The 72,089-nt window shown below is 36.7% G+C and overlaps 3 protein-coding genes across 6 annotated transcripts in view; 1 reads left to right on the top strand and 2 right to left on the bottom strand.

The window, feature by feature from the left end:
- CPA2 (carboxypeptidase A2) overlaps positions 1-1,734 on the bottom strand; it is a gene marked incomplete at both ends in the record, with an annotated part of 19,370 nt that extends 17,636 nt beyond the window's left edge. Inside the window, one exon of the mRNA XM_081285122.1 lies at positions 1,670-1,734. Within this exon, the coding sequence (XP_081141248.1) occupies positions 1,670-1,734 (65 nt within the window). The remainder of the gene's footprint in view (positions 1-1,669) is intronic.
- A 20,829-nt stretch (positions 1,735-22,563) lies between these two features.
- SSMEM1 (serine rich single-pass membrane protein 1) lies at positions 22,564-28,909 on the bottom strand (the record flags this gene model as incomplete). Its single annotated transcript, XM_081287302.1, has 3 exons — positions 22,564-23,054; positions 24,826-24,880; positions 28,727-28,909. 3 exons carry the CDS (start codon positions 28,907-28,909, stop codon positions 22,564-22,566), a joined length of 729 nt encoding a protein of 242 aa, XP_081143428.1.
- A 3,409-nt stretch (positions 28,910-32,318) lies between these two features.
- TMEM209 (transmembrane protein 209) lies at positions 32,319-65,734 on the top strand. 4 transcript variants are annotated; one of them, XM_081284508.1, is made up of 15 exons: positions 32,319-32,395; positions 33,364-33,500; positions 33,628-33,686; positions 34,530-34,661; positions 35,198-35,439; positions 41,071-41,272; positions 47,420-47,595; positions 48,215-48,286; positions 49,272-49,368; positions 52,680-52,805; positions 55,604-55,701; positions 57,378-57,492; positions 57,582-57,679; positions 59,282-59,355; positions 63,824-65,734. In XM_081284508.1, exons 1-15 carry the CDS (start codon positions 32,393-32,395, stop codon positions 63,876-63,878), a joined length of 1,686 nt encoding a protein of 561 aa, XP_081140634.1. In that variant the 5' UTR covers positions 32,319-32,392; the 3' UTR covers positions 63,879-65,734. The 4 variants fall into 4 exon arrangements, with proteins under 4 accessions (XP_081140634.1, XP_081140635.1, XP_081140633.1 ...); XM_081284509.1 differs by lacking the exon at positions 32,319-32,395 and adding an exon at positions 32,403-32,550; XM_081284507.1 differs by lacking the exon at positions 32,319-32,395 and adding an exon at positions 32,967-32,985.
- Positions 65,735-72,089: the final 6,355 nt, after the last annotated feature.

Genomic DNA, 72,089 nt, shown 5'->3' with positions numbered 1-72,089 from the left:
TCAGACAGGTACAATGAGCCACAGAAAGGGGCCAGAATCCAGTTCTGAAACCAAACCCCACACAATTTCCAATGAACGCCAGTGGAATACATGAGCAACAGAATGCTTGCTCTTTAAGGCTTTTCTGCCTCCAAGTATCCATCTGCCACAAATGGTCTGAAAATTCTCCCATTTGAGTCTCATTACTTTGGGTTAAAGCATGGACTCCCAGGAGTCTTCCATTCATATGAGAAGGAGCTTGGAAAAGTAATACATTTGGCTAACATTTCCTGGTGTGTGTTCTAAGGAACAGTAGTCCTTTGAGTTGCTCAGGGAAAAAAAAAAAAAAGGGTGGGGAGGAGATTAATGATTTTTTTAAACATTGGGGTCCCTGTTGCAACCTTGATTCCCTCTTAAAGATTTATAATACACACTAATTTAGTCACAGTTCCTAGGAATTTTATACTTTGTTTAACCCTCTGATTCCCAAATGTATTTGACCATCTACTTTCTTGGATCAAATTTATTTGACTGCTTCATTAGTTCCCTGAAACACTCTCCAAAAATTCTGCCCACGGGCTGGGGATGTGGCTCAAGTGGTAGCTGCGCTCGCCTAGCAGGCATGAGGCACTGGGTTCGATTCTCAGCACCACATAAAAACAAAATAAAGATATTTAAAAAAAAAAAAGAAATTCTGCCCAAATTCCTTCATTGAATTGTGGAACCAAAGCACTTCAGAGCAAGGGTGAGTCCTACAGCTAAGAGAGAAGTCTGTCTGAAATCAACAGGCCTTGCCTTCCCACTTCCTGAGGTTCCACCCCCCAGACTCTAAATCTGAAGATCAGGGAAGACCAGAGCTGACATAGAGAATGAAGCTCAGAGAGATGGAAGGAAGGAGGAGAGTAGTCTTGACACATATTGTGACCCCGAGACAAATGGGCCACATGGTCTGATCTCTCCTGCTGTCCATCATCTCCACCTTCTGATCATTGGCAGGGAAAAGGAGTAAGGACAGAGAGAAATAGGGTTATTTGTGTTCTGTTTTGTGAAATATTATTATGCAAAATGGCATCATCCCTGTCACATAAAATGACCTCATAAAACAGAGTTGGGGGCACTGGAAAGAAAGGGAAACAGGCCTCAGACATGTGCTCCAAATGTCTCTCACAGAACCAATCCAATGAAACGGCCTGTCCTACTTTTACTTAGCCAGTTATGAAAGAACTGCCAACTATGACCAGAAGACTAACCTTACATATTAACTCCCCCAACTTGCCAATCAGAACTTGCCTGCTCACACAAGCACCAAGAGTACCAATGAACTTTCATTCAAAATCACTTGCATAGGTTTCTCCATCGTGATAAATCCCTAGACCTTTCCTTTGTTCTCCAGACATACCTACCACCCTGGGCTGTGCAATGCTATTCTTTATTCCCAAATGAAATTTCGTTTATTGGAGATCCATCTCTAATTTTTGTTTGACTTTGATAGTTTTCACTTTTTTTTCTTTTCATGTCTTTCATCTATTTTTGATCACCCTCTCCTATATTTCCCACTTATCCTTCCACCCTGATCTAAGAGAACTCTGGAAACACTGCATATACACACCCATTATTCTGTAATCATCCAATGAGAGACTCCATGAATCAGGTAATATAATTCAAATAAGCACCAGAAAACAAAACTTACCCCACAAATGTTTCTCGACAGTAGATGTGCCCAAAAAGGGCACCAAATAACAGGATCAACCTCATGGTCAAGCCTTTTCCCAGAGTCCAGAATTCAGAGTCCTTCCTGAACTTTATTTATAGGGAGCACAGCTGAGGCTGATCTGTTGGCCCTCTGAGAACCCAAGTGAATTCCCACATGGTAAAATTCCCACCTGCATGTGAAATCTCCAAGGTTGTAGACACCTACCAGTGTGATATCACCAATCTGTACATTTTTCCATTCCTGGCATGAGATAACAAACTTCGATGGAAAGAAAACAAAATTGGCCAGAGCATATCAAGGGCAAATCATACATTTATGATTTAGAACATAAAGTGCCATTTGCTCTGCCCAGTGATAGAAGCCAGATTAATAGACCTAGAGGTTAAAGTCCTTTCTGGGTCTCTGACAAAAGAAAAAAAAAAGGGCAGAGCATTTATAGTAATTACTCAGGCATCCTGTCTATCACATTCCATTAGTTTGCTCATTTGTTTATTTTTACAACGTTTACCCTGAAACACTGCAATCACTCCGTCCACATCTGCTGTAGGTCCCTGTAGATGTGGCCCATTCCAGTCCTCACTCTATATTAAAGCAAAACAGAATGCCTTTTAATATTCAATTTTGCCCTATCTCTAAAGTGATCCATCTACATTTGCACCAAATTGATATCCCTATTTCTGTGCTTTTTCCCAAAATGAAAATGTCTTTCTGATTATGACAATGAGATTGCCTGTTATAGAAAGTTTTGATTAAAAGGAAACATTTTGTTTAATCACCCATAATTCTTCCACCCAAAGAAAACCATTTGGTGTCTATCTTTCCAAATTTATTTAGATGTTTTAGAGGGTTTTTTTTCCCTTAAAGATTAGACTGTATCACGTACACTGTTTTTTAAATAAAAATTTATTTTAAACAAAAGTGATCTTTCCTTTCTTGTCCATAAATATAGATCTCCAATAATCCAACTTTGTTTCTCACTGCATAAGAAGAAAATACATCTATTTTCTTTTAGAAACAACCATTTCTTGCATTTGAGTTGTTGACACGCATTCTATTCAGTTTTGCAAAAACAAACAGCTGCAAAGAAATTTTCGTCTGTCCTGTGTGTGTCAAGTTCTTCATCTGCACAAACTTTTTCTCTGTGTTTGAATTCTCAAAGTACCTACTAAAAGAGAAAGGACTGTATATCATGTTTCTGATTGAAGAAATCACTGAATTAACTTGGGTTTTCTTTCTCTTAAGAATCAAATAGATGGAGCTGGGGTGGTGACTCAGTGATAGAGCGCTTGTCTACCATGTGTGAAGCACTGTGTTCAATCTCAGCACCGCATTTAAATAAATAAAATAAAGGTCCATTGACAACTAAAACATATTTTAAAAAAAAAGAATCAAAGAGAAGACAAAAGCCAAGAGGCAAAGGCCATATTCATTCTCATGTCCCCAGCAACTATCAAATAAATAGTAACTCAATAAATTGACATGAAAATACTTGTAAAACGAGCCAAATCTTAAGAGATGGAGAACAAGCTGGGTCTTAGGGCAGATAGGATTTTCCAAGGTAAGTGTGAGAAGGGCTGGGTGTCTGGTGATAAGGAAAAGCAAATTAGAAGGAGAACTGGGAAAACACAAGCACTTCACTGGGTTAAAGAAGAAACTTGATGGACTGGATGGACCTAGGGATGTTGGAGAGGGTAAAACACAAGAGGGTGGAGCCAAGTGGTGGAGGGTCTCACAATCCAAGCAGGGCAGCTTGCACCTGATGAAATGAAGAAATGGAGAGCCTTGGAAGGGCTCTGAGAGGTAAGTGATTGATGGGAGTAGCACTGAGAATGTTGACTCTTGCAGTCCAAGTGGCAGTACAGAGATTCTCTAAGCAGGGAGCCAAGAAGGAGTCTCCTAGAGAAATCCAGATTTAAGATGATGTGTCTGGAATGAGTGGTAGCAATGGGGCTGGATAAGATGGGCTCAGAAAGGATTTTTAATAAACAATTTTGAGCCCGTGGTGAGTAACTGGTACCTGGCTAAGTATAGGAGAAATCAGGAAAAGGATACTTTCCAGAGAGTGCTAAAGGAGGGGCTGATAGCCCCTTCTTCAGTTGTCCCCCCCCCGCCGCCCCCACCAATATCTTCCTATTACACAGTGTGAGTTTCCACTATAAGAATTTGTTATGATTATTTTTCCTACTGGTGTTGCTGACACGTACAACCCAATGAACTCAACCTGCTACATGAATTCAAAAGTATCAGAGACATGATAGCTCTCTTTTCTTTCTGGAAGAGATAGTGGGGACAGGCCTAGTCCTGTAAGCCTTACTCCTCCCACTTCACTCCTGAGTCCAAAGGGGAGAGAGCACTGGGGGTAATGCATGAGTGAGGAAAATGAATATTCCCTAGAATAGATGAAAACAGTAATTTAAAAAATAAATAGAAGAAGTTGGCAGCGGAACAAGCATAGCCTAGGAGGAGGTTATAGGGAACTCTCCAGAAAGCACTGTTGTTTCTGACAACATAAACGTATCCGTATCACAATAGGGTATTGTCCTCTTTACCTCCTCATCATTCTAGACATGGGGTAAAATCTGTTTTTCAAACAACTGTATTGAACCATACGTGGTATATAACAAACTGCATGTATTTTAAATATGCAATTTGATAGGTTTTGACATAGGTAATACACCCATGATGAAGCCATCACCCCAATCAATATCACATATCACATATCCATCATTTCCAATAAAATATGTTTTTGAAAATCATTGAGACAATCTCCAGCCGGAAAGTGATCACTGAAGGCCCCTTGCTTTGCAGACGAGGAAATGAGGCCCCAAGAGGGCAAGAGGCTTTCACAAAGCCCCAGGGCTGGTCTGAGGTAGAGCAGGCACCAGGAGCTCCATTCTCAGGCCCCAGTTCCTGGCTCTGATGGTTGACGGCTGACACTCTACAGTGCCCAATTAGTCCAGGTAATTCTACTCGGCTCTAGGAAAAGACCATTTTAGACCAAATGCTTCTTTATCAACCCATCTCTAGGGAAGCTGTAATTTAGAAAGAGAAAGATGATAGCTCTCTTTGGAAAAGTGCTCTAATGGCATGTTACTCCCTATGAGGATGATGTTAGGCACACTTCTTCGTTTTTGCCCTTTAACCCCAGAAGGTAAGAGCCTAACTGCAGGGCCAGAAGGATACAGTATGGGACTGAGGGGAACACAACTACAAAACTTAAATCCTTCAGCACAGTTTCCAGACACCAAAGCTCTTCAAAACCAAAACTATGGATGTCTTTGCCTACATACACATGGTTATTCATAGTAGAATGAATTATACAGCACAATTAATAAAGTATTAATGAGACCTTTTTAGAACGTTATGAATTAAATAGACTTTGGTGCTTTGACTGGGAAATACACAAAATCGTGGTTTCTGAGATGAAGTGTGCTCCAAATTTTAATCAACTAAACCCAAAGCAAAATTTTCCATCACAGGAAGATGAAGATTAGATCAGAGTTGCTTGACTTTATGTAGTGCCTTTAAAACAAGGAACCTTTAAACCCTTATGGGATTTCTTAATTTTGACAAATGTAACATGGTTACATAAGCCGTTAATGTCAGGAGAATCTAGGTGAGGTGCATGGGTATACAGTAGGACTCCACTATCGTGGCAACTTTACTGTAAATCTAAAATTATTCCAAGTATGATCCCCAAATAGAAAGTTTATTTAAGAAGATGAAACTTTCTGGGAAACCACCTGCAAAAATCATTGAAAAGGCAAACAATGTACAGAGGAAGTAATTGCAGCATGGATAAAGAGTTAATATCCCCATGTAAAGAGCACTCACTAACTCTATAGGAAAATACCTTGCAGAAAATGGATAATGGCAGAAATAGGCAGGACCCACCCACATACCCACACAGATATGAAACAAACTTTAAAAAAAAAAAAAAGTGGGCTGGGGATGTGGCTCAAGCGGTAGCGCGCTCGCCTGGCATGCGTGCGGCCCAGGTTCGATCCTCAGCACCACATACCAACAAAGATGTTGTGTCCGCTGAGAACTAAAAAATAAATATTAAAAATTCTCTCTCTCTCTCCCTCCCTCCCTCCCTCCCTCCCCTCTCTCACTCTCTCTTAAAAAAAAAAAAAAAAAAAAAAAAAGTAAATTCAAGACTATGGAGTCTCCCATTGGTAGAATGCTTGCCTGGAGTGCATAAGGCCCTGGGTTCCATCCCAACACCACATACAAAAAAGAAAGAAAAACAGTCAACATCCACAATAATCAAACAAATCCTATTTTTGAAAATGAGATGCTTTTTTTTTTTTAACCAATCAGATCAACAAAGTTATTGGGGTTTGTTGGTTTTGTTTCTTTCTTTTTTTTTAATTTTTTGCTGTGGTAAGTTGGTTTCTTAAAAAAATATGGGATGTAATTTGGTGGTAGAGTGTTTACCTAGCATGTGCAAAAACCCTGAGTTCAATACCCCATACCAAAAAAAAAAAAAAAATTTAAAGTAAGGATAAAAAAATCTCCCAGGGAAAGTTAAGAAAGTTAAGAAAATGAGCTCTGAGGGAACATCATACATTGTTACAGCCCTTCCAAGAATGAGATTTGGCTATTCAAATCCAAAAACTTACAGATACCATTCTACTTTTTAGAATTTATTCTAAGGAAATCATCATGGATACACATAAAGATTTATCTAGAATTTTTTTTATTTAAATGATGAAAAATTAGAATACCCCCAGTGTCTTCTAATTGGCACAAATCAAATAGAGCAAACCCATACCAACCGAAAATGAAATGACCATTAAAAATGATGTCACAGGGCCTAGGTTGTGACTCAGCATTAGAGTACTCGCCCAACACATGCAAGGCCCTGGGTTTGATCCTCAGCACCACATAAAAATAAATAAATAAATTATATATATATATATATATATATATATATATATTTTTTTTTTTTTGTTTGTTTGTTTGTTTGTTTTTTAAGAAAAAGATGTTGCAGGGTTGGTGGTATAGCTCAAGAATAGAACACATGCTTAGCATGTACGAGGCCTTGGATTCAATCCCCAGCACCAAAAGAAAGAAAGATGTATATAAAAATATAAAGACACACAAAAAAGTTCACAGAATATTAAGATTTTTTAAAAGAATCTTACATTACAAAATAGGTATTCAAAATGATGATTATATTAGAAAGAAATACACTAAAAAGTTAACAGTTATTCAGCTATACAAATTACCAAAACTTTTATGTAGTGAAAATAATTTTAATTTTCTTCATTTTTCTTATAATTTAAGTAGAAAGAAAAAGAAAAAAAAAGACCAAATTCCCTACTGATTTGATATGGGGGAACCACAGACTGTAGCATCTTTTCCTAGACCTTGATCTTATTGCTGATTAGGCTTCTCTCTTAACATTGTGTTTTCTAAGCTGGCTTTCCTTTTGACCCCCAAGTTCCTAATTTGAGTTCCCCCAAAGAATTTTTTCCTACCCACCCATTCGTTGGGGTTCCCAGAGTTTACCACCCTGGCAGCTCTCTGCTGCCCCCTTCTGCCACCAGCAGACAACCACTGTCAATCCATCAGGTCCCCGTTTACACTGGGCTCCTGCCTTCTTCTAAAGACAACCTTTATCATTGCTTAAGCTGAAAAGTCCACTACAAGAAGGAAATTGACAAATGAGTTGAAGATGGAACCTCAGGTTTAAGCGTGGTCATGTTTCCCCAGTATTACTTCAATGAGCAAGAAAATCAGGTAGATACACTGAAGAAATTTGACTCTCTGGGGCCACAGACCAGCTCAGGCCATCCTGCTCTGTTGTTCCCAGACAACAAGTACTCACCGAATCACCATCAAGAAACATTTCAAGATTCTCTCAGGGTCCCTTAAATTTCATGTCTCTTCTGTCTCCTGCTCCGTTTCGTAGAATCCGGAACCAAACGCGTCAATCTGTGAGCCATGAAGCCTTCTTACCATCCATGCCCTTTGGAATCCAGTCTTCTCATTTTCTTTGATTATGCTTGTATGAGGCTATCATGGTGGCATCCTCTTTAAAGGGAACACTTTTTCATATTCTGAATTATTGCCACATTATTAAAGATAAAATGGGGAAAGAAGTCCATTTCACAAATTCTTTTTTATAATAAGTCAGTTGGGAAGAACAAATGGATTCCCTCCACAGATCATTTTATATACAAATAGCCATTTGTTCTACGCTAGGAGGAGTAAACAAGGCCACCCGCTACCCCGATGTGAAGATCTGTCTTTTCACCCTTCTCTTCATCAGTTTATCATTCTTGATGACTCCTTTCCAGGATCCATGAATGGATTCCTCGTTTGTGGAATTCTTACTGTATGGCAGAAAGAGTCCCAGAGCTCCAAAGAGGACAAACACAGATTTGTTTTCTGCCTACAGCTTAACATCCAGAACAGCACTGTTCAATGCACGTGTTCTACATTTGCACTGTGAGTGCTGTAGACACCAACTACAGCATGTGTGGCTATTGAGCTCCTGAACTGTGACTAGTCTGATTAGGCAACTAATTTATTTTTTATTTTTTATTTTTAGTTGTAGTTGTACACAATACTTTCATTTTATTTATTTATTTATTTTCATGTGGTGCTGAGGATCCAACCCAGCACCTCACACGTGCTAAGTGAGAGCTCTACCTCTGAGCCACAACCCCAGTCCCTTAGGCAACTAATTTTTAAAAATCTGATCGCAGCTAATTTTGACTTAAGTTTCAAAATTTAAACAGTGTAAAATATCTTTCCTTTAGACACACTTTATTGTTTTGGGAGGGCAACAAATATTTTAACTGTTAAAAATTTATCATTCAAATTGAAGTATGCTGTACATGTAAAATACACACCAGATTTTAAGTACTTAGTATGAAAATTAGGATGTGAAATAACTCAATAATTTTTGTGTCCACTTCGTGGACAAATGACAATTTGGGGGACATAATGGGTTAACAAAATATATTATTAATAACACCTTTTACCTTAATTATTACTTTTACCTTCTCTAATATAGTTACTAGAAATTTTTAAATTACATGTGTGTCTTGCAATAAATTTCTGTTGGGCAGCCCTAGTTCAGAGGTGGAAAAATGATGTCTAAATAAACAGTCTTTTAACATCATACATAATAAGTTCCTGGTAATGCGTAGAAAAGTCTAATGCGTAAAAATTGACCAGTATAGATACCTGCTATAATAGGGTGAGATAGCTTCTCAAGAGCTACAAAAAGAAAACATTAAAAAAAAGTTCAACCTTTATCCAAATTTCAAAAGTAATTCACGCTGCTTATTAATGATTAAAATACTACAAAAGTAATTCAGGGGGCTGGGGACATAGCTCAGCTGATAGAGTGCTTTTCTTTAGCGCTTTTTTTCTTAATATATGTAAGCCAGTTCACCTTTTGCTTTTCTTTTTCTTTTTTTTTTTTTTCTTGTTTTATAAAATGTTGGGCAGACATACATACTATCCAACTTACTTTCTGACTTTAAAATATTATTTGGACATCTTTCTGTGTCAATATTGTGTACTTAGCTTACCAATGAATATTGTTTATAAGAAACTAGTTAATAAGTTATGATATAGCTATATAGGTTGAGCATCCCTTATCCAAAAATCAAAAATCGGAAATATTCTAAATTCCAAAACTTTTTGAGCACCAACATGATGCCTCAAGTGGAAAATTCCACCCCATGACACTGTTTCATTGCACAAAATTATTTAAAATATGGTATAAAATTATCTTCAGTTCATGTACATAAATTGAATACGAAAGAAATAAATTTCCTGTTAGTTTCAGATATCCTATTATGTATATGCAAATATTCCAGAATCTGAAAAAGAAAATCCAAAATCTGAAATACTTTGGATCCAAAATGTAAGGATAAGGACACTCAAATTGTTTGATGCAATACTATGCAATCATTAATAAGAAATGAGGGACCAGGGATGTGATAACTCAGTAGTAGAACATTTGTCTAGCATGTACGAGGCCCTGGATCAATCACTGTCACTGAAAAAAAAAAAATAGAAAGAAATAGATCTGTGTGAACTAATAGGGAATTATATCTAAAATATCTCTATAAACAAAAAGAAAATAGCATGTTACAATTGAACTTTTGTAAGAAACATATTTGTAAAATTATCTATTTATTTCCAAGTTGAGAAAGCAAGAGTTAAAGTTTGGGTAGTGAATTCAGGTAGCAAAGGTATTTGGTTTTCCCCCCATGCTCAGTGCCTAGCAAATAACAAGGGTTTGGATGAGGAAAAATATATCTGAAAATATTTATCTGAATGTATTTGGTTCCTAGGTTTGGAAAGCAAGAGTTCTGATTATTACATGTGTTTATGCACAAAAATGGTCTGGAAATAATGCACATGGAATTGTTAGTAGTAATTATCTTGGGTGGTAGAATTTTCTTTCTACTTTAACATAACAATGTTATTTGGATATCTTAGAATATGCTTGGGTGCTTCTAATCAGAAAACAGCACAATAAAAATATCATTTTGAAAAGCAAATTCTGGAAAACTGGAAACCTAAGCACAGAAAATACTGTAGCGAATATCCTTAAGTGTGTATCTATATTTTTGTACATCTGACAGGATATTTTTGTTGGACAAATTCTTTTTAATGAAATTTCTGGTCACAGAGTGTGAACATTTTTAATCTTTCCAGATTGCCTTCCAAAAAAATAATAGCAATTTTCTTTCCCATCAACATTGCTTTTCAAAGAGCCTGCTTCCCACATCTTCCTAATGCTGCTGTCATATAAAATTGGATCTACAACTATTTAAAATATGAAAAATGTTTCATTGTTTTTTCTGGACTTCTTTTTTGGTGAATTTGAGCTCTTTATATTGTATTTATTGGTCATTTGGAATTTATCTTCTAAACTTTCTATTTATATATTCTACCATTTTTCTTTTTTTTTTTTAAGAGAGAGTGAGAGAGGGGGGAGAGAGAGAGAGAGAGAGAATTTTTTTAAAGAGAGAGTGAGAGAGGAGAGAGAGAGAGAGAGAGAGAGAGAGAGAGAGAGAGAGAGAGAGAGAGAGAGAGAATTTTTTTAATATTTATTTTTTAGTTCTCGGCGGACACAACATCTTTGTTTGTATGTGGTGCTGAGGATCGAATCCGGGCCGCACGCATGCCAGGCGAGCGCGCTACCGCTTGACTCACATCCCCAGCCCCATATATTCTACCATTTTTCTACTGTTATTTTGTTTTATCTTATTTTTAAAACTATTAATATGTTAGAGACAGGCTGGGGTTGGGACTCAGCGGTAGAGCGCTTGCCTGGCACATGCGAGACCCTGGGTTTAATCCTCAGCACCAATGTAAAATAAATAAGTGAAATAAAGGTACTGTGTCCAACTACAACTTAAAAAAATAGATATTTAAAAAATATATATGTTAGAGAAATTAGGGCTTGCCCTAATTTTGTGTTCCAAAAATTTTCCCAGTTTGTCTTTATCCTGTATTTACTAAATGTTTCTCTCTCTCTCTCTCTTTCCTGAAGTTTAAATATTTTTATGCAGTCTAAATATCAGTCTTTTCCTCTAAGGCATCTGGATTTTATTTGTATTGTGTTTGGAAAACTCTTCCTTAATTTTGAGTTAGGATAAGAAACATTTTAATAGTGGGCTTTTTTTTTCTCCTAGTATATTTATGTTTTTCCTATTTTATCTCTCACTTTTATTCCACCTGGAATTAATTTTCTTATAAGAAATTAGTGCACATCATCTTTCAGATATAGTTTTCAGAATATGTTCTTGAATTTTGTCCTTTTTCCTCCCACAAATGAATAGTGTCAACAGGCTTAAGTCCAAATATGTGACTGCTGCTAAAATGCACCCTTCCAGCATGTCTAATGATTTCCAGCTTTGTCTCAACTGAACCAAGTTTATAAGTCTATTCTTCTTATCACTAACATCAACACATTTATTTTTCCATGTATAAATGTCAAGTACTAAGTACTCAAATAGATGTACAAATCCCAATGCACATAGATATTCGTGCAGTTGAAACTAAAGAATGCAGTCATTTGAAATAGTTGTTCATGAGCTCAAGTTCAGAAATTCAAATTCTCAAAGTTCCACAGTGTCAGTGTATAATATCCAAAAACTCCCATCATTTGAACATCAAACATGTGAGAGGAGGAATTGCCGTCCGATGCGTTGAAATGTGATCTGTACTAGAGCAGGGGTCTGAATTGTGGGAAGCCAGCTTTCTTGGGAGAGCCACAGAAAAAGTTATGAAGATAGGAAAGATGGTGGGATGAAATGGACATCATTACCCTAGTTCCATGTGTGATTGCACTAATGGTGCATTCTACACCATGCACAACCAGAGAATTAAAATGTTGCTCTCCATTTGTATACAATGAATTGAAATGTGTTCTGCTGTCATGTAGAACTAAGTAGAACAAATAAAAAAAGTTTTAAAAAGGTAACCTGATATTAACCAATTGCTTATTTTTCTATTGTTCTGTATCCCTTTTCAGATAAAGTAATTTTGGAACGACCTGAGAAGAAAAAGTTACAGGTTGACTTTTAGGTTGATCTTAAATTTGAAGGGGGCATCGACCTTTGAGAAGTTCATCTGAAGATACGGTGACTGGCTTTCCACCAGAGAAGTGGATGCGTGACAGTGGGACCCCTACCAGGAGGGGCTCTGACACCATCTTTCCCCATTCCCTCCAACCTCCTCTCATCAAAACCAGGAAGGATCTGCTGCCAGCCACTTGACTCTTGCTTACTGATTATCTGTCTTCGTTCACAACAAAAATATTACTCCTGGGCTGGGGATGTGGCTCAAGTGGTAGCGCGCTCGCCTGGCATGCATGCGGCCCGGGTTCGATTCTCAGCACCACATACAAACAAAGATGTTGTTGTGCCCGCCGAAAACTAAAAAATAAAGATTAAAAAAAATATTACTCCACCTCTGTTTTGTGTTTTATACCTTCTTATCTCTAATTGTACAATCAAGGGCTTCTTTCTCCTGAAAGAAACAAAGCAAGCCAGGTTAGGCAATTTTACATGAGATGGCTGAATGACCTTTATTTAGTTCTTTTGGTGTGGCCACCTGGGATACCAGATACCCCAGAACACCCCTCCTTACCTGGAAGGTGACCCTCTTTTTGTCCTGGCCTGGAGCCTGATTCACTGTGGTCACCTTCTGCCCCTCCCCAGTGGCATTCTCAGCTTCTTTCCCTTCCTCAACCCAAACCTCTAACCTCCTCCAATTCCCAATACACACAAAAGCATTATTATACCAAAAAAGCATTTTTTCAATATGATTTAAAAGCTTAATCCTACATCCTCTACTCCCCAAGCCCTAAGATACTGCACATTTGAAACTAATTAAAAGATTTGTATGTCCCGGAACTTCCCACATAACCGAGAAGTGTGTTTTGGGTTGTATTCTTCAGGCTGTGGTGTGCTGCAGCCAGCTCAGATCAGCTCACCAGGGCCAGTGGCTCATCGCTTTCCAACTCCACATTCAGAGATGCCACTTTGGTAGCTTGAGATCAGCAATAGTGGAAGTATTTATATCACGCAAATCAGCAAGTGCTACAAAATCAGAGCTGTTAACAATCAGAGCCGATTGTTAAACAGTTACCAGCACACCACTGCTTTAAGAATTCTTTGGGTTTCCAGTAATAGAGAACCATTGAGCTAGCATAAGTAAAAAGGGGAATTTATTATTAGAACATGCTAGTGAAGTGTCATGGCATCTATGAGTGGGTAACAGATAGGCTTTGGGAGGAGCTGGAACCGTAATTTGGAAACCACCAAAACTCTGCCCTTTTCTGTTTCATGGTTTCCTTTTACTTACAACCAGCTTTCTCTGATTCCTAATCTACGAGGAGGGTAATGTGCCCCTCTGCCAGACCTACTGTAGGTCAGGTCAGTCAAAGAGAAACAAATCTCTTTCCTAGTCCAGTGTTCAAATTCTCAGGAGGGGCCTGAGATTGGGAGAAAGTTCTATTGCCGTCAATGCCTGGTCAAGGTAAAGTGGGGTGGAAATAGGCAGGATCCCAAGTCATGAAGATGAGGGGATAAAGAGGCTCTGAACAAAAAAAGGGATGAAACAGTCGACACAAAAATGTCAAAACATTTATAAAGACCTTTCTCAGCTGTGAATAACTCACCATCATCACCACCACAGTCAAAGCTCCAGGCCTCCATCAAAGGAGTACAGTCAGCCAATTGTTGGTGGGTGCCATATCTGCAGATTCAACCAACCCAGAAAGTACTGGAGGACGGCGGGGGGGGGGGGGGGGGGACTGTATCTGTAGTGAACATGTTCAGACTTTTTTTCTTGTCATTATTCCTTAAGTAACACAGCATAACAACTATTTAGTAGCTTTTACATTATACTAATTATTACAAATAATCTAAAGATGATTTAAAGTATAAGGGTGGAGTGTGTAGACTATGCCATTTTATACAAGGGCCTTGAGCATCCATCTATGGGTTTTGGTATCCAAAGGCATCCTGGGACTAATCCTCTGTGGAAACAGAAAGATAACTGTATGTCCACTTTATGTCTTGACAACTTTGGTGCTATAGAGCCCTGCTCTAGAAATCATGGTGAACAAGAACACAAGACCCTGCGCCGGCTGCAGGTAACAAGGAAACCAACAGATAATGTTTCAACAACAGAAGAATGACTTGACCTTGCCTAGAAGTTCAAAAATATAATTATTCCGGAAGTTGTTATTCAGCAGCTCAGGACCTAGTCTTTTTCATAGCACCACTCTGTCACACTCCGACCAATGCCCTCAAGGATACAAGCTAGCTGTCACAGTTGCAGCCATTGTGTGCAGAACTGGAGTAACTTAGTTAGCAAAAAGAGACAGAATGTTTCTTCTCTGTGCATGTTTTATATATATAGTTGTTGATGGACCTTTATTTTATTTGCTTATTTATATGTGGTTCTGGGAATCCAACCCAGTGCCTCACACGTATGAGGCAATCGCTATACCACTGAGTTACAACTCCAGCCCCTCTGCATGTCTTTTTTAAGACTAAAGAAACCTTTCAAAGAATTTCCCCACCAGCAAACTTTCTTTCCTGGAATGAAATTACATGCTTCTCATGGACAAGGGAAATTGGTACTACCGTGACTGGCTTAGGGCAATAAGAAACTAACTCTAAGACATGTAAGAGAGGGGCGGAAATGGCACAAAATGAGGGCCTCCTAGAATGAAAGAAAGGAAAGCAGTGGGGGGGGGGGTATGCAGACTCTATCTGAATATGAAGGGGTGCAATCAGAGAAAAGAGACAAGTACTCCAGCCCTAAGTAGCTTTTCTTGAAGGCCGTTTGTCTCTTGCTCAAATCTCGGACCTGCCAGTCAGTCTTACTAACCCTGGCTGTAGACCCTTCCACTGGAGACTGGTTTTCATCTCCCTGCTTTCCCCTTTTGATTTATGCTAATTAGTAGCAGAGTTGGCTCCCAGCCTGGTGTTCTCACTGCTAGATCAAGAGTTTGAACACATGAAACTTTATGGTGACAGAGGACCCTAATAAACAAAGATGATTATAGACAGCAGGCCCCCATAATAAGGAGTGTAAGGAACCGCCTGTGAAAGAGGCCAACCTTAGAAGATAAGCGATAAGAATTGGAAAATGGCATTGGCCAGGTTCACAAAATTTTTGCTTAAACAAAGGATTTCATGCATTTCTTTTTATGAATAAATTGTTCAGAGATGAAGCCGTAGCTCAGTGGAAGAACATGTACTTAGCATGCACATGGCCCTGGGATAGATCCCCAGCACAGAAAGAAAGAGCAAGAGAGAGAAGAAAGAAGGAAGGGAGGAAGGGAGGAGGCAAGGAGGGAAGGAAAGAAATGGAATAAGTTGTTCAAAAAAGGACAAGCATGGTTTTATATGCAATTCAGCTTTCTCTTGTCAACTTCCCTGGGCTTCTCTAATAACTTCCAGTCTACTATTTAAAAAGCTCAGGTTTCTATTTTCATTTGTAGCTTTGTTAATTTTAGATATTAAATGCAGCTCTTCTTTACACCAAAAAAGACTGTAATTTAATATTCAGTTGATATGTAATAGATACTTTTAAAAAAGGTATTTTCCCCCTTTTGTCTTCCTTCACCTCCCTGAATGTGGGTGCCTGATTCCAGTTTCCCCCTTACCCTCCCATCCACTTCTGAGACCACATGTTCCTGACAGATAGAGAATATCCAGGTGGCCCGGTACTTGGAAACCTGTCAGATGCTATTCAATGCAATAAAGAACACATCATACCAGTCTTTGGCGCATTGTTACAGGGAAACCCTGTTTAGAATTCACTAATTGGGAATTTGTGATAATTTGAGGAAGGGCTGGCTGAAGTTAACCTTTGTACTATCTATGGAAAAAAAAGAGTTCACTGAAGTTCTGAATAGTATAAACAAGATTGGAAGGGGAATAATTATCTACTTAAAAGAACCAGTTGTTTTGAAAAGCTTTAGAAGTATCCTTTTACATACAAACAGGGTAATTATGATTTAAACAAAGGCTGGCCTGTTTCTTAGGCTTCTTTGAAATGTCAATTACAAATTACTCTTGTCTATTCACCAAGGCAAAACCGACCCCTGTGTACCAGGCCACAGTTGGTTAGCTTGCTTCCACTTACAATATTTGAAAATAATAAACCCGAAGTTCTTTTAAAGTAATATAATTTAATTCAAGCTTTTCACTATCCTAGAAAGCTGGTCCATCCTGGAGAATGGGTAAGGATTTACTGAATGCTAGTGTATGACAATCAGGAATTCGTGGAAACAATTACTTTCACTAATTTAATGGTGTAGCTGGATAAGAGGTGAAAATCTCCAAAGAAAACGACTCTACCCCAGTGACTTTTATGTTTTAGCTTCTCAGTGTAAGAAACACAGTTTGTACTGCAACTCAGAGCACACACACTGAAGCAAAAACAATTCCCTTGCTGGGTGTGCTGGCACATACTTGTAATCCCAATGGCTTGGGAGACTGAGGCAGGGGTATGGAAAGTTCAAGGCTAGCTTCAGCAAATTACCGAGGCCCTGAGCAACTTAATGAGACCCCGTCTCAAAATAAACAAAAAGAAAAAAAAGGACTGGGATGTGACTCAGTGGTAAAGCACCCCTCGTGTAAGTCCCTATTCCAAAACAAAACAATTCCCTTATTTGTACAATGCTATTATTTTCTAAATAGAAATTTTTTTATAAGTGCTAGTCATAACATACTAAATTGATTTTGTGATCTATTTATAGTAGACCCCTTTATCCACAGGAGATATATATGTTCTAAGACCCCCCAAGAATACCTGAAATCACAGATAGTACCAAGCACATATTATGAATTTTCCTATACCTATAGTAAAATTTAATTCAAAAATTAGGCACTGTAAGAAATTAACAACAATAAAATATAAGAATTATAACAATATACTATAATGAAAGTTATGTGGGTGTGGTCTCTTTCAAAATATCATACTATATATACAGGGTTTGGTATCTGAGGTTGACCAGGAGTAACTCAGACCAATAACCAGAGAACCAGGGATAAGGGGGACCACTGTAATGGGTTGCCATTTTGAAAATACCTCTCCAGAATGTGTTGGACAATAGATTCTTCATGACAGAAGGTGTAGAGGAGGGAGGGCCATAACTGCTATCTACTTTTCTTTATTGTATGCAGGTTGGTGCAGAGCCTGCAGTAAACACCTGCCTGGGGTGCCACAGGGAAGCCGGCTCACTGCCCTTTCTGAACCCAGATCCTGTCCTCATTCTCCTTCTCTCAAGGAAGGCTTTGACCTCACTACTCTAGCCTCTGCTGCCTCTAGTTTCTCAATGTTCCATACAAAGTTCATTTCTCCATATGCCAACCCTTCCAGCTTAGTCTCCATTTCCCCCTTCTCTGTCAGGCTTCACCACTGCAGGTGAGGCAAGTGGATGCTACAAGGCCTGTCTAGCAAATGGGGTGAACATTCCCTAGTTCACTTTCAAACTGCTCCCATCTCTGCTCAGTTTCTCTTGGCTGTATTTTCCACTGACAGTTCTTTTCTGGTCTATCTGAATTGGGTTTGATATTTGATGTCTAAAGTTTTTAACTTAATTGCTTTTCATTAAGAACATAAATAATATAGTATAATGGGGGAAAACATGTCTGTGGTCCACCCAGTTCCCCACACATTTACCAGCTGTATAACCCTGACTATGGTATTAATTTTCCCATACCTCAGTTTCATCACCCATCCCTTTGGGATAATATCAATCTTGCAGGCTTGTGAAGGGTAAATAATCTTATTAAAAAGCTTGCCTGTGTCTGGCATAAGGCTAGCATTCTCTAAGTGCTACCTAATATCAATGTTGTTATTGTTGCTATTATTAAGGTTTAACCTACTGTAAACTCATCTCTCCTCCTGCCAAAACTATCCCACCCAAACTTGTTCAGAGTTTGAAAGAGTCTACCATGGAGCCTGTGTCCCCAGCCTCCCCATTCCCTCCTCTCTACAAATACCTCCTATGGGTATACTCTCTTTCTTTACTGCATCCATCTTAGTTGAACCCTTCCCCGCATTCCCACAGTTCCCTGCATCCCAGTTCCTGATACTTGACGTAGATGGGCATCGTCATAGAGCTCAATTCTGATACTTACCTGAGTGGATAGGCCAAAGATGAAGGCAGGCCCAGGAATCTCATGCCTCCCAAGACAGCCATCCAATCAGGTGACTGGTTTCAGCCTTTAAAACCAGAGAAGACTTAATTTATCCCATCAGGCAAGGAGAGACTTACAAGGACACTGTCATACAGCCCAGAGGCCCCATGCTGAGAGGCCATACAAGGCAGCATCCAGCTATGGCCAGTGCCTGCAGCCTGGGTTTCATGAGTCAGCTCCTACTCTCCAGTTGTGTATCTCATTCATTAATCCCGTCCCAACCCACTTGGCCATGCTTTTGCTCCTCATCCTACCATATCTCATCCTTTTTTTTTTTTTTAGTTGTTGTTGTTATTGTTCTTTTTAGGTATATCAAAGTTGAGTGTATTTTGACATATTATACATACATGGAGTATAAGTTCTCATTCCTATAGTTATACATGATATGGAGTTACACTGGTTATATATTCATATATGAACATAGCAAAGTTATGTTCAATTCTTTCTACTGTCTCCTATTCCCATTCCCCTTCCTTTCCTTCATTCCCCTTTGTCAAATCCAGTGAACTTCTATTCTTCCCTCCGCCTCATTTATTTAATGTAGCATCCACATATCAGAGAGAACATTTGACCTTTGATTTGTGGGATTGGCTTATTTCATTAGCATGATAGTCTCCAATTCTATCCATTTACCAGCAAATACCATAATTTCATTCTTCTTTAAAGCTGAGTAGTACTACATTGTGTATCTATATTACAGTTTCTTTATCTATTCATCCGTTGAAGGGTACCTAGGTTGTTTCCATAGCTTAGCTATTGTGAATTGTCTCTCTTTGATTTAGTACCACTCTCTCTGGTTTTGATGTCCTCCCACCCAAGTTAGCTTCTATTTTTGGTCTAATGTTATTACAGATTATCTTGGATAATTTTCTCATATTTATAGAATTTATAATCCTGCCATACTGAACCAACCTCTATTCCTTCTTCCTGTAGGCAGCCATCTCTTATCCCTCAACAATGGCCTGTCCTGGGTCTTATCTATGAAACCAGGGAAAATATCAGCTTTTGGCATAAATGACTTGGTAATAGTGTCATTGGTTTATGTTCTAGGTCTATAGTAGAATATCCAGGGAATGAGTCCTTATTTTATTATTTTGAAAATAACTATGGTCCTCCTTTTTGGACAGGCCCTGGTGAGGCTGTATATGTTTGGGCATTATTTATGACTGTAGAAAGTGCTGATTAACTTACCTGGAAATCAGTACTATGCCATCTTCAGAGAAGAATGATTAATATCATAGTAATTAAGAGTCTGGATTCTGAAGCCAGATGACTTGGGTCCAAATTCTGCCTCTGCAACTTACGATATTTTAAACTTGGTTATTTTGTTAATTTGAGGTTTACTGGGGTCCTACTTTCATAGCAACTTAAGCATCTTGATCACATTAAGCTGGAACTACTGGAATTATTCACTCAATTGTGGATACTTGCCCCTGCTCTGATTCTGTTGCTTCTGTTTCCCCAGGTCTTGCCTTTTGTATTCGTGAATTCCTTTGTGCACTGACTGAACTGCATTATTTATGTGCCGTGTTTTCTGGCACTGTGCTAGGCTACAGAGATGCAAAGGTGACAAATCCCAAATTCTATTCTTAAGGGTGGATAAATATTCACACATACACAGGGCACAGATATGTTCTAACATACATATTCATCAAAATGTTAAGGGTGCTGAGTTAAGAGAACTTTCCAAGGCACACTGGCACACAGGGGAGAACACAGTGAGTTCTGCCTAGGCAACAGAGCTAAATAGGTAACAAAGGTCTTTATGAAAAAGGCCAGGGCTTACACTCTTGGTTTTCTTTTTCTTTTTTTTTTTTTTTTTTGGTGGTACTTGAGATTGAACCCAAGGATATTCTACCATTGAGCTATATTCCCAGCCCCCACTTTATATATATATATATATATATATATATATATATATATATATTTTAATTGTAGTTGGACACAATACCTTTTATTTATTTTTATGTGGTGCTGAGGATCGAACCCTAGCACATGCTAAGCAAGCGCTCTACCACTGATCCACAACCCCAGCCCTCGACTTTTTTGTAAACTAACTTCTACAGAAGGTCTCACTAAGTTGCCGAGACTGGCTTCAAACTTGCAATTCTCCTGCCTCAGCCTCTGGGGTGACTGCAATTACAAGTGTGTATCACCACACCCAGCTAAGTCAAATCCTGAGGCTTCCTGCTTCCCACCTGTGCCTTCAAACCCACTCCAAAACGTCTGACTTAGACAAAGGCTCTACAAACTTGCCTTAGAAATGTCATCCTTTGTCCTGATTTCTAGTACCCTAGTCCCAGTGGTTGTAGTGGGTTAAGGAATCTGCTCTTTGGTTTCTGACCTGTCTCTTCCCTGTCTCCACCCCCATTAAAGGCTCAGCCCTTAGTTATGAGGGCTGCAGTCTCAACCACATATAATACCCAAGTCTTTCCCCAAGACTTAAGTCCTTCTTTGAACTCTAGCCCCATCACCAGTCCCTACTGGCTTATCTTGTCTTCATCAGCCTTCTCCTCTCAGATATGGACCTTATTTTATTTTATTTTTTTATTGGTTGTTCACAACATTACAAAGCTCTTGACATATCATATTTCATACATTAGATTGAAGTGGGTTATGAACCCCCAATTTTACCCCAAATGCAGATTGCAGAATCACGTCGGTTACACATCCACAATTTTACATAATGCCCTATTAGTAATTGTTGTATTCTGCTACCTTTCCTATCCCCTACTATCCCCCCTCCCCTCCCCTCCCATCTTCTCTCTCTACCCCATCTACTGTAATTCATTTCTCTCCTTGTTTATTTTCCCATTCCCCTCACAACCTCTTATATGTAATTTTGTATAGCAATGAGGGTCTCCCTTCATTTCCATGCAATTTCCCTTTTCTCTATTGGCCTTATTTTATATCCCAGCTGCAGTCCTACCACCCAATCAAAGAATGAGCACCAGAACTGCCACCCATCTCCAAGGCCTGGCAACCCCACTTCACTGGAACCATGGCTGAATTTCAGCTAATTTGTGACAAAGGCTAAACTTTGGTCAGGCTCCTCTGAGTCTTATTCTTAACTAGGCCTCAATTTTGGTCCTGGTCTCTTTGGCCTGTCCAGCCCAGGTTTGTTTTTTGTTTTCTTTTGCAGTACTGGGGATTGAACTCAGGACCTCACACATGGTCCAGCCCAGTTTAGCAAGAATCTTGCTAAGTCAGTTTAGTGAGAATCCCCCAATATCAAATCATACTTCCTATCTATCAGTTCTTCAGCTTCTACCTTTGGTGTATAAGTCCTTTGTCTGCCTTTGCCAAGAACCTTGTTTAGGTCAATTTAGCAGGAATCCTTGAGGTATCCTTTTTATATCAACTGACCCCCTCCATCTGCCCTTGGGCTATAAATCTCTGTTTGTCCTTGTTATATTAGGAATTGAACTTCATTTATCTCCCTATTGACCTCTATTGCCATAGCCTTGTATAAAATCTTCCTTACAGTTTTAATAAGTATCAGAAAAATGTTTTCTTTAGCACCTATCATGCCCTTGGTACAACAGCTGTGGACAGCCCATAGTCCATCTACCCTTCTGAGTCATGCTGCCTCCCCTCCCTGGTCTACTCCAGGAATCAGTTATTTTTTTCAGGCCCCTGAGCTCCTCTTCGTCAACAGCCCCTAGTAGATACATGTAGAAGCACAGCTGTGGTAGAGTTGTTTGAAAATAGAAACCTAGAAAGGATGGGCCAATTCTATTCCAATCAACTTCCTCTAGTTCATTCTATCAGTCAGATAACCAAAATATGTGAATAAATGTAAATGGTTTCTCAACATAAATTTATTTCCAAAGAGCTTCCTTATTTGCATTTTAGATATAAGCAAAATACACACACTCAAGGCATGAAGTATCTGTCCTGTGCTCTTTTGAATAAAAGAAAAAATCACAGTGAATGCAGATCTTCAGTGTTCCAATGGTGCCAGAAACAAATTCACTGGCTTTTTTTTTTTTTTTTTTGAGAAAAAAAAATTGTCTGAAATTTTACCTCTTGGGTTCCAAGTATGTTTTTGTTGATAGTAGAGAAACTTTGTTATAAAAGTCTCCTCACCTAGGGCTCTGGTGAGTTCTCATTTTTATTAATCTCTTTCACTTGGCTTCAAGTAAGGTAAGATGAAATTCAAAATTTGTTGAATTTTGGATTAATGTCAGGCATAGCATTTTCCTCTGGAGTATCTCCCTTCATGGGGACTGAAGTGTTCTGTAGGAAATGGCGGGTCAACCACTCATTGGTTCTCATGGCTTTGCAGTGGAGGCAGGGCCTTTCCCTGATTTGGTAATTTCCCAGATTTCTTTGCCTTTGAGCTATTTTTCTCTTCTTAACAATGGTTGGGGATAGATGCTGCTCACTTTCACTCTCCTTCCAGGAGGAGGCTCCTGAGTTAGATTCTTCACTGTCACACTCAGTAGTGTCACTGTCATGTTGGGTCTGATTCACCTGATGGAGTTGAGACTGGCGCCTGGCTCGTCTTTGTTCTAGATAGGCATTGACCAAGGCCACTTCTGAGTCCGTTACTGGGGAAAGTTGACCCTGTTTTGTTTTTTTCATTGTTTGAGAAAAGGCCCAGGAACCGTCTTTGTTTTGTCGCTTATAAGAATTTTCTTTGCTTGCTAACCAAGAAAACAAATGGACAAGTTAGAAACACTGTTGTTTACTTTAACTTCACATCATCCAAGGAAGCCTACTGCATGTGTGGGCTCACTCGTAAGGGTCAAATGTCAGGTCACTGCTTTCACCCAATCAACTGCTCTGCTGGCAGCTGGCTGCACTTAACAGTGCCATACCCTATGTTCCCAAGACCAGACGGTAATAGACAGATGCTTGATATGTCACTTTTGAAGTTTTGCAGACCCCAGAATATTAAGAACAAAGGGGAGAAAGTCTCCAAACTTTGTCAGAGAAGGACTTTTTCTCCCTTTGTCTCAAAGTCTCAAACATTCCAGAATGTGTATGTGTATGAGGGTGATTTGGGTAGCAAGAACTAAGGCTCTTTTCTTTGTGCATTGGTATGCTGGCATTAGCTTAGACCAACTCACTAGAGCTGATAAATTTTCAGGAATTTCATGAGATGGTTACACATAGTCATCACTAAAAATCGTACAAACTTACAATTAAATCAATCCACTAAAAATAGTAATAATTACTTAATAACCATCATTTCCAAATTATCGTACTGCAGTTTATTATGCTGTGTGTTCTTGAAACTATTGATTTATGTCTGTTGTGTCTGGGTGTTGGAAATACCAAGCTGGTAGCTTGAAACCAGCTTTGAGGGGTTACCCTGAAAATCAGCAAACACAAAAGACCAGGATTTGATGTATGGTTTTGTTGAATGTCCAAGACTAAGAAAGTGACAGAGAACATGTTACTAATGCAGACTGCAGTGCCATGCTGGCAGCCACTACATTGTGACTAACTCCCTAAAATGAAACATTCTTCCAGTATTGTAAAGCTATTAGCCATTTCAGCAAAGAAACCCACTCACATCATAGACAACCAAGTTCCAACATAATATCTTTTTCACTTTCATTTGAGGAAAACAACATTCATGCTGGAACTATACCTGTTCATCAACTGCAGCCATGCTCAGGATGCAAGGGTCTGGCAAAAGTCAAGAAGAGGGCTGGGGGTAGTAGCACACCTTGTAATCTCAGAGGCTGGGGAAGCTGAGCCAAGAGGATCATGAGTTCAAAGCCAGCCTCAGCAACAGCAAGGCATTAAGCAACGCAGTGAGACCCTGTCTCTAAATAAAACACAAAATAGGCTGGGGATGTAGCTCAATGGTTCAGTGCCCCTGAGTTCAATTCCTGGTATGCAAAAAAAAAAAAAAAATTGTGGGGGGGTATAGCTCAGAGGTAGACCTCCACTGAGTTCAATCCCTAGTACCACCAAAAAAAAAAAAAAAAAAAACAAGGAGAGCATTTTTGTGAATCAGTGGTCTATACAGAATTTACCATAAAGGGCATTATATATTTTATTATTTATAAATTGTGTAAATTAAATTATAAAAACATGCACATTTTGGGAGAACCAGTTGTTAATTGTTACCAGCACACCACTGTTTATAGGTTATTGAAAAAAGATGTCACTTCAGCTCACAACGGTGTACAAAAGGCAAGTTAATGTGAAGGGAGAGTGCTAAGGAAAGAAAAGAGAGTTTGTGTTCTACCTACCAGTAACTCATTGCTTCTGATGGCTTGGCTCAAGCAGCGGAGCTGTCCTGAACTAGGGAGTAGAAAAGCAAGGAGCTCACCCAGTGGGCCTTTGTTGGGTGGAGAAGCCCTGCAATGGTTTTGGCCGTTCACCTCTGTTGCTTGCTTTCCATACTCAGCACATACCTCTCTCATCACAGTCCAATACCAAGCACACACCAGCTCTCACCTTTACTTACTGAAGCACTTGTTCCACCGTCTTCATCCTTTTTAGTCTCAGACATCTGTTTCAGAAATATATATTAGTAAGAGTGATCTCGGTTGTTTGTCATCTCGGTTGTTTCTTTACTTGTTAAGAAATGCTATTGCCCAAGGCAATAGTGTTGATGTCTAATTTTTTTAAAGTTTTTAGTAACCTTTTTTTAATATTTATTTTTTAGTTATAGCTGGACACAATATCTTTATTTTATTTTTATGTGGTGCTGAGGATCGAACCCAGGGCCTCACCCACGCTAGGCAAGTGCTCTACCTCTGAGCAACAACCCCAGCCCTCATGTCTAATTTTAAATATTCAGCAGTTACATAAGTACTTAAGTTCCTGTTACTATGTTTCTACTTCTGCTGCCCATTCAGCAGCAGAATCTACCAAAATGTTTTAAACTAAGCAAAATGAAATAGAGAAAGGAGAGAAAATAATGCTGAGGAGGAGCTGCTGGTTATAAAGTTTTCCTTATACCCATTTACATTACACAGAAATTTCATTTAAAAACACATTGGGTAATACTACAATTCATTCAAAATTATTTTTTAAAGAATTGATCAGGTTAAGTTATTTTTTTAAATAAAATATCTGATATGAGGCATTTATATACACAAATATCTTTACCTGAATTCACAGACTTAAAACCTCCTTAATCTTTCAGATAGTTTCCTCCAAGATGCAACCATAATTTATTATCTTTTAATATGACATTCAGAAGAAATGGATTTCTTTGAATAGTCCAATTCCAAATATTCTGTCCCAAGACTATAAATATTTGTCCCATATTTCAGAGTAGCGTCCCACTTTCTGATGCTGAAGATGATTTTGCCAAAAGACGCAAATATAAAACAACTTTCAGAATGTATCAAAAACTTTAGAAATATTCATTAATGTCTTGACATATAATTTTTTTTCTCAAGGATTCTGTCATCAGGAAATAAGCCTCCCAAAAGAGAGAGCTTTTTCCACAGAAATATTCATCATTGTATAATTAGGATAATATAAAATTCAAAATTCAAAAGTAAATAATTGCTAATTAAATTATGGTATGATCATATAAGATATAGTTGTAAAACTTATAATAAAAGTATGTCATAACAAGAGGAAATAAATATTTCAATGTTGAGCTAAAATTCAAGATGCAAAACTGTATATAATAGTATGAGCACAAGTTTGCTAAAAATATGAAAAGAGACTTTAAAGAATATGTGTATAAGGGGTAGCAATGGTTGGCTTTTAAGTGGTTAAGACAGTGACTTTTCGTTTCTTTTTTTTTTCTTCAATTTTTCTACAATTAGGGGAAAAACAAATTTATGCAGAAAGTCAAACTTCCTTTGGGTTGAAAAAATGCAATACTTGGATATTTATAACTGCAATCTAAGATCCTGACCCATTGCTTTCTCAATATCTAACAAGGTACTTCCTTGCTTTTGGGGTTACAATAACCATTCTCTGAAAATCTTGACAGTGGAATCCTTTTTGAAGACACCTTTAAAAAAATGTTTTAGAGCTCCATAAATATTTTAAATGTAATATGTATAGAGAAAAGTATTTAAAAATTGGAAATCTATAACCCTCAAAGTTAATAGTTGTTGGATATTTCTACATAATCTGAAGTGATTTTTATTTTAGTTTGTCTATTTTCCTATAATCTCCACATTGTCTATAACATGTACTTGTGTAACAGAGGGAGGAAGGTGTTTGAAAACACTTATTGGTTTTCTATCATTTCTAAAGAAAGTTTCCACATTTGATGTCAAATAAAAATAAAACCACAAAATCAAAAGAAAGATTTTGTGTTAAGCTAAGTGGAATCATACGGACTGTGATTACAAAAAGCATTTTATTAACTGTCTTTGTGTGTGACTTAGTGAGTGAAAACAGCAGCAGTGCCTGCCCTGAGGGCAGAGTAGAAAATGTGGGCTGTGATCTTTCTTTCTGCCACTAACCAACTCTGTGATCTTACCAAGCCACTTAACACCTCCTAAGCTCAGTTTCACATAGGCAGAATGAGGATTTCAGAGTAATATTTCCAGAAAAATACCAGCACTAGCAATCTGAATAAATCCTAAACAACTAAATAAGCTAAATAGAGTATTTATAGTCTCTGAAAGTAAAAGGGTAAGTGCATCCTAAAAAGTGGGAAATCCAGAGGAAATCAGCATGCTTCACGTTGGAGGATAATTACCACCACATTTCCATTGCGCTATTACCATTACTTCAAGGTTTGTAAATAAAGTCTCATAGTTTCACAGAGAAAATGAAGAAGTTCAAAGTGAAGGAAAAATTCCATCCTCCTTGACTAGCTCTCATATGGTTCTCAGATTTCTAATCTGGGACCCTTCAGGAGAAGCAGTCCCGCCAATTGTAACTGCCACAAGGACACAGAATGAAAGATGAAACCTCTAAGATAATTAAGGTTTTAATCAGCACTGAATAGATTTAATTCAACATTTCAAACTATGCTTTGAAGTAAACAAATAATATGGCAGGAAATCTAGGTCTAGTCCCCTCTGTCACTAATCACTTGTGTGACATTGGACAAGTCCCTTAATTTCTGTGGGCCTTATCAACTAAAGAAAGAGGTGGATAATGATACCTTGTTTGCCTGCAAACAGAGCCTGGACCACATACTCTCTTGAGTCCTTGAAGCTCAGGATTCTGAGTCTCCAAAGAGCTGATGCAAGCAAGAGAGCAGAGGAATAGCTGAGACCTCTTAAGTGGTCTTCATGATGAAATTGCCAGTGATCAATTTCAATTTTTTGTTAATTTTCTAAAGTAGCTTTTCTTGCCAGGCCAGACAAATTCAATATACTTAGCTAGGGAGTCTAAGACACATATAAGCTATCACTATTCTAAATCTCCTTTTGGCAAAGTATTTACCTTAAAGAAGCATTTAGACTTTAGATGAAACTTCTTCTTGGCTGGGATTTGGTGGGGGAAGAATCTTTGATTATTATAATGGAATCTGGCTGGCATAGACATAGCAAACCTCCTCTCCATCCAGAGCTGATATAGCACTCAGTCTAGTTGACCACTGCCAGACCAGGGCTCTGGCTGTAACGCTAAATGATGGTAGCTTGATTAATCATCAACCTGGCATTAATGGCCAGCAAGGATTCCATCTCAGCAATTTTCAAGAGCTTGGTTGCTCATAATATTTTGGGGCATCACAGTCCTGATAAAGTGGGCTATGTCATTCCTAAGAGCATGGGATTTTCTTCTGCTGATAAGTGATCAAGGGTGGTGACTTTAGTTTAGTTTAGTTCTGCATCTTATCCTATGCAGAAAGTATACTGCTTCATTCTAAAATCTCCCAAATCCTGCATGAGTTTTTATCAATATGACTAACTTTTTTATCTTCAACTAGAATGACATGGCTACAAAAAGAATTAACCAGGACAGAAGTTTATCCAAGCATTACCTAACTTATGGATAAATGATAAATAACCTAAATATCATAAAACTGAAGACAGAAAATCAAGCAATCATTAAAAATGCTGATGAGTGAATATAACTTTTGCAAGTGTTTACGGCATGTTATTAAGTTTAAAAAAACAGGATATGAAAATACAAACAATATAATGTCAGCCATGTAAGAGGAAAGATATACTGGGTCAGGAAAAAAAAAGAAGAAGAAAAATAACCTAGAATGATACTAAAAAATGTTAACAGTGATTATCTCTGTGAAATAGTTTTAAATTTTTTTTCCTCCATTCTTTTCAATATTCTTGGATTCTCTAAAATGACTTTTGAATTATTTTTATAACTAAAAAATAAATTTTTAAATAGTTTCAGCAAAGAAATTTATAAAAATCCCCTAGTATATACTAAAAATATTATTTAAAATTAAAAAAGGATATCCTACCCAGACAGAAGCCCGAGACAAGAACATCAGGACAGATATAATGGCAAAATACCAAAGCAGGAAGTTCCCTATTGCCCCACAAGAGTCATCCTTCCGGCATTCATAATCCTGATTAGGAATGGTAAAACTTAAAGGTATGGGGGGAGGATCTACCTCCCAAAATAAGGAAAAAAGGTCTCCCATGATGGATTCTTGCTTAGAAAATAAAACATGCTCAAAGGGATGAAGATGACTGGGAACTATTTCACTCCATGACGTATGACAATTTCCTTGGCAACCCATTATGACATATATTTAAGGAACTATTACAGGGATTGACAAGTGCTTCTTGTATTTCTAAATTTTTGGAAGATTTATCTAAATTACTTCTACAAAATTTTATGGTATTTTCCCCCATACTTCAATATGGTTTTTTTGGCCTTAATCTTTTATTCCCTTAAAATTGTATATGTTTTCATATCTTTAGATCTAAGTGTCTAAGGTACCACTCATTTTTAGCAATCTCTTTTATATGTTTCATACCATTATAAATTAATATACACAATTCTAATTTATCAAAGACTGAGTTGCGTTCCCCCAAATTCAAATGTTGAAGCCCTCATCCCCCCACATTTGATTATATTTGGAGAGAAGACCTTTAAAGAGGTAGCAAAGGTTAAGAGAGTCATAAAAGTGGAACGCTAATCTAATACTGTAAGGGACCGGCGAAACGTCGGAGGAAGAGACCACAAGAGACCAGCTTCATGCAACATGCATAAGGGGATTTTTACTGAGGAATGCCTCAGTCTGGCTGGGCACAGAATCATGAGCCACTCAAGCAGGAACAAAACTTTATTTTTGAAAAAGCCGCCAATACTCTGTACGAGCCGGCAAGCCAAAAACTGGTCCATCCACGCGCACGTCTACCGGAACGCCCCCCCCCACCTCCCCCGGAATTCCCTCCTACTATCCTTCCCCAACCAATGGGAACTCTCCAGGAGTCCCGTAACATGAGTCCCATAGCAGGCCAAGGTGAACAGCAGGAGTCCAATTTCCATATGAATGTAAATCTTAACATAATCATATCATCTCAATGGCTAGCTGGCGTCACCTTACAACCGAAAGTGCCATGCATCATATTATTTGCTTGTGGCTCCTAGCAGAGGAGGATCCTAATTCAGTGCGCTGAGGCTCTAGGCCCACTCAGGAAGATAGAGTAGCCCAGAGCCCAGAGCAGGGGTTGAACAATGCTTAAGTACACTTTTTGGGGAGGGCGGGGGGGGGGGGGGTGGGGTGGGGGGGGGCTTTGCATACACATCATAGTCTCCTTTAACAAATCACCATACACCGAGGGAAAATCAAACAATAATTCTTAGACTTGATTAGTACATTCATTGGCGGAAACAGGCTGGGCAGGGGTGATTGGTCACTTCTAAGCGGGGTACACATTCAAACTGATTGGTTTTGGGGCCTGGATGCCTACTAGGGCTACTCAGAGTCCTAAGTTATTAAACAACCAAATGGCCAGTAGGGCATTGTCTTAACTGCCTCAGGAATTTAACCCAGGCTTTGCAGTTTAGAAGCAGGTTTACAATGCCTGGTCCTTTACATTTTAACTCAGGCTTTGCAGCTTAGAAACTTTACCCTTTCAATACTACTAGTGTTCTTATAAAAAAAGGAAACACTAAGAATTTACCAGGCACAGAAAAAGCACACATGAGGACATACGACAAGAGAAACCAATCCGGGCTGGGGATGTGGCTCAAGTGGTAGCACCACATACAAACAAAGATGTTGTGTCTGCCAAAAACTAAAAAATAAATATTAAAAAAAAATTCTCTCTCTCTCTCACTCTCTCTTTAAAAAAAAAAAAAAAGAGAAACCAATCCTGCTGACACCTTCGTCTTGGACTTCTAGCCTCCCAACTGGAAGAAATAAATGTCTATTGTTTAAGCTACCCTGTCTGTGATTTTTGTTTGTTCGCAGGGGCACCCTGTGGTTTGTGATATTTTGTTATGGAAGCCCAAATACAATGGCAAACGTCTATCAAACTTGATTGGCAGTGTTCTTTTTTAAGCCTGGAATAAATGCTCAATAGCTTATAGATTACATTAAGATGGAGAAATACATATGTGTCTGTTAAAAATTATATCAAATGTATACTATTTTTTTAGCAAAGAGTTGGACATGGAAGAGGTAGAATCCTGACATTCTAATTTTGACGGTACATTGAATCCAACTTTTTTTCTTTGAACAATTTTCATGTTACTTCATTTTTAAATCCACAACTAGGGCCAAACAATATTACTGCAAAGATAATATAAAAATGATTTTAAAATCTCATTTAAAATCTGTTAGATCTTTAAGCATAGCAAACCCACAGATTTTCTTATGCAATACAATGAACTTCATATTCTTCTATTTAACCTTAGGATCGATTTAGGAAAAATTTTAGTTACTAGATGAACATGATGGTTTATTATGACCATGGATTAATGTTTTCATTGTGGGACACATTTCTTCCTATGTCGAATGAGTCCCCAGACTTCAAGCACCCAGGCCACTGGTTCTCTGGGCCTCAGGCCAATGTCAAGATCTCCAAGAGATCTGGGAGCCAGACTAAGTCTTGGGCCAAGGCTGAGCTACATGTGCCATCTTAGGGCTCACTACACTCATCTCACTTGGCCTTCACTGCACCTCTGGGCCTACAGACTGAGCTCCTGAGACAGTAACCAGGGAGTTCTCATTTTTTATATTTCTCAACTAGCTCAGTGGCACAGTATATGTATTTGGAATAGAACCAAACTCAACTACTCCTTGATGAACCTTTTCCTCATAATTATAAGTTCCTTAAAAAGAATTTTTAGGGAAATAGGTGTTTGTTTTTTTAAACATTGAAAATCTTTAACAACTTCAATCAAACAAATTTTGGGGTTTCTTGTTACTGTTGCATTCTCATTATATAAATATTTAAGAATTATGTGGGGGGATGGGCTGGGTTGTGGCTCAGCGGTAGAACGCTGCCTAGCACATATGAGGCACTGGATTCAAGCCTCAGCACCACATAAAAATAAGTAAATAAAATAAAAGGTATTGTGTCCAACTACAACTAAAAAAAATTATAAAAAAAGAAAGTAAAAAAGAATTTACGTGGGGCCAGAAGTGGGATGGATATGGAGATATATATATATATATATATATATATATATATATATATATATACACACACACACACACAAGGAACAGAATTGCTTTGTCTTTGCTCATCGTGTCCAGACCCATCATGCAAACTCTACCCAGAAAATTAGCCACCCTACTAAATAAAATCTGCTTACAAATGTAAGTACATAAAAGCCCTAAGGAAGCTAAAATTATATTAATATATACAAAATTCATCTTGTTATAGTTATTACTTTTTACTGCGAGTTCAGAACCTGGTCTGAATTTTGCTGTTCAGCTTTCTCCCTGCAGCTTAGTGGTAACTACCAATCCGAGCTGTTTCCCTGGTAACGCACGAGCCCGGTCCCTCCGCACCTCCCCCCACCCCCTCGCCGCTTCTCGCGAGAAGAGACGGCGCAGTTCTTCCGGTAACTGTAGACCAGCCAGACTCCCAGTTTGGCCTTAGCGCTTGGTTTCGCGCATGTGCAATAAGGAGTGGCGCGAGTCCACGACTTCCGGGCGAAGAACATGGTGCGTTCTCGGGGTAGTCTTTGTGCTTCCTGGACGTGGAGTCCAAGCGGGCTTTGGGAGTTCCGCGCCTACTGATCTGCACGGGTTTCAGCCAAGGGAAGATACTGCTAGGCGTCCCATCACTTTTAGTGAAAGGGAGGAAAGAAACATTAGGGGTGACTAAAGTTTGTACTGAGGGATCCTGGGAGGGAAGCACTTTGCACTGGGGAGTTGTGAAGCGGACTGAAGGGCGCGAAGGGTACTGTAATATTCTCTATGGGATACGACTCCTGTAACTGGAACACGTTTTCCACTTGCCTGTTAATTTTGAGTTTAGCAGGAAAAAACAAAAAAAGGAAACAAATCCCCATGTGAAACAAAACCGAATACACTGTCCTCTCCTCTTCCTCTGGTTCCTTTCACACCATAGGTACCCGCCGTCTAATGTAAAACCTTGAACTTTATCAGTACACAAAATGGAGATCCCTGGCTTATATAAGTCCCAGTGCAGGGTTATTTAAGGTGGGACGTAATGAGAGCTTCTGCGTTAGGATGAAGAAAGAGTCTTCATGATTTACATGGCGTACGGAATATTTTCTCCCAAATTTGAGGTATATTGAGTTTTAATAATTTTTTTAAAACTACACCCTTGCTGTACTTGTGACATACCCCAAAAACAAAAGGTGGAATATTTGCAGACATAATAACCAACCCCTAAATTAGAAAAAAAAAGACATTTTTATTAACTAAAGTATTGAATTATTCTCTGAAAGAACAAGTCAGTTCTCTCTTGATTTTCCTGTGGTGCCAAAGAAGATGTAATTTAGGGTTCTCTTTACATACAGTGATACTAGATACATTTTTGGTTAGGTATTTTTAAAGATGAAGGAAAGAACAGTTTTTACTTCATGGAAGACACAAAAGTTTTTATTTCTTACATGGAAAAGTAGTTTCTTTTGACTTAATTCCTGTGATTTTACTTTGAATAGATGCAAGGAGAGGCAAGCCCTAGTGCTTCCCTTATTGACAGAACCATCAAGATGAGAAAAGAAACAGAAGCCAGAAAAGTGGTTTTAGCCTGGGGACTCCTAAATGTATCAGTGGCTGGAATGATATATACTGAAATGTAAGTTAATCAGCCAAAAAAGGTGAAAATTTAAGCAGCCAATGGTTGGTTCCATAGTATTTTGTATGTGTTTTGATTTTCGGAGTTTTTTGTTTTTTTAATTGAAAACACTTTCTAATTTTTTCAGGACTGGAAAATTGATTAGTTCATATTATAATGTGACTTACTGGCCCCTCTGGTATATTGGTAAGTAATTTCTAGTAAACAATCAAACTAATAAACAATACAATTTCAGGTAATTATGAGTCTGAAAAAATATTAAGTTTGGGGAAGTTGAAATTTATATTTGTTGGTCTCCTGAAATGCTGTCTCCACATTTTCAAGAATTAGTTCAGATTTCTACTCCACTGGATGCTTTCCTTAATTTCCTCACCCTTTCCTCTTCTTTTGTCTGCTTTTCCATAATCCTTGAGTATAAAGGGTCCCTTATAGATGTTAAAGTAAATTTCATAGTCTGGACTCATTAGTCTACAATCTGCCATGAGAGCTGGTATGCAAAGTGAAAGAGCAAAGGATTTGGAATGTGCAGACCTAAATTAGAATCATGGCTCACTAACTAGATGTATAGTCTTATAAAAGTCATTTGGGCTGGGCATGGTAGCACATGCCTATAATCCCAGCACTTCTGGTGGCTGAAGCAGGAGAATCACAAGTTCAAAGCCACCCTCAGCAATTTAGCAAGGTTCTAAGCAACTTAGTTAGACGCTGACTCAAAATATAAAAAAAGGGCTGGGGATATGGCTCAGTGGTAAAACACCCCTGGGTTCAAGGTTCTGACTATTGATTAATGATTAGAAGGAGGGTAAAGCTATCTCTTATACAAGGTTGAAAGGATTAGTGATAGTTTGAAACTCATTGATAAATTCTGTATACCTATTAGATATTCCTTAAATGGTAGCTGTTGTCAGGTTCAGGTACCATTAGTTTTCAATTTTGTTGTTAATGTGCTAAAATATGGAGGGTTTTTGTCCACCCCACCCATCAACATATACCTCCTCCTTTTTAAAATAAATTATTGTTCTTTTCCAGAGCTTGCCCTTGCATCTCTCTTCAGCCTTAATGCCTTATTTGATTTTTGGAGATACTTCAAATATACTGTGGCCCCAACAAGTCTTGTAGTTAGCCCTGGACAACAAACACTTTTAGGGCTAAAAACAACTGGTGAGTATATTATATCTCTTGCAGAGGTGAGGATAAGGTTAGAAAGAAATCTTTTATAAGTTAATTTTTCCTTTTCATAGACTCAGAACTAGAAGGGACTTAGAAATCCTTCTGGTTCAACTATATTGAGCAGATCTATAGTAAACTGTCTTCAGACCAATGATTATTATTCCCGTTTCTATAAATTGAATGGAACTAGCATTCAGCAACGTCATGGACGTTTGTTCCATTGTTCAATTACAATTAAATGACTAAATCTTGCATTGAAATCAATTTCTTATTTTGAACTCTGGAAAGGGTAAACAACTAATCTGTGCCCTTTAGTAATAATATTTTATATAATTTAACAACCAGATTCTTCTGTTGCTTTCTTTCTTTTCTGAAAGAGAGGTTTGAGTTCCTTAAAATCTGTTTCATTAAAAACAAAAAAAATTTTTTTAAATACATACATGTATGTGTTTGTGTGTGTGTGTGTGTGTGCGTGCACGCACGTGTGCATATGCATGTGTATAACATTTTTTTTCCTCTCCTTCTAGTTGTACAGACTACTCCTCCACATGATCTGGCATCTCCCCAAATCCCCCCCTCTCCACCTTCCCCTCCAATTCAGGGTCAGAGTGTATTGAGTTATAGTCCATCTCGTTCACCTAGTACCAGTCCCAAGTTCACCACCAGTTGTATGACTGGATATAGCCCTCAACTGCAAGGTCTGTCCTCAGGTGGCAGTGGTTCTTACAGCCCTGGAGTGACCTACTCACCTGTCAGCACTTACAATAAGGTAATGACACTTTTCTCTTGGTCAGTCACTTCATTTTAGAATTGGGAGGTACATTGAAAATAATGTAGTCCCACCAAGCATGGTGATACATGCCTGTAATCTCAGCTGCTTGGGAAGTTGAAGTTGAGTTTCAAGCTTGTTTCAAAATAAAAAGGACTGGGGATGTAGCTCAGTGGTAAAGCACCCCTAGGTTTAATCCTGATACCTAATCAAAAGATTTTTAAACAATCTCTTAATATGAAAGAGAACTAGTGGTATAGATCAGTGGTAGAGTGCTTACCTTGCATACACAAGACCCTGGATTCTGTCCCCACTATCACAAATGCTATTATTAATTTGCACTAAATGTCTATAAAGTTCCTGATAATTTAAAGGGAATAGGTGGCTACTCAAAAGAATTGTACCAGGTTATATTGTCACAGAAATGTTTAAGAGTATTCATTTTATCATACCTTTGATTATCAAGTTAATCAATTTTTTATAAATTTCTGCTGATAAGAAAAATGAAAACAGTCTGTTGTAGCTTAATGTATATTTTTTGCAAGGTTCTCATTTTTACCCACTTGTCTTTTGGATCTGTACCCTCTGATTTTTTCCTCCTAACTTGGTATTTTAATTATGGGATTTTCGAAAATATACATATAGAGATTTAAAAATTTTTAATAGTCAATTCTGTTTGTCCTCTTGTGTTTTTTTTTTTTTCTTTCCTAAATTTAGAAATTTCCCTTACTTTGCCAGTTGATTTTCTCCCTTTCAGTGGTGTAATTAAGGGTTTTTGCTGGGTATGGTGGTGTATATGTAAACCCAGTAACTGGAGGAGACTGAGGCAGTTAGATCAGAAGTTTGAGGGCAGCTTCTGCAACTTAGCAAGACCTGTTTCAAAATAAAGATCTAAGATGTAGTTCAGTGGTAATGCACGCTGTTACCAGGTTCAGTCCCCAGTACCCCACACATAAACATGTACACAAACACACAGGTGAGGATTTTATTTTATTTTTTAAATATTTATTTTTTAGTTTTAGGTGGACACAATATCTTTATTTTATTTTATTTTTATGAGGTGTTGAGGATCAAACCTAGCACCTCACGCATGCCAGGCGAGCACACTACCACTTTAGCCACATCCCCAGCGCTTTATTTTTGTTTTTGCTGAAATTTATGTTGCTCCAATTTTCATACATTATTTTCATTATCACTGACTTGTGATTTCTCATTTATATTATATGTAATCTGGGCCATCCTGTTTCCATATGTCTCTTTGGTTCTATTTTTTATATATATATTTATTTTTAGGTTGAAGCTGGACACAATATCTTTATTTTATTTATTTATTTTTGTATGGTGTTGAGGATCGAACCCAGGCCCCTGCACACCCAGGCCCCTGCACGTGGTAGGCAAGCGCTCTACCACTGAGCCATAATCCCAGCCCCTCTTTTTGGTTCTTTATGTAGCAATTTCACTGTGGATTGTCTGAATTAAGAGAGTTGACCAAAAATGTCAAATGTTGCTTTTTTGCTACAAAATCAGGTACATTGCAGCTTATATTCTGTCTCTACAAAAAAGTAGTAGAGATGCCTCCTACCAAAACATCAATACAATGTTTATTTTTAATGAAGCAGTCTTTTCTTGCTCACTTTTGCTGCACAATCTTTTGCAGTCATCTTTTCTGCGTTGTACATTTTACCATATACAAATTAGATAGAAAAAATATATAAATTAAGATTTTTCACCTTATTATCTTTCTTGTTTTAAAATCTTAAGAAGTATATCAGGAAAGTGTCATAGTAAAAGTGACAAAGTTACACTTTTGTGATGACGTATCAGAAAAACAATAAGGTGGCAATGTTATCAAAGTATAACTTTAAGGGAGAATGCATTATATTGGACAAAATGTCATTTTAAATTGATGAAGGAAATGATACATTGGGAAGATACAATAGTCACAATCTTTATATGTTGAATAATATAGCATCATAAAATATAAAGCAAAGGGGCTGAGGTTGTGGCTCAGTGGTACAGCTCTTGCCTAGCATGTGCAAAGCCCTGGGTTCAATCCTCAGCACCACATAAAAATAAATAAATATTTATTTATTTAATATATATATTATATATATTTTTAATATATATATATTATATACATGTATGTATATAATATATATAAATGTATGTATATAATATATAAAGCAGAAATATGAAGAGATTAATAAACAGAATTATTGTAGAAGACTTTAGTATTATCAACCTATGTCCAATAAAGTAGGCAACAAATAAAGACACAAAAGATTTGAACAATGTTTAAAAAGACCACCTTGATAAATACATCGAATACTGCACCTTTCTTTTTGCAGAGTCCATGGAATTAGAAAAACTGTATTTTCTGTTAACTTTAGGGACATAAATAATACTGTAAAAGCTCAAAAAATACAACAGGACAAATTTATTTGTGAAAATCATAAATAACCATTTAAATTCATAGAATATTAAGATGCTGATTTTTTTCCTAAAATAAAGGATAATCGATGACCAGGTGGTTTATTCTATCAGAGCAAGAAATCTATTAGCATATTCTATTCAAGAATCTGTATAAAAACTAAATTTTTCTTTTCTTTATTTCTTTATTTTTGTAGTGCTGGGGATTAAACCCAGGATTTTGCACCTTATAGACAGACAAGCACTTCTATCAGTGAGCTACACCTCCAACCCAAAACTAAATTTTTAAAAACTATTTTCTAAAAGCATCCATTTTAATATTAAATACTTTGGTTATAAACCACGTGTGGTGGTGAACACCTATAATCCCAGCAACTCAGGAGGCTGAGACAGGATGATTGCAAATTCAAGGCCAGCCTCAGCATCTTAGTGAAACTCTGTCTCAAAATAAAAAGAACTAGGGGTGTGGCTAATGTTAGACAATGCTCAGTACTAAAACAACAAAAAACCCTTGCATTAAGTAGCTGGATATAAGGTAAATATCCAAAATCAGTAGCTTATAATCATATAAAGCATTATTCAGTTAGGGGATTTCAAATTTTGAAATCCAAGGGGATTTCAAAATTCCTATAATTGTGTAAAAATATAAACATTCCAAGATTGAGCTATAGAAGTATATAGGTCCTATATGAAAATATATGTATATTACTATTAAATATAAAAGATGCTAAATGAATAGAGAACATTAATATAGGGGGGAAAAAGCCAGGAAAGATTTTGTTTGTTTGTTTGTTTGTTTTAATTTTATATTGGGGATGGAACTCAGCGCTTCACCCCTTAGCTATATCCCTGTACCTTTTATTTTTTTACTTTTATTTTAAGACAGGGTCTCCATAAGTGGTTGAGGGTCTCAGTTGCTGAAGCTGGCCTGGAATTTGCATTCCTCCTGAGTCACAAGGATTGTAGGCATGTGTTATTCTGCTCCTCTGGGAGCCAGGAAAGTTTTTACTAAGAGTTAGGGTATATCCCTATAGATATTAAAGCTATAACATCTGTTTTACTTTTTTAAGTAAAATACCAAAAATAGACCAATTAAATACAACAGTACCCAATAAATTGGGTGAAGGGGGATAGAAGTTCATTGGATTAGACAAAAGGGAATGAAGGGAAGGGATGGGGGATAGGAATAGGAAAGACAGTAGAGTGAATTGGATATAACCTTCCTGTGTTCATATGTGAATAAGTGACCAGTGTAACTCCACATCAGGTACAACCTTAAGAATGGGAAGTTATACTACATGTATGTATAATATGTCAAAATACACTTGACTGTCATGTATATCTAAAAAAAGAAAAATAGTACCCCAGATATAATCATAGTATATAAAAGGAATTGATATGTTAACTTAAAAAAAGAGATATCAGTGTGAAAGAGGATTAACACTTTTATTTTTGAACAGCATTAAATAATTATAAGACCTGTAATAAATTTATTATAAACTAATACGAATTGATCATGAAATGCAATAGAAAAAATTGTCAATACTTAAGCAAACCGTTAACAGGTAATATAGGTGACCAGTAATTGTATTTATAGTGTTTAATTTTGTGAGGATAAGGAAATGATAATTAAATGTACATTTATAACAAAATATTCTTATATATCAAGTAAACTAAAGTAGTACTTCTAATGGACATATAGTTATATGGTATTCCTATCTATTATTCTCTGATAGGAACATGATTTAGGGTAACATTTCATTTAATAGGTGGGAATATGTATTTTAAAAAGTTCATATGCTTTAGCCAAATAAATTTAGTTTCAGAAATCTATCCTAAAGAAAATGATCACAAATTCAAGCAAAGATGTATGTATAACAGTGTTCAATATTAACACTATTTACAATAGCCAAAACTTGCAGACAATCCAAATATACAGAATAAACATATAATAATAAATTGTTATATTTGTGTATTAAAATATATGGTAATACAAATAATATTTTTAAGAGATACAGGAAACACTTGGGTAACTTTTTTAGAAAATATATAAAGCCAAATAGTATTGTCTTAATTATGTAAATACAAATACATTGAAATAGCTATGTACATTTTAAAGATTTCAAAATAGAAAAGAAACGTGAGAAAGGATTAAATTATTTCTGGATAGTGAGGTTATAGATATTACCTATTTTCTTCATTAAACTTTTTGAAATACCTATTACTTTTTTAAGTTTGTGTTTGCAGCAAAATTGGTAGGAAGGTACAGAGATGTCCTTTAACTCCTCTTGTAAAAATACCCCTCACCAATATCAGAGTGGCATATTTATTACAATTGAGGAACCTACATTAATTGACACATTCTATGGGTTTGGACAAATACATAATAACATATATATCCACCAGTATAGCATCATACAGAAGAAAGTCCCCTGTAGTCCACTTAATTCATCCCTCTTTCCCTCCAGATTTCTTATAACCACTGATCTTTTTATTTCCTCCATATTTTTGCCTTTTCTGGAATGTTATATATTTGAACTTACACGTATGTAGCCTTTCAGATTGGCTTCTTTCACTTAGGAATATGCATTTAAGGTTCCTCCATATCTTCATAACCTGATAGCTTGTTTCTTGAGTAACATACTCATTTACCTTCTGAAAGACATCTTGGTTGATTCCAAATTTTGGCAATTATGAATAAAGCTGCTATGAACATCCATATGCAGGTTTTTTTTGTATGGACATAAGTTTTGTGTAAATACGAAAGAGTACAATTACTAGATGGTACGGTAAGAGGATGTTTAACTTTTGTAAGAAACCACCCAACTGTTGCAAAGTGGCTATACCATTTTACATTCCCATCAGCAATGAATGAGAGTCCCTATTATTCTACAACCTCACCAGCATTTGGTGTTGTGAATGTTCTAGATTTTGACCATTGAATAGGTGTGTTATTTTTTAAGTTAAAAATAAGCCATGTATTGTGGTGCATGCCTATAACTCAGTGTCTTGGGAGTCTATAAGGCCAACCTTGGCAACTTTGTGGAGACCCTGTGGAAAACCAAAAGGGATTGGGATATAGCTCACTGATAAAGAACCCCTAGGTTGAAACCACAGTATAAATAAATAAAAAAGAAATAACAACAAAAATAAATTTCAGTTAAGGAAAAATAAACTAAAGTTTTTTTTTATTTTGTATAGTTGGCAGGCTTTAGTCCTTCTCCTTCTTCTCCGTACCCTACCACTGTTGGCCCAGTGGAGAGCAGCGGCTTGAGATCTCGATACCGTTCTTCACCCACTGTCTATAACTCACCTACTGACAAAGAGGACTACATGACAGACCTGCGAACTTTGGACACTTTTCTTAGAAGTGAAGAAGAGAAGCAGCATAGAGTTAAGCTGGGTACACAATTTATTTCTAATGCAAATATTTTTTGTTATCATTGTACATAATCCTTAATGTATTGTTTTCATTATTTTGATACCTCTATGTATTTTTGTCTCTTTTACTAATATAATTTGTGTAGTTTAAGAGACAGACACATTTTGTATTGCTTTATATGTAATAATTTTGTGCATTTGGAATTAGCACCCATCAAATTTTAAGAAGTTAAAATACAATAGCTTGAGATGCCTTGAGCCTTTTATCTACAGTAAGGTTAAAAGCCTTTTTGTATAATGCAAGTTAAAATTTCTATTTCAAGCCGAGGCTAAGCCAGGGTTTATTGGAACACACCTATAATCCGAATTCCCAGGAGGCTGAGGCAGGAGGCTCATAAGTTTGAGGCCAGCCTGGGCATCTTAGAACTTATCTCAAAATTAAAACAAAACGAGGCTGGGGATGTGGCTCAAGCAGTAGCGTGCTCGCCTGACATGCGTGCGGCCCGGGTTCGATCCTCAGCACCACATACCAACAAAGATGTTGTGTCTGCCGAAAACTAAAAAATAAATATTAAAAAAAAAAATTCTCTCTCTCACTCTCTCTTAAAAAAAAAAAAATTAAAACAAAAGATCCTGGGGTGGGGGACACTGAGGGTGTAGCTTAGCAATAGAGAGCTTGACTAGCCTGTGCAAAGTCCTGAGTTTAATCCCCAGTACTGCCAAAAAAAAAAAAAAATTAAAAGTTGAGGCTATAAAATAATGTTTTGAAGCAGTGCATGGCAAAGTTTATTCAAATAATATTTGTCTCCTTTGAGGTAATCCTTTGGAATGCTGATGTGGCAGGGCAGATTGAGGAAGAAGTATGTATTTACCCTAAAAATGCTACTATTTTTCAGAACGTTTAAAAATTTGTCTTTTAGTATTTTCTTAAAGCCTATGTAGTTTACCTAGGAAAGGAAAGTTAGCAAATCTTAATCTATTTGTAGAGGATTTGATTATTACAAAGTCAATTATTTGAAACCAAATTAGATTATTGAACTGAGTAATGATTTTTCCCCCTCAGGAACTTTCACAGAAAGCACATTAGGTGCTAAAGCGCAGCCATGGTGAGGAAGCCAAGTTATTGGACCATGGCTCTTTGTGTCGCTTGAAATCTCTCTAGGGAGTTTTAATTTAATTCTCCCTGAGAATGCCACAAATGTCAAAGAAACAAATCAATATTATCTTATTACTTTTGATACATGCTTTTTTCATCTTTAGATTTTGAGGTATTTCAAGTCTACTGAAAATGATATAGGGTATAACACAAAACAACCTCTACACATGTTTGTGATTTTCAGACTTCATTTTATTTTTTTCCTCAACCCGTAGAAGTTTATTTAGAAGTGCTATTGTTGTTTGCAAGTGTTATTAGTGTCACTTTTAATTTTCAAGCCTGAAGAGGCCTGATTATCTTTATTTCCCCCTAAGTTAATTATACTGTGTGACTAGAGATTCTGATCTATATCTATTAATGTCTGGGAGTTTTCTTTTTTTCTTTCTTTTCCTCTTTCTTTTAGACTTGCTTTTAGGTTGCTATGTGGTAGTGTGGCCATTTTTTGTAAATGGTTTTTGGGTGTATTCAAAAGAATGCATAATCTCTTAATTTTGGTCCCTATATGTGTTTATTGGTTAAGGTTCTTGATAATATTCTTAAAACTCTTTATCTTACAATTTTTTTTCTGCTTGATCTATCATTTGTTAAGAAAGTATATCAAAACCTCCCACTGATTTTCTTCAATAAAATATTCATAATTCTGTCAGGTTGCTAAATGTATGAGATTATGTTAAGTACCTATAAATTCAGAACAGTTAATTTTCTGGTGAATTGTGTCTTTTATTTTTATCTTTGCCTTAAAATCTGTTTTGTCTGATATTAACAAATTAACATTAATTTTTTTGGTTAATATTTTCCTGGTATATCTAGGTCTATACCTATACTTTAAATATTCTTTTCTAAATGAATTATTACTATGTTAAATGTTACAGAGACTTTCTGATGGCATCATTCCATCTCTCTCATGTTTTTTACTGTGATAAAATTTACATAAGACTTAACCATTTTAAGTGTGCAATTCAGTGATAGTAAGTACAGTCACACTATTATGTTATGACCTTTAAATTTATTTGTGTCATTTTAGTTACTAAATAGCATTTTACTTCAAAAGAAAAGATAATGCTTTTTATTCTCATTAATATGGTCATTTATTTTGATAGTTGCATTGTCCCAGGTTGGCTAGTGAGGTCCTCTTAAACTAGTTTCTGTATTATTTTTTTTTCTTAAATACCTTATTTTATTTATTTGTTTATTTTTAACATGGTGCTGAGGATCAAACCTGGTGTCTCACACATGCTAGGTAAGTGCTGTACCACTGAGCCACAGCCACAGCCCATTTATGTATCTTTTTTTTTTTAATATTTATTTTTTAGCTTTTGGTGGACACAACATATTTATTTATTTATTTATTTTTATGTGGTGCTGAGGATTGAACCCAGCGCCCCGTGTTTGCCAGGCGAGCGCGTTACCACTTGAGCCACATCCCCAGCCCTGCATTTATGTATCTTTTGACATGGCATTCTTTGAGTACTTTTTCCCCTCAGATAGTTTCTAGTATCACAAAATATTCCAGACTCATCCTTTACTTTCCCTGGCTAGTTCTGGAATTATTCTCTTTACCTCAGAAGTCCAAATTTCTTTAGTGAAGAATGATATTTAGAAGTGAATAGCTAGGTTCTTGGTGTGACCACTATTGTTACTGATGTACTCTAGGTCCTTAGAACATACAGCTAGAAAATAGCTTATATTTATACCTTAATTCCAATTCACCTACAAAGGGTTTCTCCTAGTCCCTCCCTTTCCCTATCCATAACTCCTTTCTCCATTAGTGAGAAACTAGGTGCTCAGTGTCTCTCACTCATGTGCCCACACACATACACTTTTCTGTTAAAGCATTTGAAAAAAAAGTTGTGAGCCCCCTGCCACTTCATTCTTGAATATATCACATGCATCTTCTAAGAACATGGATATTTTCCTTTATAACTACAATATGATTATCATACTTGAAATACTTCTTTACTCATAGACACATTAATCCAGTTGTCTTGATAATGACTTTTGTAACTTTTTCTTTACTGATGAAGGATCACATTACATTTAGTTATCATGTTTCTTTTGTCCTTTTTTTTTTTTTTTTTTTGGTACACAGATTGAAACCAGAGGGGCTTAACCACTGAGCCACATCCCCAGTCCCCTTTTTTAAAAAAAGAAATTTGAGACAGTTCTCACTAAGTTGCTTTAAAACGTGTAATCCTCCTGCCTCAGCTTCCTCAGTCCCTGGTATTACAGGCATGCACCACTATGCCTGGCCCTTTTGTCTTCTTTAATCTAGAAATTTGCATGTTTGCTTTGGAATTATATGTTTGTCTTCTACGACATTAATATTTTGAAGAAGTCGTGCTGTTATTTTGCAAATTTGGGTTTGTATAATCATTTTCTCATTGTTAGATTCAGGTTAAATATTTTCTGGTGGGCATACAGTTTAGGTGGTGACATGTCTTCAGTGTTTCCCATCAGAAAATACAAGCTAGCATTTTGTCCCTTCCTTGGTAATATAAAATTGGATCCTTTTATCTCCTGTTCATCTAGTGACTATAGCTTGCCTTAGTGGGTTAATACAATGATGGTTGCAAAATGAAATACTAGAATTTCTGTATTTTCCTTTCTTTTATGTTGACTAGTTTGGCATTCTCTAAAGAACAACTCTGTTTTGCCTCTGAGCTTACTTTACTTATTTTAGTTACTTTGGTTGTGTGTTTTTTAACTCATTGAATCTTTTTTTTTTTTTTTTTTTTTTAATATACTGGAGATTGAATCTAGGGGCACTTAACTACTGAGCCACATCCCTAGCCCTTTTTATTTTTTGTTTGAGACAAGGTCTCACTAAGTTCCTGAGACTAGCTTTGAGCTCGAGGTCCTCCTGCCTCAGCCTCCCTCCTGGGATTACAGGCGTGTGTCATAAAATTTTTAAAGTTTAGTTGGGTGTGTTTTTGTTTTGTTTTTCATTTTTTAGTCTTATTTGGTTCTTTTCAAATATGTCTGATTTTTATAGAGTGTCTTGTTTTTAGTTTCTCTATTTCAAAAGTTCTTGGAAGTTAACTACTGACACTTTTGTCTTTTGGCCTATTTTGCTTGGAGGCTTGTTCCCTAGTGATTTGTGTGGTTTTTGTTTGTTTTGGTAAGAAAAACCTTAATTTTTGGTAGTTTTATTAGTGCTTTGCCTAATAGAAGGCTAGATGGAAATTCAGATGTGTATGTATATATTTGTGTGGTATTGGGGATTGAGGCCAGGATCTTACCCATGGTAGGTAAGTGCTTAACCATGAATTACATCCCTAGCCCTTCAAGTTCAAGTTTTTCACAGAAAGCTTGATTATCATTTTTAAAGTTAATATTCAAAATGATTAATCAAAACAGGATAACCTTTTATGCTGCATCATGACCATATTTCTTACCTTCCTATTCTTTTTTTTTTTTTTTTTTTTTTAAAGAGAGAGTGAGAGAGGAGAGAGAGTGAGAGAGAGAATTTTTTTAATATTTATTTTTCAGTTCTCGGCGGACACAACATCTTTGTTGGTATGTGGTGCTGAGGATCGAACCCGGGCCGCACGCATGCGAGGCGAGCGCGCTACCGCTTGAGCCACATCCCCAGCCCTTACCTTCCTATTCTATTTCCTACTTGGAAATGAGTTACACGTGAAGTATGATATTTCTTCACATAACTAAATTTTTATGCCAGCATGAAACACTACATTCATCATGGCACAAAACTGGCCAGCCCTTAAGGTGAATTGAAATGTTGCCCCATTTCTCTTTCATGATTTCTCATCATTTGTGTGTATAAACATCACAGGAAAACCAATTTTAACGTTTTGTAGTCACTCGTCTTAAAACTTTTTTAAGGCAAAAAAAAAAAGTTTCTATTTGTGATTTTTATGTGTGAGTATAAATTCTTAGTTGATGTTACTGATATCTGTCGAACTAAAAAAAAAAAAAAAAAAAGCCCTAGTATATTTGTCACTGGAAACTTGCTTATTTATTCAGTCACTGTGCTAGGTGCTAGGAGAAAAAATACTCCCTGCCCTCAGGGAACTCAGATTCTCTTTGAGAAATCAGACTGATTATAACTCTCAAGTGTGATGAGTACTCTGTATAATTAAGCCTCTGAAGGAGTAGATTCCTAAATGTAGATTTTTTAAAATATTTTTTTAGTTGTAGATGGGCACAATATCTTTATTTTATTTATTTATTTTTATGTGGTGCTGAGGATTGAACCCAGTGGCTCATGTGTGAAGGTAAGTGCTCTATCACTGAGCCACAACCCCAGCCCCTAAACGTAAATTTTTTGACACTTCCTAAAAGTAAATTTTGTTATAAATATAGAAGTGTGGGCTGGGGATGTGGCTCAAGCGGTAGCGCGCTCGCCTGGCATGCGTGCGGCCCGGGTTCGATCCTCAGCACCACATACAAAGATGTTGTGTCTGCCGAAAACTAAAAAATAAATATTAAAATTTTAAAAAATAAATAAATAAATATAGAAGTGTAATCTGCAGATAGTGTTTTAATCAACACAGGAATGGTAAGTAAAATAGGCTAGGAAATAAAACACAGTTAGTGCAGGGATGAGTAGGTTTAGCCCATAGCTCAGAGAGTAGTCTATTAATAGGAGGTTGTAGTCATTCCATTTAGCAGGGGCTTCTAAAAATCAGGTGAAAAACTTGCTTAACCTGTTTATTTGCTGGAGAAATTTGTTTCTCACTGAATCATTTGAAAGTCTTACAGAATGAAACAAGCTTAATTTTACAACAAATATAAACATTTCCAATCACTTATAATTATTATGGTTCTTAAGTTGATAATGCTCAGAAAATGTTCTTTTTAATTTTTAACATAAGAAATGCATGCTCTCTAAAGAGAAGATAATGTTGGGGAGCAGGGAAGAAGAAATGCTTTATGAGGGTCTGTCTTCTAATTCTTTGTCATTGCCTAGCTACATGACTGCCCAGTGTTTGAGGATAACAGTCAGATGTAAAAATTACAACAGACTTAAATTATTTCAATTTCTTATTGTAGGAAGCCCAGATTCTACGTCTCCTTCTACTAGTCCTACTTTCTGGAACTATAGTCGTTCTATGGGGGATTATGCACAAACTTTAAAGAAATTTCAGTATCAACTTGCCTGTAGGTCTCAGGCCCCATGTGCTAACAAAGATGAAGCTGATCTCAGTTCTAAACAAGCTGCAGAAGAGGTAAATGGAAAATTAAAATGACAATATTTATGATTTCCAGATCGCTAGAAAGTTGTCTACTCCTGGATCGTTTTTTTTCTATAATCTCCACTTTTGCTAGATAGAACTATAAATCTGGCACTCATTAAACAGTGGAAAGGCTCCTGTTTTACTTTGTGTACCAAAAACTAAATTATGTTGTACATTTTTACTCTTCATGACACATAGTTGACATTAAGGCTCTGCCTAAAATTTTTTTTTACTTACATTATAGAAAGCCTCTCAGGTATCTAATTGTACTTAATATATACCAGACTCTTGGTTTCAAAATACATTTGGATTAGAACATTTGGCGTTCTGTAACTTTATCAGTTTAGTACCAAACATGGGATTTTTATTTTGTTCTTAAAAGCAAGAAAAGTGTTCTTTAAACTTACCAACATAAGGAACTTTAAAAGATATATTTGTGTGTGAATAATAGCCATGAGAGAATAAGTTTTAAATTATGGAATATTAATTAAATGAATATTGATGTTTTGGGAGATTTTTTTCAAACTTCAAATATTTTTGAAGGTGCAGGAAAGAAGAATGATTTTTGGCAAGATTTTTCCTCACTGTTTATCTTAAACATTTTTAATAGGTTTGGGCAAGAGTGACTATGAATAGACAACTTCTTGATCACATGGATTCTTGGACAGCTAAGTTTAGAAATGTAAGTTCTGACATTACTGTTAGGACATATTTGTCTCTTCATATGCAAAGTGTCTATCAGAGTCAATTATTAGAATGTTAACATTAATTGTTATTAAAAGTATAATATGAATGGTACATACATAAGAATAAATATGACGTTCACCTTATGCTGTTGGTTTTCATCAGTGCATTTAGAGAAGATAAATAGTATATTTAACCATGAGGATCCTCTTTCCTTTTCCAATTTTTCAGTTGTATTTTCCAGAAAACTTTTCTGTCATATTCTATTATGTACCTAGAATTGTGAGGGAAACAATTAAGAGGAATCTTGTCCTCAGAAAATTTAACATTTAGATGACATATCCTTGAAGATACTTCAGAATATATAATTTCATTGATTTCTGTACAGAAGAGCCCTCTAATCTTTGGCCTGTAGGTCAATTCTCCTATATCCAGAGGGGATTAGTTTCTGTTTTCAACCCTGTCCTTTTGCCCCACTCTCTGTAGCACTTGTATGTTCCAGGTTCTATGGGTGCCTTAACCCCTCCTTCACTACAGGTAGCTTTACTATATTTTATAGTAGTGGCGGCGGCTGCTGCATCTTTAAACAATCATCCAGCTTCTCTCCATCTTCTCGAACTGTATCAAAATAACTTGTACTCAGTTTTTATTCACTTACTATAATTTTTTTTAAATATTTATTTTTTAGTTGCAGTTGGACACAATACCTTTATTTTATGGATTTATTTTTATGTGGTGCTGAGGAGCGAACCCAGGGCCTTGCACATGCTAGGCGAGCACTCTCCCACTGAGCCACAACCCCATCCATTTGCATATTTAACTCTAGACTTCAGGTAGCAGCTACTTTCATTCTTTTTCACTGTACTTTATGGTTCTGTTAATATTCAAACCAATAAAAAATTCTTGCTTGTAAAAATGAAAATAATTATTGGAGAAATATTTTTGAATTATGTATAAAAAATATATACCTTATTTCTTCTTAGTGGATCAATGAGACAATATTGGTGCCACTTGTACAAGAGATTGAGTCTGTCAGCACCCAGATGAGACGAATGGGTTGTCCGGAGCTACAAATAGGAGGTATGTGCAGTAGAGTTCAGCATTTCATTTACTTTCAATAAATCAGCCAAGTGGAAACTACCTTCTTATAATGGCCTATTAAAAACTTCCTTTGTTATCTTCAGGTGAAGAAAACTAAATTACTATAATATGATTTTTTAAAAATGTAACAGCTTTATATAATTTGACTACCATATAGTTAGCACATTTTAAATGTGCAGTCCAGCAGTTTGGGTTATACAACTATCTCCACTATCAATTTTAGAACATTTTATTACCCAAAAAAGAAATTCCACACCCCAATAGCAGTCACCGCTATTTTGTACATTTTCTCCAGCCCTTTGCAAGTATCAGTCTATTTTCTGTCTATGGGTAGGCCTGTTTGGGATATTTCATTTAAATGGTGTCATACAATGTGTGGTTCTTTGTGACTGGTTTCTTTCACATATGTTCTTATGTTCTCAATGTTTGTATATGTGGTTGTATTTATCAGTACTTCATTTCTTCATGTGGCCAAGTGGTATTCAAAATGCATCTTCCATATTTTATTTATTCATTCATTAGTTGATAGGTATTTGAATTGTTTCCATTTTGCCTACTATGAATAACGCTGTTGTGAACAGCCCTGTGCAAGTGTTTATGTGGACGTAAGTCACTACTTAAAAAGTAGGCCGAGTGCTGTGGTGCATACTGGTAATCCCAGCAGCTACGAAGGCTAAGGCAGGAGGGTGGCAAATTCAAGACCAACCTCAACAACTTAGTAAGGTCCTAAGCAATTTAGTGAGACACTGTCTCAAAATAAAAAGTGACTGGGAATGTAGCTCAGTGGTAAAGCATCTGGGTTTGATTCCCAGTTCCAAAAAAATAAAACTCTCTGGGTATTATAGCACACACCTGTAATCCCAGTGACTCAGAGGGCTTAGTCAAGAGGATCACAAGTTTGAGGACAGCCTCAGCAATTTAGAAAGACCCTGTCTGAAAATAAAAAATAAAAAGGGCTGGGGATGTAGCTCAGGGGTAAAACATCCCTGGGTCCAATCCCCAGTACCTAAATAAATAAATAGATAACAAACTAAGGTACTTTGTGATATAATTTGCCTGAAAAATATATATTACACTTATTTACCATTAAGCAACTAGATTTCAAAATGAAAAATGAATATTTTAGCCAGCTCCTTCTATAGATTAAATTTCTCCTTGAAATATAGTATTTAGGATTATGCATTAGCACTCATTTACACTGAACATCTTTTATTCAATCTTTATTCTTTGGACTAAAGATAGAAATGTGCATTCCTGAAGTATTTATTCAGTATCCAAATATTTCATATGTAATTAACACATGTTCTTATTGCTTGGAAGCTGGTATTGCTCCATTTTCTGGATGAGGCTACTGAGACCCAGAGAGGTTAAATAAATTACCCAGCACACAGAGCAGTGATTTGGGGTCAGACCTCTCTGGCTCCAGGGCCAGAATGAATAATTTCTTGGTCTTGGTAATGTTAGTGAATCTATGCTTAATCCTTTTTGGTGGGTGGGCAGAGGTACTGGGGATTAAACCAGGGGCGCTTAACCACTGAGCCACATCCTCAGCTCTATTTTATTTAGAGACAGGGTCTTGCTGAGTTGCTCAGAGTCTCACTAAGTTGCTGAGGCTGTCTTTGAACTTGCCATCCTCCTGTCTCAGCCTCCTAAGCTGCTAGGATTACAGATATTTGCCTCCAGGCCCTGCTGGAGCTTTCTTTATGAGTTATAAAGATAGATATGTATCACAATATGTTACTACTGTGATGGGCTTGTTAAAAAATAAAATTACGGGGCGGAGATGTGGCTCAAACAGTAGCACGCTCGCCTGGCGGCCCGGGTTCGATCCTCAGCACCACATACAAACAAAGATGTTGTGTCCACTGAAAAGTAAAAAATAAATATTAAAAATCTCTCTCTCTCTCTCTCTCTCTCTCAAAAAAAAATTAAAAAAATAAAAATAAAATTGCTTTGGTTGATGACTACAAAAGATATATATGGGACCTGGGGCTGTAGCTCAGTGGCAGAGCACTTGCCTAGCATGTGTGAGGCACTGGGTTCAATCCTCAGCACCACATAAAAATAAACAAAGTAAAGGCATTCTGTCCATCTATAACTACAAAAAACAAAAAATTGTTTTTTTATGTCACAACCAATTATTATATTTGAAGGAACTATATTACCTGTATATAACAATTGTAATTTGTATTATAATTTAAGAAATGTGAAAAGTACATATTTAGAAACTGAGAAATATGTGTATATAATACATATGAATATATTTTTAATTAAATAGAGATTATGTTGTTTTGTCATATTTTTCCATTTTGTTAAATATTCTCCAGCATTATTTTTATGGCTAGACTGTATTTCTTATTTACATTTGTTATCTATTGTATTTAGCAAATCTCTGTTATCTAAAATTTAGGAGAGTTTTACTATTATTAGTAATACTGTAGTGAATTTCCTTTTACCTAAATTTTGGTGTACATTTAAAATCATTTCCTTAAGATAATTTCTTTAGAGTTGTTTAACAAAATGAGTATTCCTTTCAAAAAGCATATACCAGTTTATGTGTTTTATATATATAAGAATGCCTTTTCCCAACATCAGGTATTACTAGTAAGGTTGGACATTTTTGAATTTTTTTGGCTTTTTAATTTATTTTCTTAGTTGTCTTTTATTATATAAGAGAAATGATTATCATAAAGTCTGCTGATCCTGGCATAACAGCCAACTTCTAATGCAGTTTATTTTGAAAGCTGTCATGTGTCTATTTATACATATACCATGAAAATCTTCTACATATTACTTGTTTATAGATTTGTCAAAATGGATTTTGTTTGCTTCTTTGCTGGGGCAGGGGGGTCCTTAACCAGGCCTTCTTGCCTGAAATGATAAATTGTAGGTAAAGTGCATAACACAAATTAAGATAAATTATTATTGCTTTTATTTATCCTTCAACATCTTTTGAGTACTTGTGTAATTGATACTCATATGCATTGGGAATACAATTGCCCAAAAATCGGCCCAAATCCCTTCCCTCTTTAAACTTTCTTTATTAGGTGAGACAGGCAATAAAAATAAAATGATTAGTGCTAAAAAGGAAAAACCACACAGGAGGATATTACTGTTGTTATTGTTTACAGAGGACAGTCAAAATCTGCAATAGAATGTCATAGAAGACATTATTGACTTGTGTGAAGACCTGAAAGTAGTGAGGAATCATCTGTTTTAAACACATGAAGAAGAGCATTTTGAGAGCCCCTGAAGAATAATCTGTGTTCTCTGTATTTTGTTTTTAACAGAGGCCAGTATTACCAGCTTGAAACAGGCTGCCCTGGTCAAAGCCCCTCTCATTCCAACTCTGAATACAATTGTGCAGTATCTAGACCTAACACCAAATCAGGAATACTTGTTTGAGAGAATCAAAGGTAACCATTAACTTGAATGGGAAAAAATGAGAGCTTCTTCATGACATTGGGATTTTATAAATGAAGAAAAATAAAGAGAAACATTTTTTAGAAAAAAATTAAGTGTAACCATGATCTTATGTTTTGAATATATATTTAATTAAGGCTAAATGAAGGCTTATGCCTGAAAAACTCTTGGATCCTTTATCTTATGTGCTAAGAATTGTCAAAATAAAAGCCTTGAATGTGTTAATAATAATTTTATTTTGAATAGGAACCTTAAATATGAGCCAAATGGGGTCAAGTTAATATTTCACTTATTTTCTACTCTTAGATATCAAGAATGGGTGCCATTACAGCATTCTTTATATAATATCAACATGCTAACCTTTATCTTTCTTAATTTTTATCATTCCTATTTAATATTTGCTACCTTATGTTTCTGTTGTATTCTTATGAATTCTTTGTAATTTGGATAAACTTTGTAAAATGTTCTGATCCCTAAAATAAGTATTAAAAATAGTATTTTATTATTCATATTTATCATAAATCTTAATTTGAAAATGTTGCAGTGTTTTCCCTTTCCCTTATGTTTGAATTTGGGGTTCAGGAATAAGCATTTTTCATGACTTTGTAAGAACTTTTTCACATATGAAGAATTTCAATCATACAAATCTAGGAAGAATAATCTGCACAACCCTTTTGTACACATCACCCTGCCTTAACACCATCCACAAATCTCTGGGCAACCCTTACCCCATCCATACATATCCCCCCACCTACTTTTTGCTTTTAAAGCAAATTCTATATATCCTTACCAGTTACCTATAAATATTTCCTAATGTATCTCTAAAAGATGAAGACTTTAAAATACCATCATTCAGGGAGGCATGGTGACACAGCCTTAATCCCAGTTACTCCAGAAGCTAAGGCAGAAGGATCACAAGTTCAAGGCCAACCTGAGCAACTGATTAGCAAAATCCTATCTCAAAGTAAAATATAAGAAGGGGTGGGGGTGTAGTTCATTGTAAAGTACCCCTGGGTTCAATCCCCAGTATTATAAAAATTAAAAAACAAAACCAAAAACCACTCAGCTACACCTAAGTACAACATAGTTATCACACCTAATATTTTTAACATTTCCTTTATTTCATGAACTGCCCAGTCTGTATAAGTTCAAATAAAATTTCTTTTTTGTAATATTATTTTTTAGTTGTAGTTGGTTGGACACAATACCTTTATTTTATTTATTTTGATATGGTGCTGAGGATCAAACTCAGGGCCATGCATGTGCTAGGTGAGGGCTCTACTGCTAAGCAATAACCCCAGCCCCAAATAAAATTTCTTTTAGGCTTTAGGGTTCCTGTTCATTCTCCCCTCAAACCCCTTGCAGTGTATTTATTGAAAGACTAGATTGTTTGCCCTATAGAATTGCCCTTGGTCTGGGTTTTATTGAGCATATCCATGGTATAATTTTACATGACCCTCCCTCCATTTTCTGTGGTTCCTGTCAACTTGGGTTCAGAGATTTTGGCAAGATTGCCTCATAGATGGCAGGGTGTTTGTATATCCAAAAACAATGTGTAAATATATTCATACAGACACACACACACATATATATACACATATAAGGTAAATATATGTGTATATATACAATATGACATATCAAATATACAAAGAATTTTAAAAGAATGTGATGAACACTGTACCACCAGGATTGAACATTTAGAAACATTTTGCCACCTTTGATTGTCTTATTGTCTTTCTCTGGTGCATATACTTTTTTTTTTTCCTGTACCATTTAGAAGTAACATTGCAGATATCATTACATTTACTTTTTCAGCATGCATTTTGCTAAAAATAAGCTTTTAGGGCTGTGGGTGCAGCTTGGTGATAAGAGCACTTGCCTCTCCAGTATAAGGCCCTTGGGTCATTCCCCAGCACCACAAAACCTACATAGATAAAAGAATATAACTTTTATGTAGTCATGATAATAGTTATCACACTTTAAAAACTAACAGTTCTATAATACCATCTAATCTAAAGTCCATATTTAGATTTCCCAGTTGTTCAATGACTTTTGAAGAATCCAGGGTTCTTATCCCACATTTTAGATTTGTCTAATACTTTTTTCATAGTGATGTTTAATTTGATCTTTCATATTCTGTGTTTATTTTGCATGTTTTGTTCAGGTTTTTAAGATGATGTGCTTATTGTAATCCTTTAGCCTTTTTTTTTTTTTTTGGCATGTCTTTAGCTTTTTAATTTTATCTTTTGTTTTTAAATGTTGGGCATGCTAGGGAAGCACCAGACCACTAAGCTATATCTCCATCCTCTAGCTTTTTTTTTTTTTTTTTTTTTTACACAAATGGAGCACAGCTTTTCATTTCTCTGGTTGTATATGATGTAGAATCACACCATTTGTGTGATCATACCCATACATAGAGTAATAATGTCGGTCTCATTCCACCATCTTTCCCACACACACACATCCCCTCCTCTCCTTTCTCTCCCCTCTACCCAATCCAAAGTTCCTCCATTCTTCCCTTGCCCCCAGTCCACTTACCAGAGAAAATATTTGGCCTTTGTTTTGGGGGGATTGGTTTATTATTTTCGCTTAGCATGATATTCTCCAATTCCATTCATCTATTTGCAAATGCCATAATTTCATTCTTCTTTAAGGCTGAATATTCCCTTGTGTATATATACCACAGTTTCTCTATCCATTCATCTATTGAAGGTCATCTAGGTTGGTTCCACAGTTTAGCTATTGTGAATCGAACTCTTTAACTTTTTTAATGTTGTCTTTGTTTACACAGAACTTTCTCAGGGAGGCTGTATGAGCTCGTTTAGATGGAATAGAGGTGGAGACTTCAAAGGACGAAAATGGGATACAGATCTGCCCACTGATTCTGCTGTAAGACCTTAATTGAATTTTTTTTTCAGTTTAATATTTTGGATACTAGACTGGTAGTTTTGTTTTTCCATTGTAAAAATAGGTATTTAAAAAGAATTTTGAGGGCTCGGGATGTGGCTCAAGTGGTAGCACACTCGCGTGGCATGCGTGAGGCACTGGGTTCGATCCTCAGCACCACATAAAAAAAAAATTAAAGATATTGTGTCCACCTAAAAGTAAAAACTAAATATTAAAAAAAAAAAAGAATTTTGAGGGCTGGGGTTGTGGCTCAGTGGTAGAACACTTGCCTAGCATGTGTGAGGCACTGGGTTTGATTCTCAGCACCACATATAAATAAATGAATAAAATAAAAGTCCATAAACAACTGAAAAAAATGTTTAAAAAGAGAAGAATTTTGAAACTTAATGAATTATGGTAGGCCCAGTTTCTCAACCCAACTGGTTAATACTTTTGTACATTTTTTCCCATGTACTTAGGTGGTTCTATTTTTTAATATTTTTATCATACTGTAATCATTCCTGTACATAAAATTATGTAGCCTGATTTTTTTTTTCATTTTTTGCAATATGTAAGAATTTTTTTGTTTTTACACACTGTCATTTAACTGTTCTATTTTGGTCATAGAAAACTAGGAAACTTGTGGTGGGGAAAGAATTTTTGTTTTTCTATCTTAATGTTGCAAGGAATATTATCGTGCTTATTTCTTTCTTATCTGGGATCAACACTTTAAGAAAGATTTCTAGCATCAAATTTTCCAGATTAAAGAGCATATACGTTTTCGTTACACTTAAAAGAGTTTATCAAAGTCCTTTTTCCTTTTCTTTTTATCTAATAATTATATGTGAAAATTAAGTTTTAAATGTTGATATTCAAGTTGAGAATTGGATATATGTGCATTTTATCTTGGTTTTGCTGAGTTAATGAGTATGAATGATCCACTGAACAAAAAACCAAGAAATATCCTGCTTTTCTGGGTGGCTTTATTTCATTTTGTTTTGTTTTCTGGATGCTTTTGGTTTTATGAAAAAACAAAAAAAGGGTCTAGGGCTGTGGGTCAGCGGTAGAGCACTCGTCTCGCATGTGTGAGGCCCTGGGTTCGATCCTCAGCACCACATAAATAAAATAAGAAGGTAATGTGTCCACCTACAGCTAAAAAAAAATATTTAAAAAAAAAACCATTAAATATTTAGGGTAGAGAAGTTTGGTGTTTAAACTGTCCCTACCTTATATGACCCCCACTCCCTAACACACAGTTAATGAGATAATGGTACCTTTGTAGGCTAGAATATTTCATGTTTTTTTTAATTTGAAAAGGAAACCTTTACATCAAAATTTACACTTAATGATGGTAAATACATTTTTTTATTTTAAATTTTTAGTGGATTATTTGAACTAAGCCTAGTCTCCCTTCTTAAACATAGTGTATGATTAAAGAGGAAATGATTCTATTAGTGAAATCCTTATCTTTATTGAAAATAATACTTTTGAAATAATACTTTTAAAGAGTAGATATGCTACCTGAATTATGACTTTTATCTTTTCATTTTATAAATTTTATCTTAAGCATAACTTCTTCAAAGCAATTTTGCTAATTCTCTCTTGAGGGAAAACTTTGTAAGGGATACATCCATACTAGATTTCATGTTAACTTTGAACAATTGTTTTCTCATCTTCAGATCATCATGCATGTATTTTGCACCTACCTTGATTCCAGATTACCTCCACATCCCAAGTACCCTGATGGAAAAACATTTACTTCTCAGCACTTTGTTCAGACACCAAATAAACCAGGTATAGACCTCTCCTAAAAGAATGTGTTGAGATTTTTGCATGAAATATGTCTGGTGTTTAGTTTTTTAATGTAACATTTTTCTTTACAGATGTTACAAATGAGAATGTTTTTTGCATTTATCAGAGTGCTATCAATCCTCCACATTATGAGCTAATCTACCAGCGTCATGTCTACAATCTTCCAAAGGTATTTCTACATATAGAGAAGTCACTGTTACAGAAGGTCATGGGTGACTTATTTTGATAATGTTTTAAAATTAGTATCTGTTTGGAGAATAGTAAGAGTTTTTTTTTTAATTTTTTTTTAATATTTATTTTTTAGTTTTCAGTAGACACAACATCTTTATTTTATTTTTATGTGGTGCTGAGGATTGAACCCAGCACCCTGCGCATGCCAGGCAAGCACGCTACCACTTGAGCCACATCCCCAGCCCCAGTAAGAGTTTTAAATTAGGGGAAATGTGTTTCTTTATATTATTCTTTTCTTTTGACTATAAAAGTAAGAAAAACTACTCATTCAGAGGCAGCTATAGTTAACATTTTAGTGTATTACCTTTTAGAAACTTTCATTTTGATCTTTTTGTGTATTTTTTGTGGGTTAAAAATCATTGTTCTGCTTTTAAAATTAACTTTACATTATAATTTCCTATTCCATAGAAATACTACTTAATAGCTATAAAAAACATTAGCTAAGCATGGTGGTGCACATGTGTAATCCCAGCAACTTGGGAGACTGAGTCAGGAGGATCCAAGTTTGAGGCTACCTACAGCAACTTAGTGAAACCCTGTCTCAAAAAAAAAAAAAAAATAGCTTGGGATGTGACTCAATGTTAAAACACCTGTGGGTTAAATCCTCAATACAAAAAAAAAAAAAGATGTGATTACACATCTTCAGTTTCTTGAGTAAAAACAACCTAAATCAGGATAAGTAGATAAAAGTAGGGGCAGGGGTTGTGGCTCAGCGGTAGAGCACTCATCTCGCACGCGTGAGGCCCTGGGTTCGATCCTCAGCACCACATAAAAAATAAATGAGTGAAATAAAGGTATTGTGTCCAACTACAACTAAAAAATAAAAAGTAAATAAAAAAGTTAATCTGTAAATTGAAAATGTAAATTTGCTATTTTTATAGACCAACAATTACAAAATAATAGTTTGTTTTTAGAGCTAGCAAAATTGCCTAGTAGTCCCTTGTAGATAAAATAAATTTATATTTAACCTGTTATTTGCATATTAAGGCATGATGTAATGTGTTTTGAAGAATGACTAAAAGCTTTTTAAATTCTCACACTTGTTCATGTATGAGTTTAGGGCATAGAGCACTTTTTGTGTGTAGCATACAGGGGCACCCGTTTCAGAGTAACTCTCCAGGCCTCTCTCAGTGCTGTTACTATGCATGGAACTCTCAAAATGTCAACTTTTTGTTTATGTTTTGGGTCTCGGCTTTTAAATCTTTCCCTTGAGGAGGTCGATGCCTTCTAGTGTTCCCATAGTATCTATCCTACAACCCTCATAATATTTCCTCTCACTCTGTTGTATCTCTTCATTTTCTGTCTGCTTTTCCTACTTGATATTAAAGCTCCTGAATTATGTGTACCCTTTCTGTCTTAACTTGCCACAAATATTCCCATTTCCTCACACAAAGTGTAGACGTTTTGTTTAATGAAGGAAGGAAAATCTGAATTATGTGGAATTCTGAGTGGTAGGATATGAATTGATAAGATCTGCATTTATCTGCCAGACTGAATCTTTTTAGATTAATTTAAATTTTCTTTTTTGTCTTGGTTCTAGGGCAGAAATAATATGTTTCATACTTTGTTAATGTTCCTCTACATCATAAAGACCAAAGAGTCAGGAATGCTTGGGTAGGTATTTAAACATAAGTACTTAATTTATTTACTGTTTTTCTTCTTATATTAAGATTCTGTAGGCGGCAACATCACCTGATTAGTGAACTGAACCTTCAGTGCAGTTTCTGTTACTAGCTCAGCCCTGTCATTCACAGACTATCCCATCTTGGGCAAGTCCATTAACTCCTCAGAACCTCCATTTGTTAATTGGTGAAAGGCAACTGGACCACATCATTGGCTTTACACTTGTGTCTCCTGGAGGAATAGCTCTGAGATAGATAAAAATTGGGCTTATAGCCAACACAGTGGCTATTAAGGAGACGGAGGCAGGAGGCTCACAGTTTCAAGGCCAAAGTGGGCAACTTAGTGAAACCCTGTCTTGGAATTTTAAAAATTAAAAAATAAAAATTTAAAGGGCTGAGGGATGTAGTTCTGTGGTAAAGCACCCCAGGGGTTCTTCCCCAGTACCGGGGATAGGAGGTGGAATCAGGCTTTTGCCACTTGAAAACTAGGGGGAAAAAAAACTTGGGAGTCCATTATTTCCAAGCTATTTCCTCTCAGACACAGAGTATTCCGTAAAATGTTTGTACTTGCAGAGAACTAAGTTGGTACCCACTCCAAAGTATTGTTAACTGGGATAGACAAACTAGTCCATTGAAGTTTTTTGGGTTTTTTTGGGAGGGTACTGGGGATTGAATTCAGGGACACTCAGCCCTGTTTGGTATTTTATTTAGAGACAGGGTCTCACTGAGTTGCTTAGCGTATTACTTTTGCTGAGGCTGGCTTTGAACTTGTGAACCTCCTGACTCAGCCTCACAAGCCATTGGGATTATAAGCATGTGCTGCGGCTCCCCGCCACTGCATTAAAGTTTTTAGCTTGGTAATGGAGCTCACATAGTATTACACTGTGGTATTGTCATTTTAATGATTCAGAATTTTAGTATATCAAACAATATTTGAAATAAGTTGACCCCTGCTGATCTGGGAATCGAAAGATTAAGCCTGAAGACCTGGATTCTGAGCCTAGTTCTGCCATCGAAGGCTGATGAAATGTAAAGGGAAGGGCTTCAACCAAAAGGTATCTGGCCAGCTCTGCTTCTGATAGGCATGCCTTTGTTTAAAAAGATTTTGTTTAAGCATCCTGTTCATAATTTAGAGGTTACTCATGTTCCAGAACTAAACTGCATTGAGCACTTGGAACATAGCTGATGTAAATTGAGATGCTAGTGTAAAATGTATACCAGATTTCAAAGACTACCAAAGAGAGTATCATCTTAGTAATTTTGTATAGTAGTTATATGAAATACAACTTTGGATATATGGAGTTAAATAAAATATACTCTTAAAATTATGCCAGGTACAGAGGTACATGCCTGTAATTCTAGTTCGGAGGCTGAGGCAAAAGGATCAAAGTTTGGGGCCATCCTGGACAACTTAGCAGTACCTTAACTCAAAGTAAAAAGGGCTGGGGATATAGCTTAGTGGTAGAGCCCTTCCGTAGCATGCACGAGGCCTGGGTTCAATTCCCACTACCATGGTAATGATAATTTTTTTTTACTTAGGTTTCTACTAGAGAATTTCAATTTTTTTTAAATTTTTTAATATTTATTTTTTAGTTTTTGGCAGACACAACATCTTTGTTTGTGTGTGGTGCTGAGGATCGAACCCGGGCCGCACGCATGCCAGGCGAGCGCGCTACCACTTGAGCCACATCCCCAGCCCAAGAATTTCAAATTATTTATGGCCTGCATTTGAGGCTTACATCATATTGCATTTCTGTTGAACAACAATACTCTAGAGAAGCAAAGCTCCTATCCTTAAATATATTAGATGCAAAAGATTAAGACAGATATGAGGGCTGGGGTTGTGGCCCAGTGGTAGAGCACTCGCCTGGCATGTGTGAGGCACTTTCGATCTTCAGCACCACATAAAAATGAACCAATAAAATAAAAGTAAATACATATTTTTAGTATAAGACAGGAAAATAACTTTTGCAGGGCATGTAAACTAACACAGCTCTTCATTCTTCTTTATTCTTTTTATTTGTAGATGGATACAATAACTTTATTTATTTATTTTTATCTGGTGCTGAGGATTGAACCTAGTGCCTCACACATGCTAGGCGAGCACTGTACCCCTGAGCCACAACCCCAACCTTCTTCATTCTTTTTTATTTTATTATTATTATTATTATATTGGGAGGGTACCAGGGATTATAGGGCACTTAACCACTGAGCCATATCCCCAGCCCTTTTTATATTATTTTGAGACAGGATCTTGCTGAGTTGCCAAGGCTAGCTTTGAACTCACCATACTCCTGCCTCAGCTTTTCCAGCTGCTGGGATTACAGGCATATGCCACCATGCCTAGCTGTTTGTTTTAATTTGTTTGTTTGTTTATTTATCTATTTATTTTTAACAAAGGGGGGAAAACTTTGAAATTAAAAACCTTTTTATGGGCTGGGATTGTAGCTCAGCAGTAGAACACTTGCCTAGCACAGGAGGGGCCCGGGTTCCATCCTCAGCACCACATAAAAATAAAGGTATTGTGTTGTGTCCATCTACACCTAAAAAAATAAATATTAAAAAAAAAACTTTTTAATGTGATTGACATATCTTTTATTATGCTTTCTAAATCATTTGAGTAGTTAAAAACTACCATCCTATAACTTAAAGGCAGTTGCATAGCTCAAATAAAGTCTATTTGGAATCATAACCTTAAAGCTTCAGATAATCCAAATATATTATCAGTTCAATGCCAGATATTTGTGCAGTTCCTGGAAATAGATAAATGTTTTACTTCCAAAAGAGGGGGAAAAAATTGCACAGTAACTTAAATGTTCTGTTTAGCAAAAGACATCATAAATAAAATTTAGTGATAAATGACAACCTGAGACAAGGCATTATATACTGCATTACATACAGCAAACTCAAGTTAATATCCATCACATATAAAGAATGCATATAATTAAGTAGAAAATTAAAATATAGAAAAATAGCAACAATATCAAAGACTTTTTTTGCAGAAAAGTATTGTGCACATGCCTAATAACTACCAAAAGATTCTTAACTTCATAAACAATCAAGCCTAAATTAGAATATTTCTTCCTAGCAAATGAAATTTAATTGTTTGCATTATCAGGTTATGAAAAAATAGGGCATCACATTTGACAAATTACCTATTTTGAAGCATTGTTTTGTTTTGTTTTTTGCTGTAGTGGAGATTGAGGCCAGGGATGTTCTGCTAGTAAACTACATCCTCAATCCTTTTTTTTTTGGCCAGGAGTCGGTGGGCAGTGAAGTAGGGCTGGGGAGACCAGGGATTGAACTCAGGAGTGCTTTACCACTGAGCCACATTTCTAAGCCAATTTTTAATTTTGATTTTGTATTTATTTACTTTTTGGTACTAGGGCTTGAACTCAGTGTTGCTCTACCACTGAGCTACATCTCCACTTTTAATTTTTATTTTGGGACAGAGTCTTATTGAGTTGCCCAGACTGACCTCAAACTTGCAATCCTTCTACCTCAGTCTCCTGTAGTTTGGATTACAGGTTTGCACCACTATGCCCAGCTTGAAGGTATTTTTGGTAATATAGCTATGTTTTTAATTTTTATCACTTAATACATTCTTATGATTTCTAAAGTCATATAGTGCTAAAAGTTCATGACTCTCATAGTTACAAACAATAAAGGTATACAGCACTTTCTTCAGTCTTCACTTTTAGACATTCTCTGTTGATTTCTTGTTTTGTTAGATGAGTGATTCATCTCTTTTGTAGTCCTTCTATTTTCTATTTTGTACTTCCAATATATTTATATCACTCTCTAGTGTAGATTTGTATTTATATAATATGAAATATGGTTTAGTTTAAGATCAATTAATAGGAGCTGGTGTTGTGGCTCAGTGGTGGAGTGCTTGCCTAGCATGTGTGAGGCAATGGGTTCAATTCTCAGCACCACATATAAATAAATGGATAAAATAAAGGTTCATCAATATCTAAAAAAATTTTTTTTAAAGTCTATTAATAATAAACATGCAAACTTACCAAAGCATTTCTCCCTAATAATTAGTAAATTCCTAATTCAAGTCAAGCAAATAAAAGTCTCTAAGAGGCCTCATCTCTATAGACTCCACTTTTTAAAATTTAATTGACTCTTTAATCTTATTTACTGAAGTTATTCTGTTAGCTCTCTTTATTATCTGGTATAATAGTTCTCAAAGTCCACTGAAAAATTAATTTTCAACGCTCCATAAATCTATTTATTGTAAACTTGGGTTTTAAGCACAGTTAAGAAAGTAATTACTGTTACTAGAATTTACCTGATAAGCCATGTGTGACATGGTTCATTGCCAAGTAGCATTAAATGTCATCAATTAAACATATATTCCTTATAAGGATTCTTGTTTTTTTTTTGTTAGTTAAAAACCTTAAATGCTTGGTAAGCAGTTCTGCTAAAACTTGTTTTGTTTTTTCTCTTTATAGGAGAGTTAATCTTGGTCTATCTGGTGTGAATATCTTATGGATTTTTGGCGAGTAGTTGGTTATTTAATTCCAAACATTTGGACTTTTATTTTATTGAACCAAGCTGAATCTAAGCATCTTTGAGTCACTCCCTCTCCTGAAATAAGATACATATGTGTATATGTTATAGATTCCTTAGATTTAACCAAAAAAATTAGCTATTGTGAAACTTTCTTGTGAAAATATACTCTATATCTTCTACTTTAAAAACATTATCTTTGATTTTATGTTGCATTTCAGAAATTTGAATTGACTATAAAACTGTAACCCTTTGGATTTTTGTTGACACAAAGTAAAGCAGTTCCTTTAATTAAATAAATTTAAGAACCCTTTTTCTTTGTAATAAGAATGATCTACCTCATTCTTCCACCACAAACATGTTTTTTAGTTATGTTATTCAGTAGTATAAGTACTTAAAAAAGAAAATTGCTAATTTAGTTTGTTTTATCTGTTTTCCCAATGTTCTGCAAATCAGTCTAAAGCTTGTATTCAAAGAAATGAAATTAGTTTCTAAGTTATGTTTTAATTAGTCCATGTGTGTTTTCAAAATATTATTAAAAGAGGCTCGACAGTGTTGGCATTTTAAAATGTCAGCACTAAGATTAAATTTAGTTGGTAGAACTAACCATTTGAATTTTAGTTAAGAGTTTGAGACATTAAGAAAACTGTTGACTGCTTTGGTTTTAGCAACTCAGTTTCACTGTTCCATAGTATTTTGCTGTTAGTTCTGTTCTTTAAGATTATAGTGATATCCTATTCATTTAAAGTATTTAGATACAATATTTTAGAATGTCTAGAATGAGAAGATACTGAGTTTTAAGTTTTGCTTGACTCTCCATCTTTATTTTCTACGTGTATATGACATTGCCAGCAGTGGCATATGCTTTTCTTGATTGACATTTTATTAGAGACTGCTGCTTCCATGACCTTTCTTCAAACCTGAAAGTGGCTTAAACCAATATCTTCTAAAGTATTATATATGCGTCCCCTTTTGTATAATTTGTAAATTGTTTTCAAAAAAGCTGTTTCTGTTTTTAAAAGTTGATGTCAAATAGAAAGGAACTTTTAACTGTTTTCAATATGTCAGTATATTTAGTATGACATTTTAAAGGAAAATAATATTTAATTATGTTAAATGTAAGAACATGTTAAAATTTAAATATGTTTTCAAAAGTTATCTGGATGTCATGGAATAGCAACTGCTATGCTGTTAATCTACAGTGCTGTTGTGTATACTTTATTAAAAGCAGTCCAAAGAAAATTTTTAATAATACATAAGACTATGTTAAAAAAAAAAAAAGGTATTTTGTCTGCAATGTGGCTAGACTCTAGGTATAGCTTTCTTATATTAACTTTTCTTTGGAAATGTTTTAGCCAGTTTGTATTTGTCTTGTTTCCTTCCTCTTTTTGGGTGGGTGGGTGGGGTTGTTGCTGCTGCTGCTGCTGCTGCTGCTGCTGCTACTGAGGATTGAATCCAGAGCCTCATGCATGCTAAACACACACTCTCTTCCTGAACTATAACCCTAGCCCCAAAGATAGCAAATGTTTTGGTCCTTGTGTTAAAATGAATCAGTATCTACTAATATCTCTAAGTAAATGTTATTTCTAGGATATATGTCACAAGTTTTTTTAATTGCTTGAATCCTTGTGAGGTCAGATCCACTAATTTAGATTATGTGCACTATGTCATTTATCTTTTCTTCCTCTGTCAGTACCAGCCTTTACTTAAACCACATTTGTTCTTGAGCATACTTCATTTATAATTCAATTCCTCCTGAGACATAACAATACTATGTTGCTTTGCTTTCTCAAGCTCATGCATACTTTAAACTGATATTTTGATAGTGAAAACGTGTAACATGGAAGGGGACATTTTCTAAACTTAGCCTTGTAATATAAATCATTTACATGTGAACATTGCTCAAAGGGCAGTCTTTGGTACTGTTTCACTATATATGCTTTTCCTTAGCGATCTCATTCATTCCACAGCTTCATTTATCATTTCTCTGCCTGATTCCTGAGATCATCACCAGGCACCGCATCTCTCCTGAGCTCTGGTGTTACATTTCCTGTTACCTGTCAGACATTTCCAGTTGGGGATTGTGTAGACTGTCTACGTCTGGAACTGAATTCACATCTGCCAAAACTCGCTCCCTCTTCTATCATCCCTTTCTCTGTTCTTTGTACTACCAGTTGCCCATCCTCAAAACTCTGGTGTCATCTTTGATTCCTTGAGCTCCCTGGGTCCCCAATCCAATCAGGCAGCAAACCTCATCCATTCTTTCTTAACAATGTCTCTTGCAGCTGTCCCCTTCCATTTCTGCCACCACTCTGCTCATTTACACACTTATCAACTCACACAGGACTACTGCAACAGCCTAATTAATCTCACAGCCTCCTAATTGTTGCCATGCTTCCAGATTTTCCAATTCATCCTACACATTCTCTTCAAATTTATCTTCCTGAAACACCTGTTTGATCATTTCATTCCCCTGATAAATTCCTTAGCTTGACATTTAAAGCCCTCCACAATCTGGCCCCAACCTGGCCTTCAGCAACCAAATCCTTGGCTTCAGCCAGTGCAGGCTGCTCCCTGCTTGCTGGGTTCTCTGCCTGCTCCCTCCTGCTCATCCTCATCAACTCTCTGGGGATTCCCCTCCCATCGCACACTCTCCCTCTGCCTTGAGACTCTCTCTGATTAAACCTGCTGTTTGGACCTCATCCTAACTACACCAGCTGGCATGCATTCTCCCCAAGGGCAGAATCTGTGCCCCTTTTTTGGCACTCAGCAGCCATACAAATGGACTCAGAAATGACTTTTAGTACAACAGTAGGTATCAGATCACATCTCCTCTTCACACAGAACTGAGTTTTTACTAGTTGGAGCTATAAACGCTGCTGTTCGAGAATACTTGATGGGTAAAGCTACCTTTTGGAAAAGGTGTGCATCCTCCTTTCTGAAGCACACCTGTGAGCCAGCCAAGCATGCTAGCTTTCCTTTTGTGGTGAGGCAAGGCCTGAGGAGGAGGAGGAAGCATTCCCGGCCTGGCAAGGGAAAGCAGCAGCACTGCTTGAAAAGTAAAGCGTTAGGTAATTGATGCAGCTGAGCCATGTCTTCCTCAGTGGTGGGGGTGAAGTCCCTGCACCTATTCACAGCAGTACATTGTTCCAGATACTACAGGGATTGCTGTGAGGTTCCAGGAGAGCCTACCCATCCCTCTAAATATCTCTAATCATCACTGCCCCTGGACTAAGAGTTGGGGCAAAAGCGTTGGAACATAAGCAGGCTCTGGCAGAAGGCTTCTGGGAAGGATCCATATAGGGCCTTGTCTGCCCAGTAGAATATGAGCAGTTTGCACAGCCAGCACCTTCTGTTCTTTGGCCTCTGCAACACTGCCTAAGTCACTGGGTCTGCCAGCACTTTCTGTCATGTCTGCAGGATTATTAGGTATCAGCTCTTTGCCACCTCCCTCATTTGATCCCTGGACAGTCATCAGTAATTTAATTTCCACATTGAATGAACTTCAGTGACCTGGGGTGGAACAGATTATGGCTTCCACAGAAGGGGCACTCTGACAGGGTTAGGAAGAAGCAGCCCAACAGCAGGATGGAGATGGCCCAGGTGTACCACAGAAGGACAGAAATACCCAAAGGTATTTCTTAACAGTTCACATCCAGACTATACCAGACACTGATATGGATGAAATTGCTGGCCTGAATGGACAGGTAGGGACTGAGCTCTGTCACTAATTGGGGCAGGGAACTAAACTTTCACGTTAGGAATTTCTGAGAGAGATACAAATACTCTATACCTCAGATATAATCAGGAAGTGTTGGTGAGAACATACAGGCATAATAATGAATGACAGTGCCTAAAAGCAGGTAAAGAAAATTACTTTGAAAAGTTTTTCAAAATAACAAGTTAGTGTAAATCTAGGGAATGGCCCCTTTGGCATTGGAAAGTAACTCTCATTCTTGGATCATGCTGAGATGGAGATATTCATGACTTTAAAACTTACACCCCACCCCAGCTGGCTCAGCCCAGCTGTGTCTACCTTCTGCTCCCTCTCTGCCTCCCCACCTCAGACTTGGCCCCACACAGACAGAACCACCCTTGTGTCCTGAAGGCTGGGCTTTATGGTATACCAAGAAATGCCTCCTTCCTATCCCACTTCTAAACTAGAAGGAAAAAAATAACAACTCAGAATCAGACTCTGCTTTCATGAACTGCATCCCATAGGAGGAAAGTCAGAAGGTGACAATCTACTCTAGTGGGGGCAAAACTTGTTTTTCCAGGAGCAGCAGCCGGGTGTGACTCTTCCTCAAACACATGGCATGCAGACTGGAATCAGGCAGCCCTGTGATGGTTTTGGCCCAGAATACAGGCACCAGTTTACTGAACTCCAGCTCTGAAGAAAGGCCCCTGTGTTTCTGACAGGGAGGGGTGTTGTGGCAGGACAGCCTGCGGCTGGAGGGGTCCTGCTGCCTCCTGTAAGAGATACTGAAATCATCAGCCCTGAAACCTGGTGGCTGGAGGTGTTACAAGGCTTCCATCGCAAATTAGCTGACAACCCTTAAAAATAAAATTCAGTACAATGCTCTGCTGTCAGTTCAGTGTTCTGCATGAGTTCTTCATGTTCTTCTTATGCCCATCTTGGAAATTCCGAAAGTTAAGGACCTTAAAGTAGTGGTTAGACTCTGCTTAGGCCAAGTGGCTTTGATCAAACTCTGAGACAAATCCCAGAAAACCAAATGCTGAATGTCGTCTCTGATATAAGGATGCTGATTCATAATGAGGATGGGGGCAGGGGTGTGTGTGTGGGAGAAATAGACGAACTTTAGATAGGGCAAAGGGAAGCATAGGAAAGGGAGGGGACGGGGGATAGAAAAGACAATGGAATGAGACAGACATCATTACCCTAAGTACATATATGAAAACACAAATTGTGTGACTCTACTTTGTGTACAACAAGAGATGTGAAAAATTGTGCTCTATTCATGTAATATGAATTGAATTGCATTCTGCTGTCATATATAATAAATTAGAATAAATAAAATTTTTAAAAAACTTGGAGGCAAATCTACATCCTACAATATGATGTCTCTGAAGTAAGACACTAGATATTTTCTGTGTGGTTAGAAAAATTATCTTGAATTTAAACTGCTTGGTTGCCGTATCAGAAAAAATTGCTTCTTCCCCCTACCCCATCTTTATTTCCCCACTTCCACACTCCTAGTAGTTTGTGTTGGTGAGAACATACAGGCATTTCTGATGTGCTCCTCCTGCCCCTCCCCTGGCAAGTGCAGTGTTGGAGCACTGCAAAAACAAATCTCTGAAGAAAACTAGAGGTCTTTGAGGGAAAGTGCATGCAAGGTGCTCAGTATTTGTTGAGTTAATAATTTGTCTAAGTAAACAATTCACTTGAAAAGCAGACCTTTCCTTTTCTTGAACTGGAATTTGGATGAATGTGTCTTCTCTGTTGAAGACCATGAAGAGTTCTCTGCCTAGTAGGTAGAAGGGTGAAGAGAAAAGAAGCAAGGAACTGACAATTGGCAGTAGGAGCTAAACTCTGAAAAGAAGACCAAAGGGTCCACTCCAGTTCCATGCCCTTCTGTTGATGAGGCTATATGGAAATTGATTCAGTAGTAAAGGATCTATAAATGGGGCTGTGGTTGTAGCTCAGTGGTAGAGCACTTGCCTGGCATGTGTGATGCACTGGGTTCCATCCTTAGCACCACATAAAAGTAAATAATTAAAAAAAAAAAAAAACAGGATCTAGGGTTGGGGTTGTGGCTCAGTGGTAGAGCGCTTGTCTCATACGCATGAGGCCCTGGGTTCGATCCTCAGCACCACATAAAAACAAATAAATAAAAAATATATTGTGTCCATCGGCAACTAAAAAAATATTTTTTTAAAAAGGCATCTTAAGATATCTACTGGTAGTTTCTCTGCAATGTGCAAAATTGGTGACATCTTACAAGCCCTCTGAGAACTGGATCAGGTTGAGTTGTAGTCCTGATGGCTGGAAATATTCTGACCTAGTCACAGGATACCCTGATTCTTCTTCTTGAAACACTGGAGAATTACCTCCAAGTACATTTCTAATTGGACTAGTGGGTTTTTTGTTTGTTTCTTGTGAGCTATTTATCAGCCATCTGCAGTCCAATCTAGTCATAGGCTGAGTCCCCTGGTCAGGATAATCTCACAAATGCTTGCTCTCATTTACCTATATTTTGAACAAATGTACAAGCATATACCAACTGCCAACCATGAACTCCACCAAGGACTATAAGCAAGAATGCAATGATATATCCCCCTCAAGGAACTGACAGTTTAGAAGTAAAGATGAGATCTCTTGAGAGAGGTATCCCCAAAGAAACCAAGCCCGTGCATGAGATTGTGGTGAATCTGCCACATCCCTCTTCTGTAGTCAGTGCAAACTAGTACAACCATCAGGGTAAAGTGAAACTACATGTGTACTCCAATCACTCCAGCTCCATAACAAATTATCACAAAACAACAATAAAATAGCCATTTAGTATTTTCCTATGGATCAGGAATTCAGACAGGCCTCAAAAGGGGTTGGCCCCTTTCTGCCTCCACAATGTCTTTGGCTGGAAGACTGAATCATCTTAAGGCCTATTTATACTCTGTTTATGAGGGTCCTAACAGGATATAAACAGAGCACTTTGGCCTCCATGTGTGATCTGGGCTTCCTCATAACATGGTGGCTGGGTTCCCAGAGCAAATGTCCTAAGTGAGAGAAAACAAGAGGGAAGGAGCTAATAACAAACATCCTTAGAAGTTCCACAGTGTTTCTTCTGCTTCTGTCAATCAAGGCAGCTACAAAGAGCTGCCCAATCTTTTTTTTTAAAACATACTTTTAGGGCTGGGGATGTGGCTCAAGCGGTAGCGCGCTCGCCTGGCATGCATGCGGCCCGGGTTCGATCCTCAGCACCACATACCAACAAAGATGTTGTGTCCGCCGAGAACTAAAAAAATAAATATTAAAAATTCTCTCTCTCTCTCTCTCTCTCTCTCTCTCTCTCTCTCTCTCTCTCCTCTCTCACTCTCTCTTTAAAAAAAAACATACTTTTAAAAAATATTTTCTTTTTAGTTGTAGATTTATATTTTTATGTGGTGCTGAGGATCAAACCCAGTGCCTCACACATGCAAGGCAGGCACTCTACCACTGAGCTACATATAGCCCAAGCCCAAGAACTGCCCAATTTTTTTTAATATTTATTTTTTAGTTGTAGTTGGACACAATACCTTTATGTTATTTATTTTTATGTGGTGCTAAGGATCAAACCCAGGGCCTTATACATGCTAGGTGAGTACTCTACTGCTGAGTCACGGCCCCAGCCCAAGAACTGCCCAATCTTAAGGAGAGGAAACATAGACTCCCACCACCACCACTACTCAATGGAGAAATGCTCCAACACCCAGTGTGAAGGTAGCATGGGATATATACACATATGTATACATGCCCATTTTTAGAAAATACAGTGTCAATATGAAATGCAAAAAATGTGTATTTGTATGCTTTAATTCATTGATCCCAGGAAATTTTCTTCTATTCAACAGAAAAAAAAAATAGTTATGCCTAAGGTATTTATTGTGTGTATTTATTATTTATCCATCTATCCAGTAAATACTGATTGAAGTACTTTGCTAGGTGCTAGGAATACAAAGAGAACATAAGGTAGCCTTTTTCCTCTTAAATAAACTTCTAGTGTGTAATAGCTTAATACGACCCATCCTAATGCCCAGTGATAAAATGATTTAATAAATCACAGTACACAATTCTATGAGATACAAGCTTGAGACAACATAATGAAACATTAGTAGACTTTTATTTTGATCTTTTAAAAAAAATGGCTTTGAAAGACTATGTAGAATGATGGTAGAAATGTTGGATAGAACTGAAAATGGGGGGGGGGGGTTGTAGCTCAGTGGTAGGACGCTTGCCTCGGCATGCATGAGGCACTGGGTTTGATCCTCAGGACCACACAAAAATTAAAAAGGTATTGTGTCCACCTAAAACTAAAAAATAAATATTTAAAAAAAGAAATGAAAAATCAAAGTTGTGTGTCTACCATGATAACAATTATGTAAAAATATTCATGCAGGGCTGGGGTTGTGGCTCAGAAGTAGAGTGCGCGCCTAGCATGCGTGAGGCACTGGGTTCAATCCTCAGCACCACATAAAGTAAAATAAAGACGT

This window comes from Spermophilus citellus, assembly GCF_964194105.1.
Source record: "Spermophilus citellus genome assembly, chromosome: 3".
In the NCBI taxonomy this organism is placed as follows: Eukaryota; Metazoa; Chordata; class Mammalia; order Rodentia; family Sciuridae; genus Spermophilus; species Spermophilus citellus.
This window is presented reverse-complemented; position numbering and strand designations above follow the sequence as displayed.

Excerpts from the sequence above, each read along its gene's own strand:
- TMEM209 (XM_081284508.1), top strand. Across the intron at positions 33,687-34,529 it reads CTGGCCCCTCTGGTATATTG|AGCTTGCCCTTGCATCTCTC; the intron begins GTAAGTAATTTC and ends GTTCTTTTCCAG. Across the intron at positions 57,680-59,281 it reads ATGTCTACAATCTTCCAAAG|GGCAGAAATAATATGTTTCA; the intron begins GTATTTCTACAT and ends TCTTGGTTCTAG.